Source organism: Agelaius phoeniceus, chromosome 10 (genome assembly GCF_051311805.1).
Source record: "Agelaius phoeniceus isolate bAgePho1 chromosome 10, bAgePho1.hap1, whole genome shotgun sequence".
In the NCBI taxonomy this organism is placed as follows: domain Eukaryota; kingdom Metazoa; phylum Chordata; class Aves; order Passeriformes; family Icteridae; genus Agelaius; species Agelaius phoeniceus.
In genome coordinates, this window is record NC_135274.1 from 8,784,195 (window position 1) to 8,856,283 (window position 72,089).

The 72,089-nt window shown below is 40.6% G+C and overlaps 1 protein-coding gene across 1 annotated transcript; it reads right to left on the reverse strand.

Moving 5' to 3' along the window:
* Window positions 1-9,839: 9,839 nt before the first annotated feature.
* Window positions 9,840-39,596, reverse strand: SLC25A36 (solute carrier family 25 member 36). Its single transcript, XM_054638911.2, has 7 exons — window positions 39,322-39,596; window positions 29,987-30,157; window positions 26,126-26,203; window positions 23,441-23,541; window positions 16,055-16,121; window positions 14,642-14,931; window positions 9,840-13,946 (listed from the first exon to the last, which is right to left on the reverse strand). Exons 1-7 carry the CDS (start codon window positions 39,360-39,362, stop codon window positions 13,753-13,755), a joined length of 942 nt encoding a protein of 313 aa, XP_054494886.1. The 5' UTR covers window positions 39,363-39,596; the 3' UTR covers window positions 9,840-13,752.
* Between the last annotated feature and the right edge of the window lie 32,493 nt (window positions 39,597-72,089).

Genomic DNA, 72,089 nt, shown 5'->3' on the forward strand with positions numbered 1-72,089 from the left:
AGCAGCATCATTGAGATGTGCACAGCACCACATCCAAGAGGAAACTCCCTCCAAAAGGGAATGGTGACAGCAGATGGACCATGCTGGAAAGGAAACTCTTCAACCTGGCCCAGGAAGAGGCAGGCACAAACACAGCTTTATTGCTGCCCTGCTGATTGCAGAGCAGGGGAATGGGCAGCTCCAGGAGCAGTCCTTGCAGGGCAGTCAGAACTGGGTGCAGGATGGTCAAACACCACCTCCCAGTCTGAAGAGTGGAGAGCTTCAGATACTCATGCAAGGAAAAGAAAGTTCTGTTCCCTCTGAGCTACAGCTCTTTCCCCTTCCCTGCTGTGAATGTCACAGCAACCCCTATGACAAGAAAATATTCAAAGCTGAATTCACAGCTCCCCTTCAGAACAGCATGCTTGAGGGAACAAAATTTATACTTTTTTATACTTGTTCTCTGGGTCTGCTTATATTTTCATTTCAGGACCACTGAGGTTTCGTGTGGTGATTTTAACAAGCCTGCTTTTCATTCTACATTGTGGTGATATTTCTTTACATTTTGCAACAAGAAACCAAAAGTCTTTCCAGCAGTTCTATTAATAAAAATCCTCATAAGTAGTACAGCTGATCTGATAGCTTCACTAAGATTAAGGAAGCAGGCCAGCCTTCCAAACAAGATTTGGAAGGAAGCCTATAAATAGTCTGAATATTCATCCATTCAGCTGCTCCCCTTCTTCCTCCCTGCAAGCCCATCCCATGGTGTTGTCCTGGGCCCATACCAAGCATGATGACTTTCAAATATTTTTGGTTATTTCTCACTCTCAGACTCCTCAGCCACATCCCAGTTAATCTTCCTGCATGGGAGTTGTTCTTGAAAGTGTCTGACCTAGAGGAGCATAGCAAGGAACTGTGCAGAGAGCTGATGACAGTGCATTGCTTCAGACAAAAGCCAGTCCAGTTCTGAAATGTTCTGTGTTGAGAAAACAAAGATTATTTCCAATGTGCCCACTTATCCCAGACCCTGAAGCAATTCCTGGTTATACGAAAATATCCCTCTGTCTTTGTCTCAGAATAAGGACAAAAATGCAAAATGTTTTCATTTGCAACATCTCAACTGAATGATGACAAAGAAAAATCCTTACTGAAAGCAGTTCAGAACTACAGTCACAGAAATGCTACTTATTTGGGTTTGTATCATTTCAAATAATAAACTAACTTCACTTCATGAAGAAAATAATCTCAAAGCATGACTATAGCAATCAGCTATCATGATGAAAATATTCATAAACTGTTAGACATCAAAGGATTTACCTCAGCTTCACAGGATTCCCCAAACAATCAAAACAAAATTCTAATAATAAAAATAAAAATTAATTATAATTTGGCTCATTTAAGTTTAGAATTTGACTGCTGTGCACCCATAATATTTTCCCCATTTGGTCTTGTCAATTTAATGGCTTCACTTATGCAAGGCTTGTGTTAGGACTTGCAGTTGGTTGGGTGAAAACATCCTGCATGAGGGCACAGGATAACAGCCTGAAGGACAGGGAATGCTGGCATAAATTTAGTTACATTTAGGCAGCTCTAATTTAAAGGCTCTCTGAGTCCAAGATGTATAATCCCTTTTGAATGAAACTAAGTCTCATCTGGAGGAATCCAGGAAACCACTCTAAGTACAGTGTCCAGAGAAGGCCTTTCTGAAATTAGCAGAAAGCTATTTCTGTCAAAGGGAAAAGTAAGAGACAGCTTTTTGTGGTTCACTGAAATACCTGTAAATCTATTTCTCTTTGGCATCAAGAGTAGCACAAAAGAAGACAGTTTTTTTTTTTTTTTTTAATAAGAATCAGTGGTTTAACTCTTTAAAGGAACAGCTTTTTCCCCCACAGCAAGAGCTTTCTCCCCTCAAGATTCCTTCTGTTGGCATTAGCCTCAATCAGTGCAGTGCAGTCACCTGCTTTATGAATTATATAGCTCCCAGCAGGAAATAATGGGAAATGGAAAACTTTCTCAGAAAAAAAAAAAAAAAAAAAAGGGGAGGATAACAACTCAGCTTTTTCAGGAACAGCGATGAAATTTGTAATAAAGACCAGCTGCCAGTGAATTATTTTATTATCAGCCAGATCAATTGAATGCACCTCAAGTTCCACACACGTTGTTATTTATATCCCCAGCCTGTCAGTGCATGGCTAATTCCCACTGAGAGGAGAACATGATTTACTGGTGGCTGTGCACAGCTGCAGAGCCAGGAATGGAAGTGTTGACTCTCCCATGACTTTAAACAACCCCTCCACTGAAGGACTCTGCAGGCTTGAAGGTCAGACACACACAATGCAGCAACATCAGGACAGCAGTTCCCCAAACTTGCAGTGTGCAGCAATGAAGGAGAGCTAAAAACCACTGGAATGTTTTTTCAGGATAGCCTTACACTGTACTCTGGAAGAGCAGTAGTAGGCTGGCATGATGGCATCAAATGAGAAGGATTTCTCATCTGAGGGCAGAATCAGGCCCACAGAGGGATGCAAGCAAAAATATTACAAGCAAAAATATATCAATGGTGTCATAATTTCATGTGGAAAAGGAAATTTAGTGTCTATAGAGGCATAGAAAAACTTTGTACAGAGTGTGTGAGTCAGTGCTGCAAACCAGCAATTGAGATCCAAGATACAGCAAAAACAATCCAAGAGAGTCAGTCTGAACTAATTGCTGGGGTGCACAGAAGCTGGGCCAGCTGTGCTATTTGCTAACTGTAGGACACAATAGCTGGCTGATTATTCAGCTTGTTTGTACAAATATGATGAACTGTTTTAAAATAAAAAATAAGACAGCATTTTTACTATGCCAATCCAAGAACAAGGCAACCCAGGGCACTTTTCCATATGCAAGATGCTACTCAAAAGCAAAAGCAAGCCAGCAGGAAAAGGGAAATCAAGGAAACTCTCTCCAATACAAAGTACCTATGACAAGTGACTCTTTAGAGGGCTGTTGGCACTTATTGTCACTGGTGATATCAATTTCCATGGACTCTTGCTGGGACAGTAAATTAGAGCAGTTTCAACACAAGAAAGCCAGGTTTTCAGGCAACCTCCCAGTGGAACAAGTAACCTAATTAGTTTAAAGATGAAGCTGGTAGAGTTATGAATGGTTTAGGCCACAAGCTCCCACAAGGACCTGGATTCAACCACACAAGAATCCCTGTTTGGTCCTGCATTGCTAAATGAGAGGGGACTAATTTCTTATGTGCGTAGGTGCTTTGGTTGCTACTCTAGCCTTGCACAGAAGTCACAGAACAGTAACAATACAGGTTTACCCCAGGCTGGCTGAGTGGCAAGGCCCTTCTGGGGAGCTGGGCAAGTTCTGAACCAGAAAAAATGACTTCTCTTTCCAATGGTCTTTAAGCTCCTACTGTGTAGGCCTCTCTGGGCACTTTTAAGCCATAAATCACCTGCAAATGACAGAGTTTCTCAGTAGTAATACTAAATCTGCACAATAAGGTTCCATTTCTTCAAGTTTTATAAATCCTTGGGAGATGCCTTATGATCTATCTAAACAGCAATGCCACAGCACAACAAGGTATTAGACACCCTCATATCATAAACAACTTACTGACTTACTAGTGTTGTAGTGTGTTTTGTCACTGCTGCATACTAGAATTGACCAGGTTTATCAACCACAAAAATTAGCCTCAATATCAACCTGTACAGAAAATACCATCAGTGAAACTTTACTAGAAGTGTGACCTACTAAACACTCTCTCTTTCGAGTCATATCCACTTCCAAATGTTTATCAGTCACGTGAAGAAAAGCACTAACATCTCTATACACTGATATATTCAAGTTTTTTCCAGGCTATTCAAGACCTGGGTCATGGCTTTGTTGTTTATTGTTAGAACTCCCACTCTGAATAATGTTTTCATATTGACTAGTCATATAAAACAACACCTCTTTCTAGTGTCTTATGCCCTCATCCGTGGAGGGCAGTGACATTTCAGACAGAGCTCTGTAAATGGACTCTGTAGGAAGCACTGTAGATAGTTCACTTGGTTTGTTTATTCTACCACTTGCTGTTAGGTGCCAAATACATCTTAAGCAATGTGGGTCAAGATTTTCTGATTGACAGTTAGGTTGACATAATCAGAAACTCCAAATACAGAATGAACCTCAATCATAATAAGCTCAACAAAATGTTACAATCCAGCCCCAAGAGCTAGATCTCAGTAATTTATATGTACATCCCTTTACACTTAGTCACCTTAAATAAGAAGTAATTCTTATGTTTCACATACTGAGGGAAAATATGAGAAAGCTCAAATATACTTCCTTTCCTGTCCTATGGGACTCCAGATGTTATTTATGAATGTGAATTTATGTGATACTTCTGTTCTCTAAGTGCTGTGACCCATTCATGGTTTACTGTTAGTGACCCTACTGTGCTGCACATAATTCTGACTGTAAGATATTAGCATTATCTTTAACCTTCAAAGTGCTTTCTCAAAGTATCAAACTTTTCACCATGTTAGACTTTCTGTTCATGTTAGGAGAGATTTGATTCCCTGTAAAGAAGGAAATAATCAGCATCAATTAATCTTTTAGGCATTAGTGTAACTTGACCTTCGTTAATTCTTGACTTCCCACTAACCTGGAAAAGCTGAAGTGGGGGGTCCAGGGAGGGGTGGAAATAGAGCTGGGAGAACAATGCCTGGAATTGCTTTAGCTGGCATGCAATTCCCAGAACACCACACCACTGTTTCTGCACTGAAATTCCAACGACTAGAAAAACAGTGGGGAAAGCTGTTACTGTAGGAAAACAAGCTGCTTTTGATAGAAGGGGGTAAAGTTGCATAATGAAAAGACATATTGGGACCTGAACAAATTCGCCATTTTTCCCAGAGGGAAAAGTGCAGTCATTTACACTATGAATAGGCAGGTTGGCTGGCAGAAAAAGCACACTGTACCCTAGATCAGATTTTCACATACTTGCAAGACTGTCAGTTTCCATAAGTGAAAATGGGCACTCTTGTATAGCTCTGCTTTCAATATTCTTGATCACCCTCAGTCCAGAGTCCAGAAGTGCCAGGGTCAAGAACAAGCCCCCAGTTTCAGAGTCAAAAGTTCAAAATGACCTTTTACAAAAATAGAAATCTTTTCACTGGTCCCTCTGGGCTTCCTGACTTACACTGCTTTTTTACAAGGAACCACTTGGTAACACTTCAACTTAACAGGCTAAGCTAGAGCTCCTTTAGATCAGATATTACAGGTAGAAATGCTTTTCTTCCCACTAACACTCCTAAATCCTCAAAAAATTAAACCAAGAGAAAGCAAAATCAAGAATGTTTGACTACATATGTTTTTTTACTTAGTTTGCAGAAAATTGATTTGCATGCACTAATGGTAACCTAAAGCATTCTGCATTAATTGGGGCCTGCTTAGAAGGCAGCTGACATGCCAAAGGTGCACATCTGTCCTTTGCACAAAGAGGTCCTGCTATAGAATCACAGAAGGGTTTGGGTTGGAAGATACCTGAAGCATCATCTCATTCCTAACCCCTCTGCCATGGGCAGGGACACCTCCCACTAGACCAGGTTGTTCATGATTAACACTCCTCAATGTTACAGTAGTAATATTCACCATAATCCAAATTCCCTCAATATAGTTCCATAGAAGACTATAGGTGAGATTTTAAATCATCTCATATTAGGCCACCTCATCAATACTTCCTGTAGAAAACACCTCTAAACCTACTTAAGCATAATAAACCATTTTAAGAACACTACTGCTAAATTGTTTGTTCCCTGCAGTGAAGTGAGATAATAATTCATTTTTCCTTATCCAATGCTCATCTGACTAATCCCTCAATTCTTTTCATTTATTTCATCTAAGAGAGTGAATTAGCCAGGGTCAATATGAAAAACACTGTCTGGTGGAGGTGTCCTGTCCATGGCAGGGAGGTTGCAACAAGATGAATTTAAGGCCCATTCCAGCCTAATCCACTTCATCCTTCTTTTATATATAGCCCACCTATTGTTTTTCAGGGTGATTTTGCTGATATTTCACTCTTACCCTGCCTTTAGCAGAGACTGCCAGGCTTCTTGCTCAGTCCCAAGAATGCTGTTTAGTCTGTCAGCTCAGGATGGCTGTGGATGTTTCTGTTAGAAACTTTTTATTTGTAATGCCACTTCAGTTTTCTTGTAGAAAAACTGCTGTACTTATTGAGATGATAATGTTTTCTCCATTACTGCTTTTATCATCAAAATCTACCACAAAGAAAAACACAAACATCTAGTAAAGAGGTGCAGAGTCAAATTAGGAGGAGTTTCTGTTCCTTGTTAACAGTTTAGTCACCCTTTATCCCTCTTACTTTTATGTCTGCCTCAAGCAAAGAGGGAAGGAGTACCCCAAGAGGCCTGGGAATTGCTGCAGCTTTGTTCCATCTCCCCTCCAAGCTGTAGGTGGAGATGAGGCTGAGGAGAAACCAGGAGCTGGAAAAGCTCCTCTACTCTTTTTTCAGAAAATGCAGACTGGAAATATGGGATATCATTGAGTAATGCATACCTAGTGTGTAACACTGAATGCAGTGCAGAGCCTTGTTCATCCCAGGGGCTTGAAGAAGCAGTTGAAACTCCCTGCTTTCCCAGCTGCTGTCTCTTTGCCTGAATCCTTCCTTAGCAAGGAATTTAGTGCTGAATCTTATTTCCTCTTCAGGAATAGGAAGCATGGCAGATGCTGCCACCCTGTGTTGCCAACTCTCCATTTGAATAACAAGTTTTTCCATAGCTAGGGATGAATAAAGCTCAAAGTTTCACAAAGCTGTATCTTTCTTGAGCTTTTTGGGAAAAAGGGGAATGGTCATATAATTTTATTTTCTCTGGTAAGTCAGAATTCTCGTGCTTTTACTCACCTTCCAGCACCTTCCCATATCTGTCATCTCTAAAAATCCCATCCCTCCCAAATTAGTCCTGATCACCTTTCCATGGAGGGTGAGAAGGGTGAGATAAGTGACAGCCCAAGTGAAAAGCTCAGATCCTGAGAATTCCAAGAATGGTGTCCACAGAAATATCCCATCATACCTGATGAGCACTCCAGTGTCCCTGCCCTGCCATAAGGAAACAATCTTTTACCTTGGGAAAGAAGGTGATGGAAAGAAAGTTCAGTTCTGGCTGTCCTGAGCTCTGGGGAATGCTGGCTCTAACTGGTTCAGCCCTGTGTGTCCAAATGTGTGTGTGGTTTTAACAGATCTAAGCTGCTCCTGCTCGAGAGGCAATACTCCATTTACATCCCAGCTATAAAGTTCTGGCAGTGGTCTCCTTGGTTTATAACAATTAGAGACTAGGACAGATATTCTTCTCCCTAATGGGGAAAGGTCAATATTTTTTATACTGGTTTTATGATTTTTTAATTTTTTTTTTAGCATTGCAAAGAAAGCACTTGAAATCTTTGTTGCCTGAATGAATTAGGGAATAATATTGGACCACCCTACAAGCAGAGCTGAATGGTTGTAATTTTTCAGTATTTCCCCTCAAGCAGTCTCTCTGGAAAATGTGTCAGTGATAATAGATCATTCTTGTTTCAAGTAATTCATAGCAAATTTCCAAGTCTCTAAGCATATCCAGCATGAATCCAGCTGGAGCTGCCCAAATCACCTTGCAAGTCACTGCAAAGGTCAGAAACATTTACAGTGGCAGTGCAGGTAAACAGAACTCTAAACTTCTGCTGCTAACTGCATTCCAGAAGAGACAGAATGGAAACAAATACCTCCAGAAATGACAATAAAAGTAACTGAGAACTATAATGAAAACTTACCAGCTTAGGAACAAATTGGGCTTGCCTGCCTTTAGCAGCCAGAGGGAAAAAAGTTATTTGCACATCATTAAGGATTTTCTGCAGGAAGTAGCATTTCTGGTCAGTGAAAGCCTTAACAGCAGGATCTGTCTTCAACTATTTCCAGGGAATGAGAAAGGAAACTCTTCCCCAAGCAGACCTCACTCCAGGATACACTGAAAGAGAATACCTTGGGAAATCCATTGTGATTTCTCACAGAATTCCTTGAAGAATGACCCATTTCAGGGAACAGATTCACAACTACTGGGCTTTCTTAGCAAGAACAGTTATTTCTTCAGCATTCACTTCATTTTCCCCCTTAAAGGATAAATACAGAAACTGGGGAGCACTTTCTCTCAGGAGGTGTGCTCTCCCTTCAGCATTCATATCCAGAAGGGTCTTGGCTGGTGCTCATTTTAGCCAAATTCTATCCTAAGAGAATACTGAACAGTCCTAGGAGAACTGGCCTTTTCTCTTTAGAGGGATGCATGCACAGCCTCAGTCCCATCCCCAGTGTCTGCTACAGAGCAGGATTAGGAAAAGCTACCAACCTTCAGACAGACACAGAGACACAGATAATGGAGGAAACATTGCCTTTGTAGAGGTTTACCTGGAATTACCAGCACTTCACCATCTTGAGCTTGTCTTGGAAAGCTTCTAGTGAACTTCACACAACCTCATCACTGAGGTGTCTGCAGCAGTGAGCCCAGTCTCAGGAGCACCCTTTAAAATATTCCATCTATATAAACAGAAGATCCTGTGCTCCAATCTGCCTTTCACAGTTCAAGACCCCATTCTGTTTGCATCAATTTGCTCATGAAAACTGGATTCCAGTCCTGGCATTTCCTGCCTTTTACAGAAGCTGTGCAAGAAGATAAGGATGTTCTGAGTTAGCACAGAGCACAGTGGCTGGCAGCAGCACATACAAGATGAGGGGACTGTTTGTCTTTGGAGTACATTTTATTGCAGTGTAAGTGCATTATGGAATTGAAGGGCTTTCCTTTGTCAAAGACATCACTGTCAAGCCTCACGTGCTTCTGGGCTGCCTCTGTCAGACTGCACTGCTGCACTAATGCCAAGTCATAACCAATTAGCACTTTAAATGCACCTTCATTTTACACACAACCTTTTTGACTGTGGCAAGCTCAACATAACTGCTCTAGCAGAGAGGGGTTGTAAAGCAGCATGAGCTTCAAAACATCCCCATGGAGTTCCCCTGAGCTCTGCCCTGCCAAAGTGCCTCCTTTGCAGGGTAACAGTGAAAGATCAATTACAGACAATTACAGCTCTGCCAGTCAGAGGCATAATTTCAGGTGTGTCAGGGATAAGAACACTGGCTGCCTGTACTGGTTCCAGCAGACTGATTACCTCTAAGCCTGGCTGGCCTGGGATTTAAGGCCCCTTCAAGTGTGGCAAGGTAGGGCAATTCACAGTAACACCTACTGAAAGAAAAAAGCCATCACAGATGTGCTGATTAATGCAAGTTTGGAAGTAGTTTTGAATAGCTGAAAGAATCAAATCAGAGACATGGAGCCTGCCTCTGTATTAGAGGCTGCAAAGACTCAGAACACACACTGAGGGGGAAAAGCAGCACTCCCCAAACAAACCCCATGGATGCATTCCCAGAATTAGTTGTGAGGAAGCTCAAGACAGATCCCACATCAAACACCAACTATTGTAAGAAAAACAATATTGATATCTAACTATTTGTCAGCTTCAAGGACTTGGTTATGACCTCACATGCAATTAACTCTGAGCATTTTAAGGAATTACTGCCCTTCAGTTTTGTCAGCAGTGGCTTGTGCTAGCTGGCACTTCAAATGGACATGAGTTTTGTGGTCACCAGCTCCTGAATTTCAGTTGACAGACAGGGTTGTTTGGTTCTGTAGAGGTAACAGTGTTCAAATCCAACTGCACCAACACATGCTGCTAGTTTAAGTGATCCATGAATTCCTCCAAAAAGGCCATACTAAAGATACTATACACACACCTTATTTTCAGCTACTATAAAATGGTACAAGATAAAATGATTCACTGGGTTAATGAATTTTTCATTTTTAATCACAACTGTGCAGGCACTGGTATGTATCAATAATAGAAAAATTCAAAGGTTAAAAACAGTGTACAGTTTAGCACAGCAGGCAACATTTGAATAGAAGCACATAATTTTAATTTGCTTTGAAGTTTAAAGCAATCCAAACAAAAAGTTAACTATATAAATACAGAGTAAATGCACATAGTTTACAGCCAACTACATGTATGCAAGAATAATAGCAAACCTCACATGAGTACTTGAAGTGTTCTCAATCTGTCATCTGTGAGTGTTTAGCTATGACTCTGAGGGCATAGTTATGTTCACATATGCAGGGTAGGCAGACTCTTAAATAGAAGAACTGAAAAAACTTACATAATTCAGTCTTAACAGACAAAGTTGAAAAAAGTAGTACATTTACCTAGGCACACTTGAGCATTCAGCTTGTTTTCCAAATCGGAACAGTTTAAACAGGAAGCAACATTTATAAAGGCTCTCCACTCTTGTCTCTGGAAGCATTCTTTTACAATGCTGCAGTCTGAGGAATGTTGCAGATGTCGTACAAAAAACAGACTAGCAGAAACTGTCATTAACAAACAAACAATCCGCTGTCATTAACACCTCAATCGGCAAGGGAAGATGCGGAGTGCGTTATGTAAACAGAGCTAGGGGCAGAGATGGCAAAGCGACAGGCGATGTCTCAGTTACAACTACAACACCAGGAACCTCCACAGCTCCCCCGTGTGAGCCCCTGCCAAGCACGGAGAGCGGGGCTGGCAGCGCGGATCTCCGGGCGCCGCAGGGCCGGGAGGGCCCCGCAGGGCCGGGAGGGCCCCGCAGGGCCGGGAGGGCCCCGCAGGGCCGGGAGGGCCCCGCAGGGCCGGGAGGGCCCCGCACGCCGCTCCGGACCCGTTTGCTCCGTGCCGGGACCCCGCGGAGGGCGCGCCACCTGCCGGCCGCGCCCGCCCACAGCCGGGGAAACGAGGAACGAATTCACGACTAAAGAAAAAGAGAGTCCCTCACTCGACCCATCGTCTAGCGCACACAGGTGGGACATACATACATGACACCCAAATACAAATGAACATGACCAAGTTGAAATGCACTGCTTTCAGCTCTGTAGTTAAGGATATTATTGAATGAAGCATCTTGTTATTTCCCTTGAGTTTTTATAATAAATATCAAGACAACAACATAAATAATTTAAAGATCTTTGGGAAATATATCAGAGGTAATTTTGCAGGTACTTGAGTTTAAAAATAATGAAAAATCCCGAGAAATGTTTGGGTTATGTTTGGTTATGCAAAAGAAGCCAAAATGATCACCCCTGAAGTTGAAAACAAACATTTAAAGAGGTGGAATAATAAGCTGATTGTCTGCTTTTAGCTGTTATCTCCCATATTCAACTGTCCTTGTTTAACTGTCCTACTTATCACCTCCAGGGGCTCTGCTCTTACCCAGAGAAGGCACACACACAGTACCCGGGAATACCCAGGAATGGGAGACAAACACAGAACCGAGGGACAATGTATCCAAAGAGAGGAGAGGATCTCTCATTAAGCCTAGGCTACTCCAAGGGTTCACTGTATTCATGAACTCCAAAGCTGAGTATGGTCTTTGCCAATTTAAGTTTCGGCTATGACTGTGTAATCTAGATAACCTAAGAGTGACCACTTCCTACATCACAAAAATTACAGTAAGTCACTATTACTGCATTTATTTATCTGAACAAAAGCATCACATCAAGGCTTAGGTCAGTCATAAGTACTCCAGTCTTTTCCTAGGGAGACCACTAGAAAAAGCCCACATTAAAATCATTTAAGCACTCCTTTCACTTGTTTGAGACAATCAAGCTCACCACGGTCACCCCTCAGACCATACTGTCTTTAAAATAGGGAACATTTTCCAAGCAGGGAAGTCAATACAGCACTGCAAGGTCAATGTACTTACTGTGGGTGGCTTTTAGAGAATAAGCAATTAATACAGAGAATTACATGAAACACTCAAATAATTTGACACTCTATGGAAAACATGACAAGGGTCAAAATAAAGGAAAGCAAACGAGAAAAACCCAGACTGATTGTTCTGCAAGCTTTGAGGTTTTACACAGAGCCTACAGAACCAGTGCCACAGAGATGCTATGGATTTACAGCATAAACTCCTGCACAGCTTACACAGAAATCAAACCACATGCTTTGTTTAAAGCCAAACTGCATATTACAAACATGGTTTGATTCCAGATAATCAGTAAGAGGAAGAAAGTCATAAGCCCTAAGAAGGCCACAAAGTGCATAAGAAGTCATTCATAAAATAAAGCCATTGCACATGATGCACAGTTCAAGTGTACTGAAGTACCACACTGGAAGAGCTGAGAGCACAGTTCTGTCCATGCCAGTGTAGCAGCATTTATATGGCGAAAGCTATTGACCCCAACTTATAAATGATCATCTTCCTCATGAGGATAGTGGATGCAGACTGAGAAGGTATCTGTCTGTAAAGCTGTAAAACTTCCTGTAATATTAAACTGCTTGACACTCCAGTTGTATGATTTTGGAAAATTCTGTAAATTGTGACAGCATAAACCAGCTAAGCCTCACTGCTGAATGCAAGGCATTAATGTGCAATTGGCTTCCAGAACAAAACCAATGCCTGAATAATCAGACAATGTGGAGGACAAGGTTATAGCTCAGTACACAGGCTCAAGCTGAGAGAAGTGATACAGCATTTATGAGGGGGAATGCTTTCAAGAAAATATTATTTACAATTTCTCCATCCTTCTGCACAGAGCCTGTCTGCACTGACAGGATGTATAACAACTTCAACTGTTTTCTGCTTTCTGGTCACCCTAGCCACAGTGATATGTGTTCTCCCCCAGTACTCCCATATAAACACTGGTAATCCAAGGCAGGATTTGCCAGATATTTAAGGGTAATACAGTTTGTGCTTAGGTAGCATGAAACTGAGTGAATCCTGTCTTCACAAATGGGAGGCTGGACTAGTTGAGATTTCTCATCACATTACAAATCCTTAAAAAGGCTATAAAGCGGCATTCAGCAACTTCCTTAGCTGTGTGAGTGACCTGAAAATATTGGCAAGGAAAACTGATGAGACAGGACAATGTTTCATAGGCCTCTCTGCCTTAGGAGAGGTTTCAGAAAAGAAAAAGTATGATGCAGCAGGACCAGAAGTCCACAAACACCAACATGAACAGACCAATAACCTGAAGAGTTGAACAATCAGACTCTGTCTCATTAACCCACAACACTGCTCAAACATCAAGGAAAACAAAACAAAACAATCAAGACCAAAAAGCTACAACAGGTATCACCTTTTGTAGTGAAGAAATAACTGTTCTGGGTCCCTGCACCTTATTTTGTCTTGAGGTAGCAACATGAAAAACTTCACACACTTACCACACTACCTCAGTCTCTTAATGAATCTTCAGAGCAACTAAATGGAAGTTTCAGGTATAGAAAGCTATGAAAGTACTGCCTTGCCCATTCCTCCAACAGGTTACTGTGCAGTAAAACAGAACAAAAATGATGTAGCTGAGAGCAATCACTAAGAGAAAGTAATAGGACTGCCCAGCAACATATTTCATGTCCCCTCCCTCACCCATCAGGTCTCTGAAGATGACTCAATGGCTTTGTCTAGTTTAACAGATGAAAAGAAAAGAATAATTCTGAATTAAGAGATGTATGAAGGCATTCTCTAAGGGGCAGTTCCCATTTGTCACATTGACATGAGACCACACAATAAAGGCAGCAAAATTATTCAGAGTTGCCCACAATCAACCTTCTGTTTCGTCCACAGCTGCTTGCTCCTGATAGAACGCTCCTTTAGCCCACCACATTGGCATTGACATTCAGTGGTCCACTCCAGTCTTTCAGTCTTCCACCTTCTTTCACCTTGTCACGCTGCTATCCATCAAGTAAGTAGACTACAACTTCATAGGTGGACATCATGATAGCCGTGTTTGGGATCTGTCTGATCAGGTGTGTAGTCAGACCTCGGTAAAGGGAGCCGTACCCTTCCTCTCGCACAAGCAAAGACAGAGTCTGGAAGAAAGATCTGTATTTTGTTCCCTCTTCTCTTAGTCTTGTTCGTACAACCTCTGTACAAAGAAAACCAGTGAGAAAAAAGAAAAATTGAGTGGTTACATTCACCACTTCTCATTATTTTTCCCAGCAACCGATCAGGGATTTTTACACCCCTCCCCAATCAATCTCCTAACTTCTCTTTAAAAAAGGGAGGAGGATGACAAAGAGAGTAGCAAACCAAGTATGTGTAAGAAGAGAGCAAGTATTAGATATTTGACTAAACAAGGCAAGTTCATTTGCTTAGCTACAATCCAAAAGAGGACTGTTGCTTGGGGTTACATTTTAGCTCAGAAGTTGACATAAGTTCAGTACTCAGTTCATTAACAACAACGTATACACAACTACTTTGCAGGAAGATCAAGTGCAACTGACATACATACTAGGCAGCCTGCATCCCTAGAAGGGATGGCACATTAGGGAAAATTGCTGAGTATATGGAAAGTATATGAAAAAGTACCTCTTTGAGTACCTTGGGCCATATCCTGGCCAATCCCTTGGCAAAATAAACATTGCCTAAGAAAAGGTCATGCTGGACATCCACTGTAAAGCACTTTCATTTCTGAATAATATATTCACACTGACCTGCTAAAACTGATATTCAGACAGGGAAATATTTCTTGAGCAAGTAAACCAAAGCTAGCTACAAATCTCACTAAGACTCCCTCTGATGGCTCTGCCTCAGGGTCTCAGCTGCACATGTCCCACTTACCATGGGGATATGCTATTGATGTTGCACACGTTTTGGAAGTGGCAGCAGCCATCATCATCCGAACAAAGTCCGATGCTTCTTTGACCGATTCTTCCTCATTGTCCATGGCACCAGCAGTCTTATACTCCAGTAATTTTTTCTTAATACTCTCATAAATGACAAAGTGAATAACAGTCTCAGATATGCCTGCGTAGGACGCAGACATTCCCCGGTAAAAGCCTCTAAAGCCATCCAGGCGATAAACTTTGCGGGCACACTCAAACGCGCTCATTCGCTTTTCTCCACGATTCCTACAAAGGAGAAAACAAGTCAGTATCAACTGCTGCAACCAGAGAGACTGGAAAATTAATTCAACAGGTTTGTAGTGACAAGAAGACTTAGGAAATACTCAACACTGATGCTGAGGGGCTCCAAGTCACAGTCTCAAAGGCCTTCAGCACTAAACACAGGTAAAGCATTACAGGGAATCCAAGCCAAACTTCACACAGTGACTAAAGACAAAATATCACAGTGAAACGCTGGGTAGCTTTAGGCCTCCCCAACTCTCATACAATAAACTGCTGGGAAACAGACTCCCAAATGGACTATCAATGTCAGCAACTCATGAGAAAAATGACCATTTCCTTTTGCATAATGAATTTGCCCTGATTGTTACCTCAATAAAGAGCTCCACAGCATTCAGTGGCTAAGAGCTGAAAGAGCAGCCCTCAGCATTACAGCTCTCAGCAAACAACTGGCACAGCAACCAGTCCAACACTGGGAGCTGTTGTTTGACTGAACTAAGCCACTGCTGATGTCAAGGAAAATGCTCATTAAACATACCTATTTCAAGCAGTATTTGGCAAATGAAGTTTTATTCTCATTTTGAGCTTGCTCACTGAATTGAGCTGTGCATACTGAAGTAGTTAGATTACTGTACACAACTATGCAAACCCATGACAACTCTGTAAAGATGTGCTTCACTACAGCTGCAAGTGCAGGCACATGGACTGTGCCAGCAGAGGTCTAAGTGAGCAAGTCAGAATAAAAAGAAATGGGGATGTTTAAAGCATTTTCCTAAACATTTCCTATAATACTGAATCTGTATTTCAGCAATGTTTAGCTCAACAGTTAAAGAGAATGTATTACTGAATGAAAATGTAAGCATATGGTTGGTAGAACATGATTTTAATGAAACTGTTAACCTTTTAATTCATTAGAAATTTGCTGGTCAGTCCACTACAGTGCCTCAAGCATGTCTCAGAACAGATTAAAAAGAAAAGTGATAGTGTAACTTGTAGAGAGACCAGCATCAACCTTGCAAATCTGAAATGCTGAATGTTTAAGAATACACTCCATTCTGGAGTGAGAAGAGATTCACAAGACTTTAGTACAATGTTATCATAGCAGTGAGGTTCCCTATTAGCACTTTACCTTGCATCAAGCTGTAATCGTGTCTTCACCAACCAAATGGGATTAGTTGTTGTGATCGCAGTAAAGCCTAAAAAATGTAAAACCAACATAATTAGATGTGATAATATCACAAGAACAGATGCATCTAAATTCCAAATGCACACAGTTAAGGTACAGTGGATGCAAAAACTCGGACTATACTGATTTTGCTCAAGTCCCCATTTTGTGAATCCATACAGCCAATAAACACTTAAATTGTTTTTAAATTTTACATTAATATTGAATAAGTTTGATTCTTAGCACGAGATGCCCCGTATAAAAAAAAGCCAAATTAAGTACAGTTCTCTGCCTATCTAATACCAACCCTGTTTTGACACCACAGAACAGCAATGCCAACTAGACAAATGTCAGCCAATTGGGCAAAAAAGTCAATAAGAATGCATTGCAGAGACAGCAATAGCAATTTGAGATGCTATAAAACATGGCCTCAATTTACTTTGTTACCTGAAATACAATCCGAGTTTAAAAGCATGCAGACTGAATAAATACTACTTTTGGTGCAGTTAAAAGGCATTTATTACTGCAAATTAGGAGACCTTTTAATACTGAACTATAAAGAGCAGTTATATTTGAGTGCTAATCTTTTATTTAGTATTCAAAGCAGAGATTGTTGGCTGGCCTTGGGATACTTTTATAAGCATATGAGTGTTTAAATTGTTAAAAGTAAACACTATGACTTCTAACTATTCAGACAGACAGCAACTACTCAGGCTTGCATAAGGGCCAAGGGTTAAAGCTTTGATTTTCAGTCCACTAAAGAAAACAGAAGAAAAAGAAAAAAGGAAACAAAAAAGAAAAAAGGAAAAAAGAAAAAAAAAAAAGAAGTAAGAATTACTCTTACTTCTGCACAACTGTGGAGAGAGAGAGAGAGAGAAAGCAGAGTGAAAGGCAGCTCTGAAAAAAAGTAAAATTAAAAAAATCATCTCAAGCTGCAATACCACACATGCACCATCAATGAGGTGTCATGTCTGCAGGAGAGAATAGGAAAAGGGAAAAGCTGGAACATGGCCAGGCAAGAGATGATAAATTTAGACACTTGCTCTCTACGTGACACACATGGCTGGTTTATAACTACAAAGACACACTGCCCTCCTGCACAGGGATGGACTGGGTGTGTGGGGAAGGACAGAGTTACCTTGCTCAGGGCATGGCTGGGGCACAGTACTTATCCAGCAACAGGCTATTGATAAGCTCTTTGATCAGATCACTAACAGCTCACAGAAGCAGATTTAGCAGAACTGGTTGCATACATGTTACTCCTGCTCAATCACAATCTAGGTTTACATTGCACACAAAGGTCTGCAATACTCAGAAATGCCAGGGGATCTTAACTGTTCTAAGGCTTGATCTGTGCCCACCCTCAAAGCTTAAACAGGTCATTATGGTTTTCAATTCAGGTTCTTAAAAAAAAATTATCAGATTTGGCAGCTACTAAGATTGAGATGGTTTTATACACCAGAAGAATGAAAACAGATTGGAGGCTTCTGTTCAATTTTCTAATTAAACAGATTTTTAAACTGGCTCAAACTACTTAACTAAGCAACTTCCTATGGTAGATAATAAAGATTTGGAATTGGCTTTTTTTTTCCTGATTCACTACTCATTCTTCCTATATCTCAGTACTTCTTTATAACCTTCACATAATGCAGTGAAATCCTAACAATCCAAGAGTTCTATATCTCTATTTAATGGAGGCAAATGATGTAAAAACTCAAAGCACTCGGGAAAAACTCGGCCAAAACAAGGCATGAGATGTTTTTAAAACACCACATGTGCAAAACAGGTTCTGTAGCTCAAGCAGCCATAACCTGTCTGACCTGTCACTCCATGTCACAGAAACTCCACTGATTCCAGTAGTGCTTGAGCCGGAGTCATCTACTCTAAAAGGAAACTTCATTCTTGCATGGTTTTATTTCTTTACACTGGCACTAATAAAGTTTTAATTTTGGCTTCCAATCAGAATCTTTGTGGCATGAAGTGCACTAGGAAATGCACAGAACTGCGACAAAGGCTTTGAAATAAGGTGGGGGAAAATATCACTCACTTTCCCTACCAAGACATCTTCCATGAAAGACTTCTCTAAAAAACCAAAATTAGTTCTCAAGTCTCTCCTAGTTCTTAATTACAAGTTAACAAAGGCAAAAATCTTTTTGCATTCCTATTAAAGGAAGAATTTTGTAACTCTTAGGCTGTAACATATGGCCTTTCTCCTTCATATTCAACTCAAAATAAAGGTGTCTGCAAATCCTGAATCTGGAGCGGGCAATGCATAGGTGCCATCAGTGGGTGAGTAGAGTATATTGGTAATTTCCAGGGAAGAGTGGTTGGCACAGGATGCAGCCCCTACTCTACTGAAAACTGCATTCCTGGGGTCACTCTAAGCATTATTTAAATGTAGGATCAGATACTCAGCAACATGGCCAGTATTTTTTCCCATGGCTGTCACAGGCCTAAGCTGACAGTTCAAACCAAAGTTTTCAAATCAAAGGGCCTCCAATAATTCAGGTTTCAAGGTGAGATAACTACAGGTCAATTCTTACAGCTAATGTAGCAAATGCAGTTAGTTGAAGAAGAAAAAGGAATTGTGTGGTGCTGACACCAAGGAAAGCCCTCCAAAACATGAAATATACCATTTAGGATCCTTGAGAAGATAAACTTTGATTTTTAAATACGGAAAATCTGTAGCAAAAATATTTGTTAAAACAAACTTTGGGGGTTTTCAACAACTGCCATGAAGATCCATCAATTGTTTCCTTTTTTCTTTTTAAAAGCCTTAATAATCTTTATAATCCTTTACAGTGCCTATCAATGTGTTGCACCCTCAAGAAAGATCCCAGATTCATGAAAAAGTACAGGTAAATCTGGCAATACTACAAACTTCTGTAGTTTTATTTTATTTTATCCCAGCTTCAGACAGAATTATCTCAATCTACTTTTTCAGCTATCCCAGCTACTGACAGGTAAGATCCCAGGTATTCCTATTATGCATCATATTTCAAAGGATAGGGTTGGTGCTTTTTAATCTATAAGCCAATGTAATTGATACAGACGCATGTGAACATGGAATGATGAATAAAAATTTAAAAGTAGTAAAATAAAAACAAACCAAAAGAATAAAAGAAAGAGACAGAAAGGATTATATACACATATTAAAAAAGAAAAAGAACAGAGGTCTTTGAAATAAATGTGACAACACAGAATATCAGCTGCAGCATTTTAAAGGCAGCTCTGGAATACTGGGAAAAAAACCTCCCAAAATGCCTTGTTTAACCCAGTAGGGGCTTTCAGTTGACCAGAGCTAAGGAGAGTAGCAGCTCTCAGTGAAAGGTATTTCCTACCTTTCCCTGAACGGCACAGAAAAAAAAAAAAATCACTCTAAACAGAGTTAAGGAAAAGTGATGTCTTTGCACAATGCACATCATCTGAGTTCAAGCTACAAGTGTGTTCCCCTTACGGTGTTTATTCAATAATATCACAAACCCAAGGTGTGGTTCTTACACTAGAGGCTGCAAGAGACGCTCAGTTCAGTACTCACGAGGTTTAAGTTAGTCCATATTGCTGCAGGAAGTGACCTGCGGAGGGGGAGCATGAGATGACACGATCTCACTCTTTTCACGGGAGAAATGTACAGTAAATGCCTAAAATAGACACAGGCTTTTCTGTATCATAACAACAAGCAGTGACCTCATCAGACACAAGTGTACAAATCGAATCCCAGCGGAAGGATTTGTCAGTTATTGGGAAATCTAACTGTTTGCAGGTAAAAGTTTAGGAAAAAAAGAAAGAAAAATAATCAAAACAGGCCACAGATATTAAAATAGATGTGTAAAATGCACTGAGTACTGAAATTTCTGCTCATTTGCAGCAATTTAATTTTATACCTCCAAATACTTACCTATATAGAAAATTTACAAGTGAAACCTCCTCCTTCCCCACTCCCTTGAAAATACTATTCACTAAAGCTAGCCTAGTCTTAGGACAGAAAAGATGCCTTATGAAATCCAACTTTCTAAGGTCAGTGAACTAAATATGCATTTTATTTGGTATGAATTAACTGTGTACATGGTATTAGAAACTTACAAAGTAATGTATCTCTAAGTAATAAACTGATCCCAATTATTTTTAAATAAATAAATATTAGTAATTTTTTAAAAAATCTGCATTTGGGTTGGTTTGCCAGTAAAACTCTAGAAAAAAATAGCAAAAGCATACAAGGCAAAGTAGTTTTGCAGCAGATTTGCAACCATGTTTTCTGATTGAGGCTGTAAATCATTAAAAAAGCAAACAAGAAAGCCATACAGGAATCAAGTGTCACATTCAGTTCTCTACAGCTTTTCTTCTTTGTGGTGAGAGAGGTTGAGTGCAATGAGAAGGCAGAGTTTATAGTGAATCTGAGAATTTAGCCTAACTTGGAAATGTCCAGAAATCAACTCTCTTCACACAAGCAAACAGTCTTGTACCAAGCTCAGATATATTCCCTGCCCTAGTTTGCAAAAAGAGAACCATGTTTATGCTCAGGAGTAAGCAAAAAGGATTGCTGAGTACTTCTTCATGTCAACACAGATATTTTAGGTATGAAGGGGATGTGCTCTGTATGCTGGAAACTAGCACAGCAAGAAGACAGCATTCATTTCTGCTTGCATAAGGCATCAGTTACTAATATGCAGATACTTCACTCTCCTTAGAATAAAACAAACTCAGTAAAAGAACCTTAAAACCATAAATATATATTTTGAGAATGAAGAATCAGGCCTAAAACCAACCAACAAAAAAATATGCTTAAAATACTATACATCAGCTTTTCACTCCCAAAACCACCAAGTGCACAAAACCATCCTTATTTAATAATGACATCAGTCTAGCCTGAGACATGTATTAGCACATTATACAAATAAACAGAATGTAAAGTTGACTGAAGTTCACTATTTGCAGTACTTTAATAAAACAATGTTACAATTATGTTGTTTAAAAACATATTTTTGCATCATTACTGTATTTTGCAACCTACAGGAAAAGCTATGTAAGTGCAAATCCCACTTCATGCTAATTAGGTATTAGACTTTATGAAACAGAAAGGTCATATCCAAAAAAATACCAACCCACCAAAGAACCACCAACAAAACAACAACCCTCATTTAAGACTGAATTACTCAATTCCTTACTGAAACCAATGGCAGCTGAAAAAGAAAAACACCAATACTGATTATTTTTTTTGCTAATTCTGAAGTATTTATCCTCCTTGCCAATTCTGAAACCTTGGGTTCCAAAGCAAATATTGCAATGATCCTATGTATTAACCTGTCAACCAAGTAAGAGCTCACATTTGATCTTGTCCCTGTTATTTTGCCATTTCTTTAAGGTGATTTGCATCATACAGCAATACAAACCTTGCAGGTAAAACTGTTAATGGCTGGTTTAAGTGCATTTTCTGAAATATATTAGAATTACAAAAACAAGGTTAGCACATTCCCAAGAAAGCACTGTTAACTGCAGTCCTTTTCATATATCAGAATAACACCAGAAGAGAGAACTGAAATGTTTATCAAAGAACCTGAGAATTTCTGTACTGTGCAGTGCCAAGACCTATGGTGTGAGCCTGCACTGAGCATTCTGTTTCACTGACTGTGGTTTAGAAATACAACTGCAGAACCTGGGAAGTATGAGAAGGTGAACAGCCCCAAGAGCAGTTCAATGCTAGAACTTGTACACAAAAGGAAAAAAAGGCAAACAGCAATAAAGGCTCAAATCCATTTCCCAGTTTACTGCAGCTGCATGTACAAATGCACAACACCAACCTTCTGAAGGGGAGCAGCTACAGAGCTCCATGACAAGCCACAGCCTGAGGCTGCAAACACCCAGGAAAAGGCACTACAGCACATCCCCACAAATGTGCTTTACAGAATGAGGGCAGCAGCTTCCAAAGATGAGGAACACTCAGAATCTTCACTTGTCTGCAGCACTGCATGAGATGCACAAGTTGCCTTCAATTGAGGACAGATCTGTTTATTCCCCCCCACACTTCCCCCTGCCCCCAAATTAAGGGCATGTTTTATTCCCTTGACAAGGACCTGAAGACTCTTCATCTTTCTTGATGCAATTAACTGATTAGGCTGAACTCTACATTAAATCCCTTTCCATCCCATTCCCCATGCTATTCACCAACAAACAAAACCACTCACTTCTAGATCATTAAAAACCAAACACTGCATTGTCTGACTTGGGCAAAATAAAGGAGCTCTTCTTACACCTTAAAGATTAAAAACTGTCACAACATTTCATGTGCCAGAGATGAACATTAGTGCCATTTAGGTATAAAGCTAATGTCACTTATATTTTATATACTATGTAATATATCTCCATGTATCAGATTATTAGCAAGCATTAAATAGAAAACAAATCCTATTCCTTATTCTGTTATCACTCCTTTATCAGTCCATTCCAGATTGCCAGTACTCACATTCTACAGACTGGCTGTAACATTTGACAGGACTTAGGAACTTCAACAATTAAATTGTCAGAATTCATCTGTAAAGTGCCCATGGCCCATAAAAAACCCTGAACATTTGTTTTTGGGCAGGAAGGGCACAAGCAACAACAGATAAAGTGTTGCCAACTCATGTTTTGATTTTATCAGCATGAGTCCATGACCATAACTCAGCTCAGTTGCCTTTAACTCCCCCTTGTTAATGATCCCAAAGCACAGAATATTCAAATCAAGCAACAAACACTTGTAGCTGCTAAAATACACCAAAGCTACACTGCAGATATAAAACAGGAATTATTTCTACAGAGATGAAAATACATGAGAACTAGGAAAAATCTGCTCTTCTCTGACTTTTTAGTGGCAGAGCAAACTTCTCATAGACTGGTATATGAACAAAGGAGGAGGGACTGTTACATATAATTTACACAAATAACTGCAGGCACATTTCTGAAGGACAAAAATAATTAAAATATACAAAGCTGTAGCAGAGTGGTGGTAAAAAAACTGATTAGGAAGAATTAAACCAGGAGTCAGTGCAAACACTGTTCATAGCTTACACAGCAACAAGTTACTGTTTTGAAAGGTTACATTTTTCATTTCATAAGTTTACAACTGAAAAAGCAGGCATGGAGGTTTTCTAGAGAAGACTGTTCACACACCCTGTTATCTATCACTTAGTGCAGTTTCATGCATACATTCTCCAGAGAGCCTGTTTAATGACAGACCAAGGCAGATAACCAGTAAAAAGGCATAATTCAATTACTGAGCACGCTCTGTTTTGTTGGTTTTTTTTCCATATTTATTGTCACCTCTTATTTGCAGATATGATTGTAGGTTGAAGCTAAAAAGTTACAGATCCTTACCTGCCACACCAGCTGAAATCATGTGTACCTGGGTAGAATCTGGATTGAAAATATTGTTCAACTTTTCCTTGCAATTTGAGTAAGCAGCAAAATATATTGCTCTAAAATTAGAACAAAATCAAAGTTATAATATGCTTTACATTTCCAAATTCTCAACAAGCAGCACCAATGACTTCACTGACTGAAGATTATCTTGGGCTATAACTCCCTTCCCCAGTGAAGAACTACTCAAGGATTAATTCTTGCAATGTAGTGGGACTATTCTAGAAATGACATAAAGAACCTAAACATGACACTTTTTTTCCACACAACAACTCCAATTACCAACTAGTGAGGGGGAGGACAGATAATTTCAAATATGGCAATGATGTTTGTGACACTAGGAAGTTCAGCCAGAGAAGAAAAGCACTAAAGAAGTTTTAGTATTCTTCAACATAAATAATAGAAACTTTCTCTAATGGACCTAAAGTCATTTCAGTAGCAGGACAATTTGAAGAAAACTACCAAGTATGCAGCTTCATAAAAGAAACAAACACTCTTATTACTATAGCATTTAACATTTAAATGTTGATAACTTGATGTTATAAATATTTATACTTTAAATGCTAGAACAGCTCTGAAGCTGTGACTCACATTTTGTTTCCAGACTTCTATTTATAATAGACGCTGATTTTTGTCTCTCAACACACCATGAAAAATGTTGTAAACTTGTGTTACGCAAATCTGTGAGCTGGTATCCAAACAAAGCTAGCAAAGTCAGCAACCCAATTCAATATATTACAAAAAATGGTTGCTTTCACTCATTACATCCAAAAAACTTATTTTAAGCACATATAAACCTCACACTTCAGGTTGTAATTCAGTTGTTTTAAATCTACAGACACCCTTCTGCAAGAGAAAAAAAATGAATGTGCCACTTTTCCCAAGCAGAACATTAACCTCATTAGCCGTGTGAACATGTTTTTCTTTATTACAAAGAAGATAAAGTGCTTGCTTTACGGGTGTAATTTCTAAAATGGAACCTGAACTCGGTTAAGTACACTGGATGTGTTATGAAATATGCTTCTCTGCAGCTTATTTATACAAAGAGCTGATGTTAAATCCACTTAGCTAATGCTTAATTGAAATGAAGTACTGGTTGAAGACAGAATCAGCCAGAGGGAAATGAAGATGTGCTTACAAAAAAGGTTTACACAGTACATCAAGCAGACATTTTAGCAAGCTAAGTATTTCACCTAGGGGAAGAACCAAAGGGAAACAGAAGATTTAACATATAATTAATTGAAAAGAAATATGTATTTTTTTCCAACTGAGGATCTTCTTCATGGAGGATAGTCACTTATGCAATGGATCCCATTCCTGGGTAAAAATTGCTTTTAAAGTGATACCAATATTGAAGATTTGGTAGAACAAACTGATCTATTGCACAAAAGTACAGGCTCTCCAGACTAGGAAGTGCTGATATCCCATAGGTGTCAAGAACAAAAATGCTGCTGGGTTTACTTCAGCTTTTCCAAAGGGCAGTGCTAAGTTAGTGATATGAAAGCACCTCTGATATTCCTAAATCCTTTAAAAAATTGCTAAAATAAAGATAACCTAATTATTTCATTAAGTATTTTTCTTATTTATGCAGAGGATCTAAAGAACACTACCTCATCAGAGCTAAAGTTCAGCTTAGTAGTATTTTTCAGAAACCTCCAAATACTTCAAACCAGTAAAGTTAAGATGATCTCCCACTGAATGTGCAGGAGATAGGAATGTTTTCTCTTCAAACAAAGCAAATAAACAAAAGCAAGGCACTAAGTCAAGGGAAGAATAAAACCTTTGTGGAATATAATCCCTCTGCATAAAGGCTCTTCTCTTAAACAGAGAAGGAAAAAAAGGAGCCAGGAAACAACTTCCAGTATCCTTATCCAGGCCTAAGGAATATATTAATTTTACACAGCTTTTATACTTTTTCCATGTATTCTCCCATTTTTGGGCTGAACTTCAGCTGACAGCTCTATGTAAGGATAAATTCAAACTCTGGCAAAATGTTCTCTCTCTGCCTGCCAGCAGCAGCTGAGGAACTGGAGTATTTGTGCTGATGCAGAGCAACAGACACCAGTGCCAACTAGATCAGATTTACATCCTCAGCCCTGCAGTGCCCCAGTACCCTTTGGAGCCCAGGCCACTGCTGGCTCTGCTTTCCCTGGAACAGCTGCTAAGTCTCTCCTCCTACCCAGTGTCTCACTCTTTTTATATCACAACAGGCTTCCTCCTGCAAGGGGGCACCAGGCTGTGCTTTACCAGAACTCAGGAAGGAAGACCCAGTGTTTGAGGCTACAAGCACATAATTGCTTCCTGAAGATGATGGATTAACTGGAAGCTACCTTGGTATTTTCCAAGATCCAAACTTGTCGCTTACATGTGCAATTCCTTAAGAATTTTTCTTTTTAACTGGACAAAACTCTGCATAAGGGATAGCACAGTAAATACTACTCAATAGCATATAGGATAGGAAATGCTGAGAGAGCTGGAGCTCTGGAGTACCTAAATGGGTCAATTCCTCAGGCAAAAAGTTACCCCAGGAACCAAAGGTTACCTGCTGCTAATTAAGTATTTACAACTGCAGATGCAAGACTTATTTCAAATACACATTAAAGCCTTTAATGTATTTCATTTGTTGTGCATGTTTGTATTTACCTGGAAGGAGCAACACCAACTAAATTAGGACCCAGCCCTCTGAACAGAGAACGAGGGCCTTCATTTTGCAAGATCATCCTAGAAAACAAGAAGACAATACTGTAACACTCAAAGCAAAATTAAGGAATGCACTAAGCACCAAAACTACATCATGTTTCATAGTTATTGGCAATAATACAGTGTGGACCACAAAGAAAATTAGTCATTTCCTAGAATCACCATAAAAAATTCTATTATGGCTCCAAATACCATGAAAAGCATAAACTAAATGCAGAAATAAGACTTGAGATCTCACATATAATGAGATACAGATTTAACAGACTGAAATACAGATTTAACTTATATGTAGGAACACATACATGTACAGAGTTCTCTGTTAGGAAGTTAAAGAAAGTGTCTTTGAATTAGAGAGAAAATACTAAGCATGGAAACATTACCATTCATGTAGGTTGTAGATTGTTCAGGAGCAAAAATACTTCATTCTACACTACACTCCTTTCACCACCCTTCAGCTCCCAGTGTTTGTGAACTTTGAGTGGCAGGGCAACCTTGCACATTTGTGGAATTTACAGGAAAGTGTGGTACAAGCAGTGAGTTGAGACTTCAAATAGGGCATTTTTAGTCCTTTAATTTGCAATATGGATCCCACAGAGTTGGGGATTTTAGGAAGAGCTGAAGACCTATGTAGCAAGGTAGCCTGGCACAGTAAGAGACTGTGCATGAATATTCAGTTCTAGTGAAATGAGTCTGCCCCACAATCTAGATGCTAATCACATTGGTATGTTTAAAAGTATGGTAGGACATGGGAGGAGAAACAGGGACTACCTGCATCCCATTACTGGAAATTGCTCTAGCAATTACTTTAGAACCAGATTTAAAGTTAAGAATTAACTACATTCCCAGATGCTACAAAACAGAACCCTGTGCTTACTGATTTAGAAACAATGGTAAATGTACACAAATAGTTTTGTATATTTCTTCTTCAAAGAGCCATGCAGGTTAATGACAAGTCAATTACTCAATAAAGCCTCGTATAAATGGCCATTTTGTTTGGAATTTACTATCAGAACAAACAAGTGAAAGCAATCTATAGCACTAAAAGAGATTCCAAGCCTATTCTGACATCCTGATTTCAATGGTGCTGATTCACCATTGCCCTGTTGCTAAGTCAAACTAAAAGTTTACCTTTGCTTCCACTAAGCAAAACCAAACCAGTGGCTCTGCAGTTACCACTGCTATTTAGGAATAGTGACATTTAATGTGTCTAGCAATATCCAGCTTTTTGTCCATAACAATCAGCTACGAGTTCCCTATGTGAGCAGCATCACTCCACAGCAGTAACTGGAATACTGAACACACACTCAAAGGCACCTTGGAAATACAAATTATTTGGACCTGTCTGTCATCATGAAAGCATTTTAATGCCTTGCAATGCTGAACCCAATTAACATGATCTGTATCCACTTAAACCACTACTACCACATCATGTGCTACACATGTATATATGCACATATTGCTAGACATGTATTCAAAGCAACAGGAATCTCAGTGTCTTTGAAACTTAGGAATGAAGTGCACCAGGTCTGTTTGCTTCTTTTGGATCTACACTCCCAGAATTTGACAGAGCAGCAAAGAGATAAAGAGAGGTTGCAACAGGATTATAATGGAGGTAGTTACTGATGCTGTTTTGCATTCAGACACCAGCTGGAGGAGTGCCAGAGGCTGCACTGAAAATAAGACAGTAACTTCTTGCACTAAGGAGCAGATCCCAGGGCCTGCACTTGTTTATTGAAAGCAGTTAAGGGCAAATCCATGGTTGGAAGAGCAGGAAAGTGCTCCATACAGCCTCAGCTGACTGTCTTATGTCACATGGAGAGCCTGCACTGGGAGGCTCATGAGATTTCCATTAGCAAGACCTCAGGTTTAAATTGTACAACATGAATGATGAGAAAATGTAATATGACATGCAACACATATTTGAGAAAAAAATAATTTGCTTTTGTTGCCAGAGAATAGAGTCACCTGTTTTTCTGAGTTTGGTTCCTGACAGAGATGCCTTTCAAGTCACCTCCACTGATGCTTAAGATGCAGAAGTGATTCTACAGCAGTCAGTTCACTGAAAATCTGACATAATTTGCCTGAATCACTCTGCTTTTAGACTGAGTAATGTGAGCCTTGAGCACTGCACCAAATTTGCTATGACACAATCAAAGTCTGACAACTATGAGTCAAAAAATATCTAATGACAGTAAGGACATGACAGTGACAAAGGAATCCAGTTTTATTTCCCCACCAAACAGCCCTAACCAAGCCCTAACCTTAACCAAGGGTAATTATGTCTGGCACGTATGTATTTTTATTATCACAGTCCATTGCCAGGTCATTTGGCATTTTTTCATATTTACTGTATTTAAAGAACTTGAAACCCAGGCTTTGCATCTCAACCCCTTGATAATGGCCTTAAAGAAAACACATCTAAGCAAAGAACAAAAGCAGCAGAAGAGATCCATTCTTGTATTACAGATAAACAGCACGTGTGAGAGGGCAATTGTTAAAGACAAACTAACAAAACAAACAAGCCAATAAATTTCATCACGGGCTACCTCTACCTCAGTCTGAATTTGCTACCTGGGAATACCAAGTTATTTTCAGTTTTAAGGATGCATTTAAAGCATAGCAGGCTTCCAGCAGACAAGCATTACAAAAACACATCTATTCAACCTGCTATTCATTGATATACATTTCTAAATGGAAAATAAACTCATAACTGAGCATTCAGAAAGAAGCTGAAGCACTCTACTTCCATCAAGAGAAGCCACTAAGTCAAGCAGATCTCCTTGCTGGTCACAATCCAAGCCTTTCCTTCCCACATCTGTCCCCAGCATGTTCACCCATCAGACCCTGAAAAAAGAGCCACGAAAAGGCTGTGAACCCAAACTTTCATGATAAGAATGATCTTCCATTCAAGGAGCTACATGGGTACAACCCCCATTTCAGCAAATCCTATGCTCTAACCAGATTAAGGTTAAATCCTAGACTTCAACTGCCAGAAGGGGCTCTCTACAAACTACTTCTTACTGATTAATTAAGAATAGAAGTTGTCAAGACTCAATCAACTTTCTAATGCAAGAAGCAGCAGCAGGTCCCTCCTGTAGGAAATCTCCCTTCATCTCCAAATACTGAGGGTACCTCCCCTCCCCTGGACTGGCTAGCCTGAGTCCCCCAGGGAAAATGAACCCTTCCTGTGGGCCATACAAGCAGTTGAACTGCAGGATTCCCTGCTGGCTCCTGAACTACACAAGCACTGCAAACAAGGAGAGGAAAGGCAGCCCCCATTCAGTGAGGCACTACACAAACAACACAGATCACTGCAAAAGCCAGCCTTAGCTATTTCTTACTAGCACCAAAAGAATGTTAGAAGACACACATCCACCAGAAGTTATTCAAAGACAAAAACTGTGTGGGGGTGGTGAAAGCTGAAAGAGACTAAGAAACTGGGTTAATTTTAATTGCCTCCATATTCACTAACTTCTATGATTAGGACACGAAACAGTTGAAAAAAAGGCTTATACTAATGCTTTTTTAGGATGAAAATGGGAGTCTGGCACTCAAGTATTAGTGAATTTTGGGGATGCAGTTTGGAGCTGTGAGTTGCAAAAGGTACGCATGCTCTGGCTATTTCAACATCCAAACTCAAGCATGAAGGACATTCAAAAAATTGGAAACACAGTTAAAAAGGCAAAATAGGGAAAATCATCTCCTGGTAGCATCATGACAGATATAAAGTCTGAATCTTTTATACAGATTTTGATTTCCTCCCTCCCCAAAATGAAGCCAAACCCTTGTGCCAGGTACACTCACTTCAGACAGTGGAGAGGTCCAGGAGAAACTCTGGCTACTCGGTTGACAGTAGCACCATTCAGAGTGTTGAGATGAACTTCAGAGATGTAGAGAGTCACAGAGGAGGACTGCAGGCGTGTTTTTACAACTTCCAGTGGACATGTCAGAATTGCACCAACAGTACCTCCACAGCTGCAAAGATAAACAGGATCATGTTTTCAAGAGAAAAACTGCAGGACACATTCAGATAGAATTGACATTATAGTCAACACAATCCCACTGCAAAAAGTGAAGAACCAATGGGAACACGTGTGACAATGACAGTTATGTGCCCTTGAAGGCAAGCAAACTGCTAGGTCAGTCTGCAAACCCCACAACTTGAAGTGAAAATTTAAACAGACAAAACGTAGTGAAGGTGCACAGTACACACTGTTCAAATCAGTTCTGGAAAGCAGCTCAGTAGCTTCAATGTTTAACTTCTTATGATAAATTTTACCTTTTTCTTTAATGTTTAATGTGCTCCTGACCACAAAAAAGGTGCCAAAAATCCTTAAGGGCAGAAAAAATTTATGCAATACGCACACAGGACTATGTGTAAAAACTGGTAAAGTCTGTGATGTTGCAATTCAGTAATATCTTCAAAAGCCTGACTGTATTTTGGTGATTGCACCATGAAAGCAGTGATTGTCCAAGTGCTTCCCAAGCTCTGCCCACTTCAGCAAGGCTGACCAGGTACTGTAGAGTAGAAACTGCAAAGCCAGAAGAGCTCAGGTGGCTGACCAGGTGAGGATTTACCCAGTTTGCTTCAGTCTGCTTTCATTCCTGAAAGCAAACCAAGGCAGGCCATGCACAACTTGTGCTGACAGCAGTTCCTGCCCTTCTGCTCAACCACAGTGCAGCCAGAGCACTCTGCCCTGCCCAGCTCTGCTCACAGCCTTCCTGGGCTTCTTCAGAATCCACGTATTAACATCTACAGTCCTACTTCTGCAACTGCAGCCTTGGAGGGAAAAACAGCAAATCCACAAATTCTGAGTTCCAAGACAGTCTCTTGAACCTTTTCAGAGATCAGTATTCTTAACATTGCTCAACACCTTCTTAAAACTATGGCCAGGACACTACTTATCTCCTTTAAAAAACAAGCAAACAATCCAACCCAAAGAAGCAAACCTAGATTTCAGTTCAAGTATTAATGCTAACTACAGCTCAGTCTGAAATCCACTAACACATAAATACAAATTGTACTAAAGTCAGAGGGCCCATATTTGCTTCCCCTAATAAATATATGTAATAACATATACATAACAGGAAGTGCTTTATTCTGACAAGATGGCTATCAGCTGGTTTTTTTTTCTAACACAAGAAGCTCAAACACCCCCAAACCCTTAAATAAGCTGTAAGCCTGTTCAAGTAATTTTAAATTTTTTTCCAAAGTGAAAAGGAGAGTTCAGTCCAAATTAGGAGTAATAGCTAAGACTCAAGATATCCTATATATTTTGATAGGAGGGTAGTCTGATTATTCTTCTACCACAGAGAATACCAAAAATACAGCACTGCATCCTACAAACCTAATCTGTTTGTATGAAGTGAACTGAGAGTAGAGGTGCCAAGTAGAAGTTGGATGTTCACTTAATACTCCATTTAAACCCAGTGACCTAGAGGTATCCTATTACTAAGCCTAAAGGCATCCTGGCTGTCCCTAGCTCCAACATTAGACTGAAGTCTCTTCTCTTTCAAGGTTTAATTGAGGTAAGATATTGAGTTTCTTTGGCACTCTGGAAAAAAGTGTTATCACAGGAAGATGAAAGACAGTCTTTCAGTGTGCGCTGCACACGCGCAGTTCCAGCCTGATACAGACATCAGAGCAGCCTGCTCTGAATGAGCAATTCACTGGCTTCTAACACTAAGCTACAAATAGACTTATTTTAAAACTAAAAGTTGCAGAAAGAGGGTAGATATGCTAATATTTATTTTAGCCAGGGATGGAAATAGTAAGAGCCTGTAACGTGAAGGTTCAAAACAAGAACAGCACATGAGAAGCACATGTAGGTCAGCTCCTAAAACAATCTGACCTGAAGCTATTGAAGCTCTAAAGCTCTGAGACAGACAGAAGGCTGTCTGTGTTTCCTGCAGTTCAAGCCAGACCCCAACTCCATGGTAACATGCCTCTGCAGGCAATGAAGGAAGTTGGCTTTAGAGTTGACTTCCTTTCCTGCAACCCCTCCACTTCTGTTCTCCTCGAGCTTACTTCTTGCTCTCTTGAAAACTTTTCTGCATTTATTTTGGACAGGTTACACAAGAACATGTTTTCAAGCAATAGTAGTCACAAGAGAAAGCACAAGGTATGATTTATATTAATGAGAGAAATGCTATGGAAGTAGGGAAGAAATGAGGACAAAAAGACTTGACCTGCATTCTTGAACAGGGCTTGGAGTTTGGAGCCCTTACCCCTCTCACCCCCCCGCTACATCAGAGCAGAAATGTTTTCTAAAGTTGAAGATTAACACTGACCTGGAGCTCATGGCCTGCATGCTCCCCTGCACCACACCCAAATCACAAGGGATGCCTGGCAGCAGCACTTCCACCAGACAGACACTCAGGGGGATGGTCAGACACCCTTCACTCCGCAGGGATTCCCGGGGAGGGGCTGATCCACAGCTGCTCTGTGCTTGCTGTTTTGGCTGCAGCAGGCACTGGGCAGTGACAGCCAGCAGATAACAGCAGGCAGCACCACGCTCACAGGCATCCTAAAGAAGCAGCAGATTCACCTGCCTCCCTTTCAGAACCTTTTCCTGCACCACATTCTGCCATTCAAGTAATTTCAAATAATCAGCACCCTTGGCAGTTTCGTGCTGCTGTGTTTCTTTGGTTAGGCTTTTCTTAAACAATTTAAGATGTCTCCACTGAACCCAACAATATTTTCAATGTTTTCCACTAACTATTGATAGTTTGAATTCAAACTTCTTCTCTGTCCCCAGTCTTCAAGATCTCAAATTTCTTCTTACAGCTGAAGAAAGCTAGGAAGTTCTACAGTGCTGTGTGGTTCTGTAATGTGAGTCTTGGAAAAATCCCAAATTTCTACTTCTGTTAAAGTAACACATCACTTTCCCAGCCCTCAAAAAGCCCCATATAACAGAGACAACATCTGAAACGGAAGGAGAGAAAGAAATGTTTTGATATGTTGAGGAACCAGAACTTTCTCAATGGTCACAAGATCCACTAAGTTTGAATTACAAAGGCATTATCCAGTAACTACCCTGGCTTGTCTATTTCACTTGACCTTTAAGATAAACACCTCAAGGCTTGACAAAAATCTGTTTATGAAAAACTGTCAATAAACAGAGCTTGTGGGTAAACAAAGAAGAGAAACAATTAAAAATATGCACTCTGTACAAATAAGCAACTTTAAAGAAGCATAGCAGCTGTTCTGTTACAGCATCAAGGACAGTGGATTTTACTTAGAAATGTATTTCCAGCCCTGCTTATTTAACACACTCCTGGGAATACCACCAGAGACAGCTACATTTTTGTGCTCCAGTCCTGGCAGGTCACTGACAGCCAGCCACCAGCTCCAGCCTACAACAAGTGCTCTATAAATTGCCAGCAGATTGCTGCCACCTTTCCTGCTCCCCTCCTCCCTGGTTCAAATTAAGGGGAATACTTTTAGTTTGTGGTTTAAAACAAATTAGGAACTAGAACAGTTCAGAAAAACATTTTTTAGCAGTTTGAAAAATATGAGATTTCTTCTCAATAATGCAGGTAGGATTTTGTAAAGTACTTCAGAAACTTCTATTACCTAAAACCACTCTGGGCTTGAGTTTTTCCAGTCATGCATGCACCAGGCCCCAACAAGTGTGACTTGTAGGAACATTTACTAATGTGTAACTTTTTCTCCAGGATTAGATGAATTTCACCTGCTAGAGTAAGTAGGTGAACAAACACACCTGCTGACACAGTATAAATGGGAAGTGAAGAATGGCAGGACTGAGACACTCCTATGTCTGAATGCTTACTGCAGTTTCCAGGGAATGCTATTCAGAAGACCACTTGCCCATCTTGTCTATCCTAAATGTGATATTTGCCTCTAATCAATGTTTACTACAAGCCTTCTTCAGCTTTACCACGTGAGTATAAAAGAATCTTGCAAAGCTGACCTTCAGCAAAAATACCTTGATCCTAAAAGGGTATGAGAATCCAGCTGCAGGCCCCAAGTAATTTGAAGGGCAGAAAAGCAGAGATCACTAGGTAAATCCACAAAAATAAATACACTGGTTAAAAAAGGAAGACTAAAATCCCACTATGAATACAGTCAAGCTAGAGAATTAAAATTTCAACTTGAGCCTTCTTGTACAAGTTAAGAGATGTCACATTCAGTGGAACAAGGTACATGGACATCACAAGATGTAGTTATCATCTGCAGGATGACAACAAACCTAAAAGAAAACAATAAAACTAAGAAGAGTTGCCTACTTGACATCTCTTGGGCTGAAAAATCTAGAAAGATGGCAGTGGTCTCCCAAACTAAGGAGAACATTTCCCCTACAGAAAGCACATACTGAAAAGAAAAAAAAAAGCCCAAGAAAAGAAACTCCAACTACCTGCAACACATTTAATTTGATCCCAACTGGCGAGTTACAAGACCATCATCTCACTGGTTTAACAGAAGCAAACCTGGAACTTTGGGCTTGAAATTCTGCTAACTGTTCAATAGGTACAGCTCTGACAGCCATTCTCCTCAGACACATCTGCATTATTTGTGTGACACTCCAAGGAAAAAATACATACATGCTTCAAAAACCTAAATCTGTTTGGCACTCAAGCCCCAGGTTCTCCTTCCAGCCATGGCTACACAACAAAGTTCTCTTATTATTGCAAGGTTAAGGCATCAGCTAAGGAGTCCCTGCCCTTGTCCAGAGCAACCAAGTGTCTTCTACTGGTACCTGTCAGCACTGCAAGTACCAGCAGAGACAGCTCCAGCACAGACGAGGGTCTCAAATTCACCCACTGGGCTGTCTAAAAATGCTCTAAAGCAGATTGACATCCCAAATGCCAGTGTAGCCTGACTTCCAACTAACACTGTCAGTGCACATTTTTTTAATTCCTTGAGAAAATGATGCATGTTATGAAAACAAAAGCCATGGCTGTCTGGTGGTAGTTTCAGATTCACCTTTCACAGTAGGTTTGTAACCACAGTCTAAAAGACTTAAAGATAAACCTTGACCCTGTTATCTTGGGTCTACATTAATTCACGTATTTTACCAGCTACTTATCTTTCCTGCACAAAATGAAAGTTCCATGCAAACACTGGCTGTCAAATGAACAGCATGTAAACTGAGCTCAAGATTCTGTCAAAAAAAAAGTATCCAAGCCACTTACAAGCAGAACAGAACTTTTTCTCTCTTCATCAGTTACTGCAAATTCAGATCCCAAGTCTACCAGCAATTTCATTCACATGTCTTATAACCAGAGTAACTTTCAACAAAGCTGCAGCTTTGGATATTACATTTATATTATCAGCCTTCAGATAGTATAAAAGGGCTTTAGCAAGTACAGCTTTCACAAACAGCATTCATTAATCCTGAAGTTTCAGGGTTTTCCTGCTGTGATACTGTTCAACTGCAGTACTAGCAGCCACAAACCCTTAATCACTCTACTCACTGATTATGTTTCTTTGCTGAAACTTACAAAGTGTAAGTTAAGCTCACATCCACAAACTACAAATACTAATCAAACTTGTAGTGTGTAATGAACAGCGTCAAAATAAAATCCCCTGATGTGCTGCCACATAGAAACTTACAAGTGAAAACAGGAAAAACACCACCAGGGGATCAAGCATCACTGGGTTCCATTATCCAAAACAAACATCAACATGAACAGTGTAGCTTTTATTAGGAGACTGGGTAAATCAACATTTACAGTAACATTTGTATTAAGTAAAAACAGCTCAAAGCATCTAGAAAGAAATGTGAGAAAAATATCAGTGGCACAGTTTCTCAAGTACTGACAGCAATTTTCATGCAATTTAGTAACCCCATGGAGCAAACCCCAAGCTTTAAACAAACACTGTCTTATTTCACACAAAAGTGTATCTGAATATAAAGATAACCTCAAGTTTGGACAGAAAGGCACCAATTCCTTCTCACTTGCTCTGAAATACATCCAGAGTTATGCCACCAATGTGTTTTAGGGCAGAGAGGAGCTGAGTGTGGGCAACTCAGTTATGGCTCAAGGGGCTGTTTGCTGAAATGGTGTAAAAAAGCCCCCCATCATCACAATGCCTGCTACACATTATTAACAACCTTCTGAAATCAGAAAAGCCCAAGGGTCTCTTACCTTTCCTTCATACATTTCAGCAGTGTCTGATCTTGCTGAGAAGTCAGACACTTATGTTAAACACATTTTCTGTACCTTAACCACTTTAGCCTCTGTAGGGACTTGCTAAGAAGCTCTGTCAGACAGAGTATGATTGCAATTACAGACCAATTTGAGACACTTCTATAATGAAGATAAAGAAGCTCCTCCCTATACTTTCTCACACACTAAATTAGAAAACAGCCAAATTTCTGCAAGAAACACCAAGAGTGAAGAAAAGAAGCAAACCTGAGACTGTCCAAGTGTGAAGTCAGAAAAGCAGCTGTCCACCTCCTAACCCAAACCCCTCCTTTTACTGAGGAAACAACACTCACACAAGTTCACTGCTCTGATGGAAGTTTGTATGATACACAATTACCGTCATAACGTCTGGAAATGAAGAATAAATCATGAAAACCTGAACAATACTTTTGTATCCAACACCTGAATTTTCGCTGTATGGTTGCAAGGCAGTACATCCAAAACATATTAATCTTTTCTATATAGCAAAACATTAAGGTCTTCTACTACTTTTTAAAATGAGTCTAACAACTAAAAAAGCAGCCATAACTTACTGCTTGAACTAAAAATGTTCATCTACATCCCACATTTCAATCACATGACTTTTTAAGAATGAAGAATGTTCAACTGCATCCTTGAATAAATAGTACCTGAGTTTATACTACCAACATAATGCCTACAGTGACAACAGCTGCTGTTTGACTAAGTGGGAGAAGAGAAGATAAACAAAAAAACCCCATACACAAAAAAACCCCATACAGCCTAGGCAGCTACAGAGAAATCCCAGGATAGTCCCACTTATGCTACTAAACCAGCAATGTCATCTGTCAGAGTTTCATTAGAGAAAGCAGGAACTGAAGAATGAACTTGAACATCTGGGAAAAAAAGAAGCACCAGCAGACAGAGATAATCATGTTGTTTCCATAGAGGCTCTGGTGCAACTTAAAGGCAAACAAAGCTTCCTTCCTCTAAGTTTCGCTGAAGATTAAAGATCACTCAGGTGATCTGCAGGGCACCATGCTTGCAAAGTCATGAGATGACCCCAAAAAACTCTTCTACTGCCAAATGTGACCAAATAGACAGTGTTAGCTTGGCTGAACTAAGGGTACAGAAACATGTGGCTCACACTCAGCCTTTTCCTCACAGCATAACCCCTGACCCAGCTGGCCAGCACCTACCCATCGACCAGACTGCTCTGCAATAAATAGGAATGAGCAAGCTGAGCTGAGCAATCCTCATCTGCTTTCAAGTTTCAGGTTTACAAACCTGCTTCTGACATAATGCACAATTCTGCTCAGTAATCTCCCCTGTGCAGAGCTGTCAAGCTGAAGGGCCACAATCAGGCACCACTCACAGAATCCTTAGGGCTGGTAGGGAGCTCTGCAGATCCCTACCAGCAGGATGGGATGTCCCTGCCAAGGTAGGGTCACCTGGAGCAGGTAACACAGGATCATGTCCAGGTGGGTTTGCAATGTCTCCAGAGAGGGAAACCCCACAACTTCCCTGAGCAGCTGCTCCAGTGCTCTGCCACCCTCAGTATAAATAAGTTCTTCCTCATGTTGAGGTGAAACCCCTTGTGTTTTAGTTTATGGCCTCTGCTCATTGTCTTGTTGCTGGGCACCACTGAAAAGAGTCTGGAACCATTCTCTTGGCACCTCTTTGAGATATTCACATGCATTAATGAGATCCCCTCTCAGACTGGACCAGGAAACAGGCCCAGCTCCTCCAGTCTGCTCTCATAACACAGATGCTCCAGACACCTCATCATATCTGTAGCCCTCTACTGGATTCTCTGCACCAGCTCCTGCTATTGCTTTTCTGAATGCTTACAAGGATGCAAAGTCTGCAGAAAACAGTACACACTACTACATCTTGGGCCTCCTGCTGCATAACCACTCTCCTCTTAAACAGGGTGCAAGAAATCAAGGGGATGAAAAAGCCCCACGCAGGCACTGGAACAGGTGTACAACACATCAAAGTGTGCCAGAAAGCAGAGAGTACTGACATGTGTCCAAGTCACTCAGACTTGCTCAGAATCAACCACTGTTCTTCCACCTCAAACACCTCAGTCCAGAAGCAGCAAGCTCATTTTTGTCCGTGAGGAGCACAAAGAGAAATCACAGCTTCAAGCTCTCTCATGGGATGCAAGGTGTGTCCTCTATCACTTCTGTACAGTCATGCTCACTACCCAAACACAGTATCACAATCAAGGACCCCCAGCTTTCCCTTTTAGGCTGGGTGTCCTTCCCACCCTGCCCCTAGAAGAACCACAGGCTTCACAAATACAGCCCATACATTTTGAAACTTCTGTAATAGCTGTGAAGATACAAAAGTTACCTCAAACCTAACCAAGGCTACATCTTTATTTCTAAGTACATTTCCCCTTCCCATTTCTTCTGCCTTTGTGGCCGGAGAGCTGGAGGTGCCAAAGCCCCAGAGGGAAGCGCAGCACACACCGGAGCGTTAAAACGCATGGCACGGATACAGCGGGCACTGCCAGCCCGCGAGGCCGCCACGCCAGTCCCGGTGCTGCTGCTCCCTACAGCGGGGAGCCCACGCACAGCGGGCCCTGCGTGCTTCTCCACAAAAACACCAGATCAGGGAAAACCCGGGAATGCGATCAGAGAGAGGGACTGGTTGTACGGGAAGCCTCCACCCCCGCCTCCCCAAGGGCCCGCGTTCCAGCCGTGACACAACGCAACAGCCGGGGCCGGGCCCGACCGCGCGCAGCGGGCCCGGAAAGGCCTCAGGGCACGGGGCGGGAAGCCGAGCGCGGCCCGCTCCCTCCTCCCCACGGGCCCTCGGGCACGGAGGAGCGGAGCAGCCCCCGCAGCCCTACCCAGGGGTCCCCAGGCAGCCGCTCCAGGCCGCCGCCGCCGCCGCCCCCAGGCCAGGCCAGCCAGCGGCAGGCACGGGAGCGGGGCCAGACCCGTAGCGCAGGGAGGAGAACGGGAAAGCACAGAAGCAGCTCCCAGGCCTTCACCTACCCGCCGGCAAAGAGATGCACCAGGGTGTCTCTTTGGCTCATCCTCGTCGCCTGCACCCGGGCGGGAGGAACGAGGTGCCGGGCGCTTCCGCCCCACACTCACGGCGCCGCTCCTGGCGGGGCTCAGCATAAATACGGGCGGGCCGGCTCCGCCTCCCGCTGCCGGCGCGGCTCCGCAGGCACACGGGCCGTCCGGGAAGCGGGGCCGGGCCGGGCCCGCCCTTCGCCGCGGCCGCTGCAGCACCGAAAGTGCGTGGCTATGAATATGCATACATGAATATGCATGAACCCTCCAAATAGAGGCTGCTATTGGCTGCAGTAGCGTGACATCAGCACAAGCACCCGGCCTGCCTCGTGAATATGCAACGAACGTCCTCGCCCCCGATTAAACAGAGGCCACCGTTGGCTGCGGCGTCTGACGTCACGCGCGCGGTGCCTCATAAGGCCGGGAGTGGGCGGGGCGGGACCCCCATGAGGCGGCGCCGCCGCGTGTGGGGAGCGCTGGCGGCGGGCTCTGTCCCTGGTGTTCCCGGGCTGCTCCCTGTGCTGTGCCTGAGCAGGGACGTGGGACAAATGCCCCACTGTGGTCCCTTCCAACCTGACTCCTGTTATAACCGCTGGGGCTGGGAAGGTGACAACTTCCCAGAAAGTTTGGGGAAAAGGGTGTGAAAAACAGCCCCAGTGCCCTCAGCACCCCAAAGCAGCAGCATTAGGAAAGCGTGTGGTGGCCTTAATTTTTGTTTCCTCTTACTCTTGAATTCTGGGTCATCGCCTCAGCTACTAAAGCAATCCCATCTCTGCAAAGAGGCACCCAAACGCTGCTCCTTGGGTGTTTCTGCAGGGAGTATCCTGGCTCACAGAGTGGCTTGCATCTTGACTTTCCTCAAAAACCTGGGGATAAGTGATGCCTGTATAACGTAGATCAAAGTTACAAGGTACTTATAGAGCTTGAGTTATAAGATACCTATATAACCTAATCATGACTTTTTATATATCAATATAACCTGATATATCTATATAACCTAAATCATGACTTTTTATATATCTATATAACCAGAATCATAGCTCTTTATACAATGTAATGGTTAATATATGGTTAACTAGTTGCTTAATGCTAAGTAGACAAAAAAAGAAGATAAAACATGCCAGGTGGATAGCTTTAGAGATAGAGAAGTGTAGTACTTATCAAAAATAGGCGAGTGCAAAGCCAGTTAGCCACAAAATAAAGAATTTAGTCTGGGTAAGACCAGACAGACCATGGAACACCATAACTGTGCATGCTCTGTAGACAAAGTTGAAAAATTCAGATAGGAAGAAGACCCTGGAAGCCTTCATCAAAGACCCCCAACAACCTCTGAATTGGGAAGACACAAGCACAGTGCGAAGGAACTTCTAATAACCACGAGATCATACCACATAAATTGATTCTGCTGGGTATGTGATGATGTTTTAGTGGCATAGGACTCCCCTAAAGACATACAAAGGGGTTAAAGTCCTCCCAAAAAGGGGTTGGAGTCCCAGAAGAAGTCTGATGAGTTTTCCTATTGGTTTTGATCTTGGAATTTTGAGGTTGATTGTTGTATGTGTTGTTTTATGTATTTTGTATAAAATTAGTGTTTCTTTTCTCTGTGTGTGCTAACAACTGTTACTGTCTGCTGTGTGTCTGCCAAAAGTTTTCTCTGTTTGTGTTGGTGCCTTTTCAGATGTTACTGTTTGAGTATTTGCCACATATTTTTACAGTTATTTTGCTAACAGTTTTAATCCATGTCCCACCCTGCTCCAACATCCTGTTTCATTCCTTCCATTTATAAGACCCCAATTCCTTGTTTCATGTGTGAAATACTGTGTTGGTTCAGTGGCCCGTGGTTGTGGGACCCTTGGGTGCATATTGAGTGTTTTAATTGTAAAAGAAAATATGGAAATCTGTCACACCTCTGATATCCACTGTGTTGTGCATGGGCAGCTGAGAGCTGATGAAAGTAAGATTTATGTTCTTGCTATAAAGTGCAGTCATGTACAATTGAGGTTACATTGAAATGAGTAATTCCAGCAGTAAGGAAAGAGTCAGAAAGAGTGCTTTAGAGTGTGTTTTGGCCCATTGGAGGGAGCTAGGAGCCATTTCAGGAAGTAACTTAAAGTGATTTATTAGAATATTGCAACCAATGGTAACCCCTTTATCAATTGGACGGGGGGAAAATAGCCTGTGAATGGTATTTTAAATAAAAATACAATTTTACAAAGACTTGTATGAATAAGATCTTCATGTTCATTTTCTTTAGTCTTTCTAATACTTCAAGAGCTTCTAAAGAGTGAGTGAGTGTAGAGTATTCACAAAAGTGTGACCACTAACTTCATGTTCTCCTGTTTACATGTTTTTTATTTCTAGGAATTCAGCATTTATAATCCGAGCAATTGTCAGAGACTATGCCATATTTTCTGTAAATTTCACAAGGTAATGTTTTGTGTAATTGCACTTGGTGTGGGTTTTCCTGAGGATGTGTGACATTCTCCTGTATTTCTTTCTGATGGAATAAGATGGAGTAATCATGCACTGCACAGGGAGTGGGGTGGGAGTGGAGGAGGAATATTCCCCCTGCAAGGCACAGTTTTCCAGGGCTCAACATCTATTCTGTCTCAGGGCCAGAATTAGTACCAACACAAATTGTCTGTGCCTGGAGAACTATCATGGGTTGTAAGTTCCAGGGGATGGAGTGCTGGGAATACATCCCAGACTGGAATGGGTAAAGGTAGGGGTGAGATGAGACCTCACTACAAGTGCACAAAGCAAGGCAAAGGCCAAGGACTTGGCAGCAACAAAAGGTGAGTGAGCTGTTACTCCAAGAGGGAAAACAGTGGGCTGCTCTCACAAGGAAGTCAGGCTAATGTTAGACTTTAAATTACAACTTTTGTGCTTTGGGAAAGGAGTAGTGGGTGATTGAGGCTTCTTTTTTTTTTTTTTCATATTCTGTTCCATGGAAGGCATTTTTAAAAGCAATTTGATTCAACATTTGTAAGTGGATGTAGTACAGCTTGTTAAACAGCCAGCAATAATCTCCTGATATGTCTGGCTTAGAAATGAGCCTTGAGCTCATGCTTATTGATGACACTGAGAAACTGAGCTGCTTCATTATTGCTAATGAAGGTGGAAAGGTTAAATTTAGATCTAGAACAAGCCTCTGGGAAGAAACTGGATGGGTTTCTTTAGTACATGTTCTATAAGATCTATATGAGTTTTTGGTTTATTTTTGCGGGGGGGGGGGTGGTGAATTTTGGGTTTTTTAATCCCTTTTAAATACAATTTTGCTGATATTTTATCTAGTTTGTTTCCATCAACTGTTCAAAACAGGCGAGATGGGGGTTTGGTTCTCACATAGTATTCTTTTTCTCTCTGCTAGTATGTTCACTAGAGCTTTTCAATGAAGGGAAAAGAATTTTGGACATGTAAATCCCAAAATCTTAAGATTGTCCTATAAATAACTTGCCTTCTGACTTGTGTGACTCAGACTCCTGTGATAAATAGCACCAGCATGAATGGTGAATTTGGGATTTTTGTTGTCAGGAGTTTGGCATATTTTAATTTGTGAATCTGGAATCATAGGAAGATATTACAAGGAATATTTTAGCTTATAAAGTGTACTGATTCTGAAAGTGAACAAAATGAGTGTGTTTGTACTGCTCCTTTGAAATGGTAGAAGGGAATTTGTGCAATGGTATAAAGCACAAGACATCCATTCTGTCCTAAGCTGACCACTCTGAAAGATTTAAAAAGTTCCTTAGTTTTATCAATACAATTCTATCAATCTGCTTATTAACATATTTTAAACTCCATTTCAGAAATAAGGAAGCAGAATGAGATAAGGCAGATGTTTAATCAAAAGCATTGAACAGATCAGTGACAGATTTAGAAATAACCTTTTGAGCAAGAAAGCCAGCAGGGAGGCTGTGATAAACAACTGTCTTTATACTTTGTGTAGGCTTCTTTTGCTTGAGAATGGAGCAGCCTCTGTTCCTTGAGGACATAAAAACCTTTGTAATACACATTTGCAAAGAAATATTTGTAAATCTATTGCTCAGTTGCTTGTTTATCTAAAATCTGTAGCTTACATAATATTCAGAAAATAAAGGAGAAGAGGACAGGAAAAAAGGATAATAAGTAGGGAAAGAAGAAAAGAGGAGTGGCTGATCTGTAAAAAAGGAATGGGGATATCAGTATCATGTAAATGAGGACTGGGAAAGTGTATATGGGTTTTACAGTCAGGAACATGCAGGTACTTACTACAGAGTAAAGGAAATAATTCCTCATGGTTGGCCCTCAGCACTTTGCATGACAGGCTGTCAGTTTTTACAGCTGATTTATTCAGAGAATCAAGTGTACAGAAAAATGATTATCTGCCAAATGGATGCCTTATCATATCAAGGAACACTTAAAAGATTTGTTTTGTTTAGACTGGGTAAATAAAGGCTAAGAAAAGACATGATTTCTGCTGAAAAAATCTGTCAGAGCAATAAACTATGGAGACCAGAGCAGTAAAATACTGCATAAGCTAAAGGTCAATATTAGCAGAGTCACCAGGAGTCATGAATAAATTCAGGTAGAGAAGAAAAAGTGAGAGTCTGTGATGTGATTTTCTTCAGCATCTGGAGGGTAGAATGAAAGATTTCTAGTGTTGTATGCACCCTGTGCCCAGTTGAGTCTCAAATTGTGGCAGGAGGGGTGGGGTACCTTGCCAAGGCACCCCTCTTTTGAAAGGTGTGAATCCAAATGCAGTTCTAGCCCATCCCCACAGCAAGGGCTTCTGTCCTCAGCTGATTTTGAGAGAGCTGTGTAAACAATGTCCCATGGCTCAGAGAGAAATTTCCTGATGTCAAAAGCTTCAAATATTTGAGAAATTTACTCACTTCTAAATGAAACAGAAATTCCTCCTTTTATTTTTTAATCAAAAGGCAGAAGGAAGTGTGACTCATGTAGGAAACGTGAATGTGTGACTGTGTAGGTTTTGCAGACATGGAGCTGGCAAATGCAGGGAGCTTAGCAGTGGTGTGCTCACTGCCTGCACCTCACCTGGCTGTTGTGTTTCTTGGAGAGGCTGGGTCTCACTGCAGGGGGATCACAGCAGCACCCTTTGCTCTCTGGGCTGTGCTGGCCTTTGGTGTTTCATGTGCACAGCCTGCTTTGGACAACTGAGCAAACCCAGCTGCCCTGGATGTGCATGGAGGCTGTGCAAGTGTTTTCAGGCCACTGGCAGTTGCTTAGGGAGTCAGTTACCTCGCTGCTCTCCCTTGATAAATGTGGTTTAATAATTAATGTCCATCTGGAGAAGATGGTACTTCTCTAGCTTGTCTAAGCCTGGACAAGGAATTTGCTGACCCAGGTGTACATTAGAGACATAAGCTTCATTATTGCTAATGAACCAGATAGAGAAATATTGCCAGGAGTCTCTGTTTTTTGCAAGAGATAATTAATTGGAAGTTTTGGTGTGTAGCTGCACAGTATAGTTTGTTTCCTGGATATTAAGCACATGACACAAAGCTCAATTGGGGCCTCAATTTTGAAGTGTAGAAACCATAACTAGAATAAAAACTGTTACATCAGCTACTACTACTAAGGGAGAATGCTGAGCATTATTAACAGGTTGTTTATCCTAATGGGGCAAATATTATTTCAAATTTTATTTTCATTGTATGAAGTTTCAGTGTTTCCTGTAGGCTATGGAAATGTCTTATCATGTTCTAGATTCTTCTGACAGTCTCATTTACTTCCAGAAATGATGGGGAAACAAAGTTTATTTGGGTTTGTTTTTTTAAAGGGTCAGATTGTAATTGATTTTCTGCCCCTGAACAGCCTGTGGAAGGGATTCCTTTGCCTAGAAAAGGCACTTGAAGAAATGGAAAGAATCTACTTGCAGTGTAAGCAATGCCAGTTTAAAAGATGTTTAACAGAACCAAAAGGAACACTTACAAGTTGCTCTATTTTATTCAAGACTTCATGGAACACTTTACTTTCAAGGATCCTTACAAGGATTTACTTGACCTTTAAAACAAATTAACAAGATTATGGTGAGCAAGTAATGGTTCTGGGACAGGGCATCAGGTCAAACAGGTGAAATCCCCATTTCTTCTGGGATTTCTTTAGCACAAGTGGGCTCATGTAAGTTCTGGGGGTACACCACAGTCTCAGATATAAAGCCCTGGTAACTTTTCATTTCTCAGTGTTGTTATTTCCTCTCCTGTGAAGCACAAGCTCTCTTATTTTTTAAAGTGTTCTCTAATAAAATACAGTGAGTTGTCTTTCCCTAGTTCTTTGAAAATACTCTACAAAATCTTCTGTGCACTTTTGGTAAGTTAAGACACAATGAACCTCAAGTAGTTTCATTTATAACATGCTGTATGTGCCTCAGCCTTGATGAAATTGCAGCTTGGATGACTTTGATCTTATCAGCCTTGTGGAAAGAGCAGTGTTTTTTGTGATATGAAATGAGTGAGATTTGATGGTGGTGGCTTTGACAAACTAATCTTTCAAATTTTGACTGGATTTGGAGTTAGGTTGTTAGCCACTGTGGTGGGAAGAACTATATTTAATTTTTTCCTATGACATGAAGTGATAAGGAAATTGAATTTATTATATTTTCATGATAAAACATGATGTATTTATCCCCATAAATGTAATAGAAGTTCTGCATAACCCAGTGTCCATGGTGACCTAGATTTCAAGCCCCCTATTTGTAATCATGGGATGAAATTTTCTGTCTCTCTTTGAAAAAATGGTCTTTTCAATTTCCATCTCTCAGAGTACAAGAATTCCTGGCTAAGAATACACTCTTTATTCTTTCTTCCAGTTATATTTGAATCTTATCTTGATTTTAGTTTGCCATGGGTGCCAAGCAGAAGTCTATGTGTTCACAAAGCCAAGCCTGTGTGAGATTGTGCAATACACATGTGCTTCAAGGGCCTGCAAACAGAATTCAGTGTTCCTAAATCCTGCTGTGTAGTACAGTACTGACTTTGTTTTCTGTGTTCTACAAGACCTGAGTTCAGATTAGTATAAGTTTGATTCCTTGCTTGTCACTGTGTTTGATCGAGAATGGAGCACAGTATTGAAATTCTGAGATATTTGACCACATTTTTCCATGAAGTGGAGTCTGAGGGGAGCTTTGCTGTGTAACTTGAGGCTTATGTCTGTCTTCTGCTAGAGCAGGTGCTTTGAATTATTTTTTTAAAAGATACTACCAGTTACTCTAAACCAAGCTCTCCTTCCTAACCACCATCTGTCACTGCAAAGGAAGGAAGGAAGGAAGGAAGGGACATCCCCACTGGAATCAAGGTGAAGTAGGAGCCCAGCTCCTACTGCTCATTCCCACTGTCCTTCACTGTCTTTTATTGATTTGTTGGTGTCAAGAATAAGAATACTCAAATAATGAAAGTCATCATTCTGGATGTTGAAATAATCCCCAGAAATAGATAGGGACAATTCTAATATCTGAGGGAAGATGGAAGAGGGAAGCATTAAAACTTCATTCAAGGAATTGTTTTATATGTACACCCTGGATGGTGGTAGAAATACTGATAGAGGGGTTTCTGAGGTAAATGTTGGTAACAAAATGACAGGTTTTTATTCTAACAATATGTGGAGGTCTTTCTGGATGGCTTTAACCTCTGGTCTTTTTTTTTTTTTTTTTTTTTTAAGGAACAAGCAGTGAATGACAGTACTTGGATTGTTGGCTCTCTTCTTAAAAATCTGAATTTGTAGCATTTGGAGGGGAAGTTACTTGCTGTTCTGCAACAATTAATTCCAGAAAGGTAAGCTAATGGTGAGTTGGATCTGAGGTTATTATGTCTGCTGCTTCCTTCTGGTAAACATAAACTTCAATTAAGAATGTATTATTCTCAGGGTTTGACAAGTACCAAGGATTTATCACAATAAGAACACTGCCTTCCTATTGTTTACAAAAACCACTGAAACAAGGCCTCTAGGTTATAATTCAACTCCCCTACAATTATCAGGCTGACACTTTATAAAAAAGCTGTTGAAGGAACCCTCATTAAGAGTGTGTTCAAACTGCCTTTGAAATATAGGCATGAAAAGTAGTTCAAAATACATTGGTGAGCCTTACAAGAAAAAAGGTCCATGTTTTTTACAGGGACCCCTCATTCCATATTATGCAAGAGAGTTACTGAAACAGTTGCAGTGATACATTTAAATTATTGGGGGGTGAGATGGGAATCCTGAGGTCTGAACATATGTTAAATGATACAAGTGAGACTTTCAATGCCACTTAGCTTACATTTGCTGTGAACAGATGGGATTTTTGTTTTCTAATTCTCTGAGTTGCCTTTAGGAATTCTATCCTAGACCAAATCCAAGATACATTTTTTTTTTTCCCAGTCACTTAGTCACACAAAAGACTGAAGATGTGAGTATATATTGAAAATTGTGCTCTTTTGCACTTGTAGTTATTAGAGATATTTTCTAACTGGAGGAACTGTAATTGAAATCAGGTGGCAAATATATCCTGAAATTTTTATGCATGAAAAAACTTGCCAGCACTGCCAGCTGCTGATGCCATTTTAGAAACATAGGGGTTTTTTGCTTGTTATATCTCAATAGGTTGTTGTGGAAGTTTATTTTCAATCTCAGCCTAATTCTGGAAACAAATAGATAGAATACTTAGAAATATAGCTCCACAAAGTCCTCATTTTCATCCCTGCTGTAGAAGAAAGAATATTACAGCTGGAGTTGGGTGTTGCTCCTGCATTTTTAAACAGTACTGGTGTATAATGCTGGAGAGGAGCATACACCATGATGTTAATGACATGCAATTAGGTAGCAGTCTGTAAAACCCCCAAATCCAAAACTCTTTGGTGATCAAAAGACAGGCTTATGTTCCACCAGGTCAGATAAGCATATCCACTGTTTTGACTACAGTTTCCAAGAAATTCAGTAGCTGGAATTGGGGATTGCAGTCTCTATAGAGGCTCAGTTTAATTGCTTTAATGATCTTGGGCCAAGTGACTTCTCTCACTGTACTGGAGGTGACATTTCCAGCTCCTCAGTCTCTGTGTGGAATCTAATTCACACAGAATGTGATCAGCTGCACTTCAGTGTTGGCTAATCTTCAACTGCAATCAATAGATCAGCCTGGCCAGGGAGAGAGTAGGCGAGTCAAACATGGACTGTGCTGTTTGCTTTTGTAGCCTTTTTGAGAGGTCAGATAATGGAGACATCAATTAAAAGCAAGATAAACAGCAGGGCTCTTCCAGTGCAATAGTGTCTCCCTTTCTTAAATGGGAGTGTGAATTTAGCTTTAGAGGAGGCAGCCAAATCATTGGTTGTGTTTATAAGCAACATAATTCAGACATAGCTGGTGAAAACTTCAGTGCTCAAACTTCTTTCATAGAATACAGAGTGTAGATTTTGAGTGAATATGTCCATGTCCAAACCCTTTTTACAGAAAACAGTGGTTTGCTTTTTTTCAACCTCATTGAATTTCCAGTGTTTTTTCAATTATTTTAGCGTGACTTCAACACTTAAAATGAAAGCTCGTTGTGATGCACATATGTGTGAAGGAAATACTTCAATTTGGATAAAACTGAACAAACTTCAAGGTGTCACTTCCAGGCTCTAATGGGACCTAAGTGTGCTATTTCCTAAGTGTCTTTGCCAGCAATGATCTTTTCTATGGTGGGTGAGACTACAATATTTATCCATTGACCTTTATTATTTGGGCTGTTTCATGAAAATATCCTATTTTCCTCCAATGTCTTGTAATCTAATAGGCTTGATAAATAGCATGGTTTTATCTCTGTTTTTGTTGAGTGTATATTTTGGCTCCCAGTCATGTTTCATAGGCCCCAAGCAATGATGTCTCCAGCAGGCAGAGGTGCCATTGCTGAGACCTTGCATTGCTGAGACTTGTTGTTTGACAGGAAAAGAAAATGCTGAATCAGAAAATCTCTTGAGAAGTGCTTTGGCAGGGAGTTTGTCCTCAAAACTGGGAAGTAGGTTGTTCTGACTCCAAGAGCTGGTGATCTTGGCCTTGCAGAGGGGAGAAGTACTCTTCATGGGGTTGTGTTCTGCTCAACAACAGATGTGTTCAGTTGGCCGTAGTTCAGAGGATTTACAGGAACCTTATTAGAAAAATGAGCCAAAAGGCAACAGACTCTGGTAGTTGGTGGTGATTTCTTACATTGCACTGGATACTGCACAATAATTTGGCAAGAAGGCAGAGCCAGCTGTGAGATGGATGGAGCCACATATGTTTCCACACCAAAGAGAGATGTTTGTGTACAGAATTACAATAGGAATAAGGCTGAGTGAAAGATATTAAAGATTATTCACACAGAGATGTCTGGATTTGTTGATAAATTCACTTGGATTGGTTGTTTTTGTGTTAACTTTCTGACTATAAAAGAGTTTTATTGCATTGAAGTCTATAAAGCAGTAAATAGTGAAGAAGTACTCGAAGATTATTCCATTCTTAACTCAAGAACCTTGTATGACCTGTGTTTGTGTTCTTTTTCCCAAATTTGAAATGGTCATACCACTTGAAATATCTTCCAATTTCCCCAATGGCACCTTGTCACTGCCACCACCCAGAAAAGCTTAGTGTGAAGAGAGATGCCATGTTTTTCTCTCTCACATGCTGCAGCACTGAAAAATGATGCAAAATGAGGTTAGAGCTTCTATCATGCTGAGCTTCTGCAGCAAAGCAGGGAACAGACACCAGCCAGGCTCCTGCTTGCTTGCTGTAGCTTCAGGTGGAGGGAACTGGACATAAGTCATCTGCAGCACTTGGAATGCTTCACTAGAGCTGTCTGACAGAACTAAGTGATCAAACTTTCTGGGGCCAAGTGGGAGAAACTTGCTCTTTGCTTTGGAACTGCCTGGTTCCTGTGAGAGTGCAGACAGGGGCAGCAGAATAGCAGTGACAGCAGTGTGAGCTGCTCCTGCACAGCCTGGCTTCTCACTGCTCACAGGTTCCATGTGTGCACTATCACCCCATATGTGAGGTAGCCCTTCAGATTTTAACCACTGATAACTAGTGCATGTCCCAGAACTGGGGGAAACCCTGAAGGTTTTCAAATCACCACCAGACTGCCTGTTTGCTCTTCTTCTGTTACTAAGAGGTGCTCAGGAAACGAGGCCAAAATTGCCATTTTACAACAGTGTGGTAGTGTTTCTTTGTGGGCATCAGGGAATGCCTCTAGAGGTAAATGTTGTTTCTCACTAGAAGTGCTCCAAACAGGCAGATGGGAGTGATAGTGCTGATGATGTCCAATATTTAAGGTGAACTTCAGAAGGAAGTGAGTGATAACCTTTGGAATTATTAAATTATCACCCAAAAATGCATTTGGCATTGGTATATGAAGTACACAACTGGCAAAGTATGTGAAATACTTTGAACATGCCAGTTCAGCTGAGCCACTTCTACAAGACTAATTCTGCTGGGCAAGACTTTATGTCTGGTACTACTGAAAACTTCTTGCTCCTATGGGAGCCACAGTGCAGGATATTAAAAAGCTACAGATGTTTCAAGAAAGACTGCAGTGGCTGCCATAATAATTTCATATAACAGCAGCAAACAAACAAAAACCCAAACTAAACAACAAACAAACAAAAAAACCCCAACAACCCCCCTCCAAACAAAACAAAAAAGAAAGAAAAGAGAGAGTGAGAGAGAATCTGACAATGAGGTTTAGGTGCAGGGAGTCTAACCAGTGAACTTCCAGTTTTCCATATAGAAGGGTGAAGTTACCAAATGCTATAAGAGAGGAAAAGAGGAGGACAGCTTTTAGGAGGTTCTAAATTTACAGAGAATTCAGAGTGAAGTGGGACAACTAAGTTCTGACCTGACACATTGCTTATCCTCTTTTCTTGGCATTTACTTTCAGATAAAACCAGCTGGCTTGGGAAAAGTGGTTCAGTGCTAAGTGCTTCCATGACCTGGAACTGGAGCTGTTGTAATTGACAGCAGTTCCCTTTCTTGTATTTATCTTAATAAACCAAGTCCTTTTCCTATCAGGAATGTTTTCAACTTCTCTAAACACACTGTTTTCATCAATATCTGAGGCTGTCCTGCTTGGAGCCCTTTGGACTCTGCACCATTCCTCTTCACATGATGATCTCACATCCCTCCTGGAGACAAAAATGTGTGCTCATGCATCTAGAGAGTGGAAACTTACTGATAGTACAGAGCTTGGCAGGAGCTCCTGTTCCAGCCTCCTGACAGGAGCAGGGACAGGCTGCATTTCTCTGAGTGCTGAGCCAATCAAAGCCTTCTTGTCTCTGCATTGTCTCTGATGCTTCTTCTCTCCCTGATCCTTTCTCCATTCTTATGACAAGTATGCAAAGCAAAAAAGCTGCTTTTTTCTGTGCCTAGTCAGTGTTGTAAGCAAGGTTTGGAGCAAATGCAGAGCCCTTGTACCAACATTTCTGCAAGAGCCCTGCAAGTGGAACTGCCTACAGCAAGAGCACAGATCATGTTTTATGTCTGACACATCCACCTTTTAACATATTAGAGCAGGAGATGGAACAGCTCCTTTGGAGTCCCCAAATGAATCAGCAGTGCAAACTGGCTTTCTACTGCCTGGAGCTCTGTCTGTGCTTCTTGTTTCAACCCTTTGCTAGCCACAATCCAGACCATAGAGAAAACTGCAGTAAATGAAGTTCCTTAACTGCATGAATGTATGTTTTTATTGTAGTATTAACTTAAATAAGCTACTGCCTGCAGTGGAAGAGTGTTGCAAAAGCAGCATCTATGTGAGGCTATTCTCATTGGAAGAGAATAGCTCAATGCATTATATTTTGTCCCATTTTCCTTTTTGAAAAATTGATACTAGCAAGATTTAAGGAAGCGGTCCTAGAACATGTGGTGACCCCAAAGCCATAACTGTACAGGTGCTTTAGGGGAAGGCTTGGTGAGTTACTCCTGAAGGTTCAGAGCAAAGGCAGCCTGTTTCTATCCTTCCTTCCACTGCTTGATGCCTTTTCATGAAGTCTTATAAAACATGAATTTTTGAATGGGTCATATTATGGGCACTTACAGAGTCACTTCACATTGATTTCATGATCAGCATTAAAGGTATGTCTCCAAATTTTCATCAAAATATCCAAGACTAGCTTTGCAGCTGGGTTATGATAAATTTTATTTTGCAGGCATGCATTTGCATCCAGTATGCCTGAATTTCTGGTATATTAAACCTACCAGAGCAAAGACTTAGTCATCTGTAATTGTATTATTAAAACTGCCAGTCTGATATTGTAAAATTTAAGTCTAAAAGCAAATATTATAATTCTCACAGGTTCTAAGGAGTAAGGAGTTCTAAAGAGCTAAGTCTGAGTTTGGCTAAGCTGTAGTGCACTATTGAGTATAAAAACAGTGTCAGTAGATCTCTTGTGACTGTGAATGCCAGGGGAGAGGATGATTAGTGCTGTACCATTAGTTATGTTGAGATGTGCTTTGAAGAATGTGAAAAACTATTTTTTTTTATCAGCAAAACCCCTGAGGCCTGGGTTCAGTGACAAGTTTCTGCTTTCCTAAGAAATATTTCAAACCCTGTAAAACACAGAGAACCAGCTTACACTTTCAAGAAAAGACAGATGAGCTAATACCTTTTCCCTCCCTATCCTTCTGTTCTCCTACTTGGCTGCTGGCTGTGGCCATGCTGTGGCTCCCCAGCTGGTGTGCATGGGGAGCATTGGGCTGGAATGAGTGGAGGACAGGTGAGTGCTTGGGGACTGTCCTCACACTCACCAGTCAGTTCCTTCCTCAAGGAAGAGCACAGCAGCATGAGAACAGTCACTGCCTGCTCTGCTGACCTAAAGTTCAGCCATGTGTTCAGAGAAAGAGGGCACCAAGCTCAGTGGGATTTTCAGAGGACATTGATAAAACATTTAGTTCCAGATTTTCCCCTTACCCTTGCTACCCTCTTCTATCCACACAGAGTCACTGCCTTGAGTCACAGTGCATTTGTTGTTACCATCTGTGCTGCAGCACTTCTCTAAAAGGAAGTTTTCCCTGCTAGTACTTCCTCTGCTGAGAACCCCAAAATTTTGTAGACTGTAGCAATTTTTAAGTGACAGGATTGCCAGAACATGGAGTGGTGAAGAGGCCAGCTTGGCTAAAGTTGGGTAGGATCTGGTTAAAACCTTTGTAACTCAAATAGGAAGAGAGAAAATGTCAAGTAGTGAATGGACAGGAAGTCAGCTTAAAGCCCAGGATGCTGGTTTTTTACTAGCATTGAGTATTTTCACTTTCACTGAAGTTTTTTTTTTTTTTCTTGTTGGTAAATTACTTTTGCATTGTTTGCTTTTTCAGAAAGAAAATATTTTTTACATGGAAAGCAGTGAGTAGACTTTCAATTTTAACACAAACAGAACTTGTTTTATGGAGCCATGACCAATATGAGAGATTATATATCAAAGTGTTTTCTTTAGCTAAAAATCCTGAGAACAAGTAAAACTCAGAGAAAATTGAGAGCTCTTCGATGCAAAGAGTAGCTAGAGGCCTTATTTTGGTTAACTTGTTTGATTTCAAAATCAAAGAGATTTATGGAGAACAGTAATGGTATGGAGACAGTTGTTGGAACTTTGGATTTGCTGACACTAACAGCTGCTGATATCCTTGAGAGGAAGATCCTTTGTAGCAGTGCAAAACCAGCTCCCTGCTTCCAGCTGCACTGGCAAAAGCTTGGCTGAAAATATCACTGCTGTGAGAGAGGAACAGAGAGGGGGCTCTGGAAAAATCACAGAGCTGAAGGACAAAGTATTCTCAGTCTGATATGGGCAAAGTTAAGATTAAGACTGGATTGGATTGCCCTGTGGTGTGGTGAGTTCCCTCAGGAGTTAGATTGCATGTTTGTGTAAAGTTTGTATTTCACTCTGAAGCTAGATGGAAATGTTTCTCAACATGAGATATATCTTAGAGCTTATCTAGGAAAAACACATAGAGATTATGGGAAAAAATCAGTTTTTAAAAAAATTGCAAGATGGGAATTCAGAAGTCTTAGTTTGGGCCAGAAATAATGTTAAGGAGTGCAGTAGTCTTCCCCTTCTTTTGATATGTAGAAGGATTTGGATTTGGCCCTTATGTTCTGCCCCTGTCTTACCTGCAATAGCCCTGAAGAGAATTGTTGTGTTGACAACTCATAAGGCAAAGCAGAACTTGGACTGGAAAGAGTGTTTTCCAGGCAGTTATCAAATTACTTGTAGCTTTTCATCAAAGCAAATGAATCTGCAGCAATATGGATTGAATATGGTTCAGTTGGTCCTTAACTCTTAACTGCCAACCATTAATTTCACTGATTCCTGGTTTTATTTATAGTACAAAAGTACTTTGGGTGCAAAAGTGTGCTGCTGTGATGGCATTGCCTGGCCAGCAAGTTGGGAAAGGAAGCAAGCCTTGATAGAATGTAGGTATGGGAAGATGGTGTTATTTCAGTTATATTCTTAAGAGGTTTTTTTAAAAAAACTCTAGTTCCCTCCTCTCTGCTAGAAATCAGAAAATATGTTTGAGGACAGGTTCTCTTTTCACTTGCTCTGTTCAGCAGGTCTCCTTCCAGGGTAAAGACAGTGCCATAAATGGTAGCAATGAAAAAACTACCAAGATTTGGGCTTTGAAGCAAACAAGTTGTGTGTGTAGACCTGATTCTTCTTAACTTCCACTGTAAATTTCCAGCATTCCCAGGTGCTGAGGTTGTCTCATCTGTTTAGAACATAAATTAATGGACAATGGTTAGTGAGCCACATTCTTGGCTGTTGCAGATCTCTACTAACTTTGGAAGCTATGCCAAGTTCACAGTGCTGAATTTGGCCTACTCCTATAATTCTGCATATTAATTTGGGTACTGCTGAAGGGGGGCTTAAAGACTGAGTCACTGAAATAAATCCAGTTAGGGGGATGGACATTCTAAAAGCAGTATATGAGTGATGCCATGGGCCCTGCAAGCTCAGGGTAATTAGGTTTCATACTTCACTTTTTGCAGCTGAGCTGTTGCCTGAGGGACAGCAGAATTTCCTCTAGTGTTTATACATTCAGTCCTGGCTGCAGAGTTTCTGGACGATTCACTTGACAACTTCTCAGTATTTTGTTTTCCTGCTTCCCTAATACAGACCCTAAAACCTTACAGATATTTTAATTTACTGCAGCCACCTCCTTTAAATCAAGAAAATCATTTATTTGACCTTCAGAAGTAATCAGACCTTCTCAGACTTTCTTGTATGTTTTTCCTAAAAGTAAAATGGAAGTGTCTTTAAGAAAGGCTATAAATTTAGCAGAACAATTCCTTTTTGTGAAGAACATTGATCAGGGAAGGGTTCATGCCAGCTCTGTGCAAAGCCACACACATGGATGCAGTGTGGAACAGAGACAGAAAATGCTGCAGGTACAAGGCATGGAGAGTGTCTTGGATCTCACTTATCTGTACAGAATCCACTTCTCTGTGGGAGAATCTTTCATTTCCTATGCTCAGCTTTAAAAACCAGAGTCAGATTTCTTTAAATAGACATGTAGAATGCATGTTCTAGAGAAAGTGAGAGCCTGTTCAAAAGCCTGTTCAAAATCAAATCAATGCACTCAGTAAGACTTCCATGGGAATGGCTTTCACCTCAAGCAGTTGTATTTTTCTGTCCTTTTTCCATCTGAGTAATTCATATAAAGTAGTGTAATTTATTTGAAAACAAATAGAAGGGATACTGTTGGTTCAGGGAAAAAGTCCCTTTACTCCAATATTATTACCCCCTTAGAGCCCCCTGTTCTTTTAAATTGATTTAAGCTAATAAGATCCAATTTTCATGAAGCAGCCACACCAGTTTGAATCAATCACAGGCTGTCAGGTACCATCCTTGAAAATACACTACACCAGGGAAACTACACAAATAGGACAGAGAAAGGGAAGGAATTAGCAAAGCTAAGGTCTATCTTATGTGGGAATATTTTCCTTTTATCAAGTAAGGTAGCCAGCAATCCTCCCTGCTATGTTGAAGAGCAGAGGACAATGGCACTGCTTGTAAAAAGTGTACATGATCACTGTAGCTCTAGGAATTATGCACACCTGGGAAATATTGCCACACATCTTTCTGGTCTGTTTAGTTTCCCTTATACTTATTTTCTGTTAATTAATTTGTGCCTTTGGGATGCAGAGACCACAACTGCATGCTGTACTTAAGATATGGGTCAGGCAAGGATTTCTACAGCAGCAAAATGATACTTTTCAAAATGTTTTCTCTTCATATTGACTCAGATATCAGGGTCCTAGAAAAACAGATGTTTACACAGCTTTATTTCCTCTGATTCAGATATAGGAAGCAGAAAAGCATCTGAAGATTTACTCAGATTGAATTAGGCAGCAGTTATGCCTCATGTGTTGTAGGACCTTAGATCAGTAATTGCAGGAGGGGGTGAAGCAGCAGCTGCATTTTTGCTGTCCTTGGAGTGACTGGTTCCTCATGGGTGCCAATGCTGAGATCCTTTCTGAATTGCACTATTTCCCAGCAGGGCAGTCCATCTAATGAGGTATCTGGAAGATAATATTTTTTATTTTGGTGAAAGTGTCCCACACAAAGAGGACACTGAGGTCCATGGCTGATTTGTGGTGTTGAAGCAGCATCCAGCACTCCTGGCATGAAGAACTGGACCCTAAAAGTGCAAGTCACCCCTGTCTGCACAGCCTGTCTTGATGGAGCTGGGCTCTCTCTGATCTAGGTATGAGTAATACAGTAGAAAGGAGCTTAGTACCAGCAGTTCCTGAGAAATCTGCCAGTGAATTATTAAAACCAGTGTATAATTAAAAGATGCACTCAATCTCATGGCCAGAGAAGCTCAAAGTAGGATATGTGAATGACTGAGAGCCAGTTCAGACCAGTTTTCTCAGAACACCACTCTCAAAAGCACTGGTAGGGGAATTATTCTAGCAACACTGTTTTGTAAAGAGAAAGAAATCCTATTTTTTCTTTATCAATGCAGGGCCTGTTGCTTTGCAATTTCTGAAAACTCTTTCACCCTTTTGTGGGACTGACATATATCTTATGATTAAACACATCAGATAAATGCATTATTATTCAACACATCATATACAGTTTATTTTTCCATTACCAATACTACAGGAACCAATTTAAATGAGAAACTTTACTAAGTTGGATTAAACAGGACTTCATCATCTCCTCCCTATACTGCTACATCCAAAATTTTATTCCAACTGATCATTTGAACTCACTCTTTTACACAAAACCCATGAGGGAGCATCTGCATCAGTTCCAGGCCACTTTCCTTTGAGAAGGATTCTTCTATCACTTTTTCACATGCAAAACATTTAGTTCTGTTAGAATTTTTCCTTCTGTCTTTTTTTCCCCCAGTGCTTAGGATGGAGAAAGGTGAAAGATTGCCCTTAATGAGCAGCTCTGGATTGTGCAAAGTCTCTGTAGAACTTCATGTGTGGACACAGGGAAAATAAAAGTGTAAGAAAGGAAATTCAGAGTAATGACTAAAATTTCTGTATTGATCTTATGCTGGTTACAGAAAATGAATGAAAAAATTATTCAAGGAGGATTCAAGCCTTAAAACCATGATAAATTTTTTAGGTAGCACTGGAGGAAAAAATTTTCAGGTATGTGTTGAGATGCCAATTATCACTGATTTCTCATTACTTCTGTTGTATCCATAAGTATTTATTTGCTTATCCTCGTCTGGGGAGAACTCTTTGAGGTGAAAATATAGGTGAATTCACATTTCACTTTTTGATGCTACCAAAATGCCACTTGTTAATACAAATAGCAGTGGAGGCAATTGTTCTCTGTGAGGACAGCCCTTCTGAGACTGAGGTGCTGAGAGAAAGGACAAGGTCAGATTGTCCAAATGCTCATGGTCTCTACATGTGTGAATGTGGAGGCAGGAAAAACCCTTTCTTCATTTATCCTGGCCCTTAAGCAAATACTTAATAATGGGGGGGGGGGAGAAATCTCCTTACATCTGTGCAGGTCTGATTTAGACTCTGCATTAACAGATAGGAATTGTGTGTAGAAACTCTGTTTATTAATGGCCTATTGATATTTTGAGCATTAAGTCATCAGCAAAGAATAAAATATAGTACTAAAACTATTTTCCTGAAGTTGAGACAGACATGCATTCCACAGGCCATTGTTATTTGTTTGCAGTTACAGAAGAATTTTATTCTAGTTTGATAACCCTAAAATAACTGAAAAATGCAGACAGAGGATCTCAGACTGAAGAAGGCACATGGCTTCCAAAGATACAATTCTATTTTGTCTAAGTTTTGGGGATTATAATATATCTCTTTCCTACTTTTGTAATCCTCTTTTTAAGGACACTTTGTGTAGTTTCAAAATGATCATCCTGAATGTATTTTTTCTCTCTTTTTAAGCAGTTCTGTGAGAACATTTTGCCCTCTAGTGGTGCAGAGAAGCGAGACTCAGCCCTTGCAAGACCTTTTAAAAATATTAAAAGCCATCCATGGTATAACACCGAAAATTCAGCTCCACAGATCATCACCTGTTGTGAGCTATGTTTCAAGGGCTAGGAGAAATAATGAGTTTTGAAAATGTTCCAAATACAGTTGATTGTTTTATGCAATCAATTGTGAATGTTGATAAATAATAAGGAAAATTGTTCTAAAGTGTCCAAAGTGCTTCAGTATTCACAGTAATTTGTTTTTCTTCTTTGTTGTAAATCAAAGGGAAAGGCTAAGAACAAACAGCCTTTAGCATATCCTACAAAGAAAACATGCATGATATACCAGTGTTAAATAAAAAGGCTTTAGGCTGGAAAAAGAGAGATTTAATCAAATTGTAGCCAAAAGATTTATAAATGCTTCCTTTGAAAAGCCTAGCTCTGAACGATTAATATGTTAATTTAGAATAAATTTAATTTAGTTAGTCAAGCTCAGAAGTCAGCTAATTTACACTACAATGCCTCTTACTTTATGTGGTGTTTTTAATGTCTCTTCATAATCAGAGAGGCATTAGAGAAGCTCCAGCATTACTGAAATGCTTTTTTTTGCCTCTGATGATGCTCCTGGCCTCCACAGCATCCTTTGGCTTGTTCCAAAATATTCTCAGGCTTGAACAAGTCCAAAGAACGAGTTGCTCGAGCAATCCTTGCAGGAGGTGATTTCCTCTGAGCTGTGCTATGCCAGGACAGCAGCAACCACAGGGAGGCAGAGCACGCCAGCCTTAGTGAGCAGGGAAACTGCAAACCTGCCAAGTGCCGAGTGTTGCTGCACTTACCACATCCTAAACCACAAAAAAAACCCCTGCTCCTACTGATGGCACATTTGGCTTGTGCTTTTAAGGAAGACACAGAAAATGGTTGTAGACAAGATCAGAGATCTACTGAAGCAGTGAGATGTTTGAATTTTTTTTCTTTTTTTTTTGACAGTAGCTGGTGTGCAAAGGAAATTACACAGATGAAGCAATGGTGATGTGCACTGTGGTTTGGACACCACAAAACCAGTCCTGTTCAGTTTTTCCATGCCATGACCTTCAACAAGCATTTAAAATTTACATGCAAGGAGAGGCAATCCCAAGGGAGCTGGGCCCTGGGAAGAGTTCCTCCCTGTGCAAGGTTTTCTTTCTTTCTTAAACTCTCTGCTCAGTATGGCTGACGCTAACAGCAAGGTTCCCCCTCACACATCATAAAAATAACTACTTTTAGAAAGCACAGTTTACTTTAGCTTCCCCTTAGCTAAACTAGCTATAGCTCTGGTGTTTCCAGTTTTAAATTGAACTGAGGCCAAGATCTGCAAAACATTGCCCTCATTACAGTAAATCAGGTGCCATTACAGTACAGCCTCTTCCAGAGCAGCTTCCCTCAGTCTGTTGGGAAATGACAGCCCCATCTAACACTTTTGAGGACAGTTCTGTGCCATAGTGCAAAGAGGGTTTTCACTGCAAACAAAGCAGAACCAGACAGAATTCAGAGTGGCCTTCAGCTGCTTCAGTTTTCCCTGTGATTTTCTTGCTGGGCTGAAAATGTGTCAGTGTTTGGCAGAGAGATGTTGCTTTTGGGAATCAGTGCTGGTGGTTGTGACAGGTCCTTCTGCCTGTATTAATGCCATGGAAATTAATTGTTCACTTTTTTTTCCCCTAGGCTTGATATACAAAAGGCTTGAGTTGTGGCATTGAGATTTTTATCTCACTAGTCAGTTAATGTTACATATTTAAATTTATTTTATTCACCCTGAATGATGGGAGGGAAATAAACTGTTCATATGAAGGAATTCCATGAAAATTCAGGGAACAGGGCAGGCTGGGTTGTACAACAGAAATTCAGTTTTCATTTACCAGAGGATTAAAGGAATGGTTCAGTTAAATTTTGCTTAGTGTTCAGTGTTTTTCTATTGGCACAGCAATACCTTAAGCTGTGTCAGGCACAGTGGACTAGGGAGGTGTTACCTGAGGGTTGCTATATAGACTGTCACTGTCCTCCAAGTCTGGGGGTGTGTTAAACTGCAGGGGTAAGGAAAATTTCCTCAACATCTTGGCAATTAGAGAGTAGTGTAGGTGTATCACTTGGTGAGAAATTTAGGTTTTGGAATTTTTAGTATGTTGTGGATGGAAGCAAGATGGAGGGCACAGGGTGTTGTCCTGGGTTTCTTCTTCATGCTTCTTCTTCCTTCTTCTTCTTCTTCTTCTTCTTCTTCTTCTTCTTCTTGGGTTTGGGTGGCATTTGGTAATTGGGCAGAAAAGTCCACATTGCAGCTCTTTGGGATCAGTTATTGGGTTAAAAGGGAAAATAATCCAGGTGTCATTTCTTAATTGGATAGTTTAGTCTTTAAAGACCTTGGAACAAGAGATTGTTGGCCATTTTGTGCCTTCTAATGAAAAGCTGCCAAACTCACAGTAGTGAGACTGTTTTACTGATAAGAAATAACAAACACCTGAGTCTGAACATGAATTACTGTCTCAAGTGCCTTCAATCCAGACCCAGAGACAACTGGGACCCTGACCCTCCTTGCTCAGCTTGCCATTGCTGTGGAGGGAGCCATGGTTCATGTTTTCCCTCACCAGTGGTGTAGCAGGATGTCAGAGTCTGTGTGACCCATCCAGGCCTGCACATTACTGGAAATGTGTCACATTCACGGGGCCCCTGCTCTCTTCAGGAAAGAAAGGCACAGTAAACAAGGAAGGTACTTCACAGGGCTCTTTCTGCTTCACTTTCCACCCCTCTGCTCTCAGAACAGTTCTGCCCTAGAAGAACAATTTGCTCAAATTCTGAGTTCCTGTTTTCTGCTCTGTTGGCCCTCTGAGGGACTAAGACATAACACAACTGTCATTTCTGCTTGTTTCCTGCTTATAGTACTGAGACCTTTCAGGTTCAATATTCACATTTGCCTAAAGTCATTACGGCATCTGCTAAGTAGTGAATAATGAGGTTGCCAATAGAGCAGCACTTTACTCATTTCATGAGGAAAATCTGCACTGACACTTAGCTGGGAGTCTATTTGGAATTTTTCTGGCTATTGATCTACATTCTGAAGTGCACCCCAGACCTTCTTGACCTGACCATAATTTTTAGTCCTTCATTTACAAAGAATTAAAAGATCATTTCCAGTAAAGCCAAGTGTCCCCCTGGAATGTTGCCTAATTTGCTGGAAAGTAGTCTAACTGCTGTTTGCAGGAAGACATTTGCACTTACAGCCTGAAACCAGAGACTTAGGGCCAGATACTGTCTTCAGTTGTGCCATGGTAATTCTAATGTAATTATTCTGCTTGCAGTGAAGCTCCTCTCTTGTCATCCTCATCCTGTTTGGGATTTGCAGAATATTTTTCAGGAGTACTAATAATTTCCTCTAAAGGTCTCCAGGAAATGGTCAGAGTGACAAATCTTACATGAGTCCACAGATTGGTCAGTGAAAAGATGGAGAAATCAAGTAAATTATTACTTGGCCTATGCTAAGTGCTATGTAGAATTTCCCAGAAACTAGAGAAATATTATCTGGCACTTCGCTACCTCTATTTTTAGCAAAGAGGCTGTTTCTTCATCCTCATTAGATTAATTCCAAGCAAGAAACTCTGTCTTCTCAGAGAAGGAGAGGAAAAAGGAGAGTTGCAGGGATATGGTTGGGATATCAGGAAGCACTGCACCTCAGCTGAACAGTGGATCCTTTAGCTGTCTTTTCAAGGTAAATAACTTTGAGTGTGAAGGGAAGCAGGGTGCCAGTGCAGAGGGCACTGACAAGCCAATGCACTCATTAGAATTCAAAGCACTCCTGTGTGCCTTCTGTCCCTTTGAGAGCAGGCCACAGATGGCTTGTAAAATGTACCTCAGCCTTTGGAATATGAATTTAGAGCTGCCAGCTGATGCCCTGCTTCCTGCTGTTGGTTGCAGAATCTGGTTGGTGGAGATCAGACAATATTACAATGTCAAATTGCCTGATATACCTCCACCACATGCTTGCTCTTTAAAAAATACCCTCCAAAGCTCTGATGTAAAAGTATCATCACATATTCCCTGGGCTAAATCATTGCAGTTAGTGAGCATGGCTAAGAGATCAACTTGAAGGGTTTTGATTTCCCTGTCAGAAACACTATTTTAATTATATCTCCCGTGGCCAAGCAGCACCTTGAATCCTGCCTTTAAACAAACATATCAATTGAGGGTTTTAAACTAATGCTTGGAGGTCTATTTTGGGCTCACTCCCTTGCATTTAAATGTAGGGTTTGCTCTGATAATGTTTCTAAGTTTTGTTCTAAATCCTTGAGAGCTTGAAAAGATCAGAAATGCTTTAGCTAGGTCTAGAAATCTGGAGGACCCTGGAACCAACCCAAATTCACATCATTGCCAATGGATGAAATACTCCATCATCTTTTAGAAAAATACAGCAAATACAGTAAAATTTGACACAGACATTTAATCTCCCTCATAACAGAAGAAGAAACTGGGTTGAAAGAGAAAGAAATTAGTTGAGACTATAACAAAAAAAAAAAAAAAAGCTCTTCACACATGACATGGCAGTGGGCTAAGGGAAAGGGCTTGTTCTTTGGGAGGGAGCTATGCTGCTGGGGAAAGAGGCACCCAGAGGGGCAGAAGAGATTTCATTGTGCCCATCTCTAGGGGGATACAGTATGGGTAAATGGAGGTGGTATAGAATGTAATCTTATCTCCTAAAGAGTTGCAGCTGAACCAATTACTAGAGCAGGATTACTAGATTAGGAGCAGGCCTGATCTTAACAGGCCACACCTGTAGCCAACAAGAACATTATTATAAAAGAGTGGATTGGTGGGATCTGGAGTTAGATGGTTTCTGCAAGGACCAGGAAGAGTCAGTGCTTAGAGGAGCTGCCTATGAGAAATATCAAGGAGGTATGAAACTGCTGGTATGGAATCCTTGCACTATAGTGATAATAGAACACTTGATACATAAGGCAGCACACATATGAACCAACCTGGCCAAACCCAATCTGTCTATTGTAGTCTAGGCAACAGCACAGGGGTAGAGGTAAAGCTGCCTGAAATCCTGCTCTGTTTTAGCTAACCCCAGCTTGGAATAGGAGCCCAACCTGTTAGTGGCTGTCCCTGTATGGATAAAGATACAGTGAGCTGCCAGGTGACATTAAAGTCATTTATGAGATAAAAATAATTTTGAACAACATTGACAAAAAGTGGCAGCATTTTTTTCTTCTACAGGTGATAAAGTGGGCCACACAAAACCCCTTATTTCCTCTGTGTGCCTTGCACCAGCCCTGAATAGTTCCAGCCTGCAGCAGAGGCCTGGCTGTGGACCTTCCACATCCCAATGCCAGTCTGGATACCTTTGAGTGCCTCATGTGGAGTCCTGGCTGCTGTCTCTGCTTGCTTGGTAGGGAGGGCAGTTGTAACCTATCCAAAACTAATTATATTCTCTAGGTTTGGTTCAAGTTTGAAGAATTTTTTTTTTTTTAATTTGGGAAAACCATTCAGTTGCATAAGGGTGGAGGTGATGCCAAGACATCAGCTGCACTTCAGCATTTGGTTTTATCAAAGCAACTGAGAGGCAGGCATCTAAAAGTTCCAAACCAGCAAACTAGTCTTAGTTGTGCTTTTTGTGTTATACATTTCTGATGGTTTTTAGATCTGCTGTTTTAAAGGCAGCACTGTGAGTGGATCTGTGTACCAATGCCTGTCTCATGAACCCTGCTTGTCTAAAGCCTGTGTTCTGTACAGTCACAGCCTTTGCACTTGCTTTGTTGTTTACTCTCCCCATCTTGCCCCTGTCCTCAAAATACCTGCAGAATGCCAGAAATGAAGAGTACTAAAGAAATAGAAGCCATTTCTAAACACACTGTTACAATTTTGTGGTGTGGAATCCCAACAAGATTCAGCCAATAATGCTACAGCCTACACTTGCCATAGACAGCCAAGTTTAAAACAAATGAGATGCTCTAAATGGACTGAGCCACAGAAATGCATTTTGTCCTTTGCTGTTTTTCTAGAAAAAATAAAATCAAGGTTGTTTTGGGATGTAAAACTAAATTGCATCTGGCAATTAGGAGAATTAGAGGAATGGTGGAGGGTCTGAAAGCAAGCCAGTTTGATGGTCACATTGTTTACTGCTTTCATTTGCTGCTGTTATGGAGATTGGAGCACAGATGTGCTTAGCAGTTGTTTACCAGCTCAGATCCAGTTGGGGAAATGCAGTCAGTGCTCCCAAGAATGAGAGGTAAAGTTTCTGATTTTGATGTATATTCTCTTTGCTAAGTGTTGAAGGTCTAAAATTCCACCTCTGCAAGGTATTTTCTGCTTTTCAGGTGAATTGCACTGAAGATTTCTGACATCCTTTTGAAGGCTTCCTGCAGGAAAGATGAAATTTCAAACCTGTATATTACCTGAACCTTGATCTCATCCTGTCTGATATTGAAATATATGACCCAAAAGTGCTTTCCTATGAATTAGGCACTCATCATGCATTTTAACCTTCTTGGAGAAAATTATGCAGGTCTCTGAGTTGCCTGCATGAGTTATCTTTTATTCATTAGAATCCTAAATGTTATTGACATGCATTCTTAATTATTCCCTGCTGGAAACAGTAGTGTTCCTGAACAAGTATTTTGCATTTGTTATGTCCTGCTGCTAGCATAGTTAATAATGTATATAATAATAAAATAAGAAACTATCAGAGCAGAATAAGAGAATTTATTAATATGATTCAATATAAGAAAATTGTTACTTCTCACTTCCACAGCCTAACAACAACATTTTCTGAATACTTCAAGCACACAAAATCTTTGGGATAGGTCTAGCATGGAAATGATGCTGCCAAAAGAAAAGCTGGCAAGATGTCACCTACAGTCCTCCCTCCAAAAGCATTAACTGGGGTGGTTCATCCTTAGTGGAGCTCAAGGTGTTGCCAGAAGTTTTCAAAAGCAATATTTGGACATGTGTCTGGAATTAGTGTTGTTTATTCAAACAGAAAACCCCAATCCTAAAAATTATATTTTTGCTTCAGAGTTTTCCCATCTCTTCCTCTCTGCACACACATATATACATTTTGCTGTATGGAAAACCCAAAGGTTTCTAAAAAATTACAAGCTGGTTGTGAAAAACTGTACAATATTCAGGGTTGCTCTCTGGTAGGAAATCTAGAAGCACCAAAAAAGTCAGTTAAATTACAGCCTTTTGTTGTGTTGTACACCAGAGTGCAAGTGATTTGCCACTATGTCCATATCCTTTTCCTTGGTAATTTCCAGCTGGCTGCAATTCCTTAAATACATGGCTTTGTGTGCTGTGCAATTAATATCATCCAGTTTCTATGCTGTCATCCCAAAGATTGTGCAGTTCAGTCTGTAGGATATTTCAGTCTTCTCTGATGCTAATAACGTCTCACCTTTGACACTGACAAATATCACCTTCTGCATATTTTTAATGATAATGGCAAAATTAAATATTAAACAGATGTAGTCCCAATTTCAGACCATCTATGAACCAATTTTCAGCCTTCTCATTTTGGTATAATTTATCAGTTCCTTGGTTTGATCAGATCCCTTGCTGCTTTATACTTATTGCATTAAATGTTTTCCTCAGCCTGAAAAACCTAAAGTGCTGTTTAATCACAGCAGGACTAAAATACCTGGAATTTCTTATCAGAGAAAATATTAGAATGATCTCAAGGGTATGCTACTGGTACTCTGATACAGGGTATTATCTTGTTGTCCATTCATCACTTCATCTTCAGTATTTTTTACCTTTAAAATGTATCTTAAAATCTTAAAACCTCTTAAAGATAGGACAAGGACAACAGGCTCATCATTGATTAGATTGTTTATCTTGCTCTTTTTTTCCAGCCATTTGCAGGTTAACTGTCAACAGCTCCCTGTAGCTCTTCTCCCTGTATTGAGAAATCATAGTGTCTTAGAATAATTTGGGTTTCATTGTGACCTAGGCCAGCTCCCTGCTAACAGCAAGCCTAATGAGATCAGGTTGTGGTGGCATCTGTCCAGGTGAGTCTCAAATACCTACAAAGAAGGAAAGGACATTCCACAGCTGCCTGGGCATTTGTACCTTCATGGTAAGAAGATTTTCTGTCTAATTGCTTTCCTATGCTCCTCCTTGTGCCTTTTGCCTTTATCCTACTGCTGTGCACTTTAAGAAGACTCTGACTCCATCTTCCCTGCACGCCCTGTTCAGGGAAGCACAGACTGCAGTAAGGACATCCTGTGAGTGTTTTCCAGCATTAACAGGCCCATTTGTCTCTCCCTCCCTTCTTCCATCATCCCCCTAAACCATCTCGGTGGCCACTGACCCAACTCACTCCAGACTGTGCTGGAGACACCAGTACTGGATGTTCCATCCCAGAGAGGTCTCACAAGTGCCAGACAGAGGGAATGATCACTTCTCTCAACTGCTGGTCACACAATGCAGCCCAGGCTAAAGCCTCCTAGGCTCCTGTGATCCAAGGAGGATCTGCTGCTGATTGATGTGAACTTGTGCACCTAGACCTTCAGGTTTTTTCTGCACAGCTGCTTCCAAGAGATTTGGCTCCAGCCTGTCTGGGTTGTGAGGGGTCGTTCCATCCCAGATGCAGGAATCTGTATTTGCTTTTGTTGTTTAACTCCCCAGGCTCCTGTCAGCCCATTTCCCCAGGCTGTTCAGGTCCCTCTGATGGGCTGCCCTGCCATCCCAAAGCTGTGTTATCTGCAAAGCTGGCAAGAGGACACTGTGTGCCATCATCCAAATCGTTAATGAAGACATTAGTGCTGATCCCAGCCCTGGTCCCTGAGGGACACCAGCAGTGCCTGACTGCCGGCTAGACCTTGCATCAATAGTTATTATTGATGATTTCTCTCTTGACATGCCAGAAACCAGCAGACCTGGGGGAGATTTGTGTCTTACTCACATTTGTAGTGACAGCACCAGTGGAAAGACAGACACAGTCCACAAAAAGTACTGGTTACTAGCAGTTTGCCAGTGGAGTTTAGTTTGAGTACAAAGCCCTGGGAACACCATTCAGGTCATGCAATTTATGTTGTGAATAGAAACCATTGTCTAAAACTGAAGTCTTTAGCCTGAAGAAGCCTTTCCAATAATGATTTCTCATAATCCATGCATTAATGTGAGGTTTTTTCAAGCAAAATATGTAAAATTAAAAATATTTCCATATAATTCAGCTGGAAATCATTGAAAAGGCCATTAAAATAAAATACAGAAATGGGCTGAAAACAAAATATTTTTTTTAATTGGCAGTACTAAATGATCCTCTTTACCATTGTTTTGTGAAGAAAAATGAAAGGATAAAATAGAAGAGGCAAAACTGAAAGCAGAGCATGTTGTGTCCCCTGTGGACACTTTGGTAACTTTTGAGATTTATTCTCGCAGTCAGAATAACTGGCTGATGCTGAAATAATCCCTTGCCAGAGTAACAAGAATCAGTAGCCTAAAAAAATTTTTTTACAGCACATTTTAGTATCAATATTATCAGCTCTGGGACTTGTGTTCTGTCACTAGTTTTGACAAAGAAGATAAAGCAATTATAGAGCTGAAACATGTTTGCCATCAGCTTACTTGAAAAGCCTTCAACTTAAAAGTGTGTATGACACCAGATTGGGTAATGTGTAAAAGATGTTTAAAATGTACAGGAATAAAGGCTGAATTAAGCTCTTTTCTTACAACACTTTTCAGTTTCAGGAAGCAGTCAAACTAATCCATACTTGATGTTAAGTAATGTTTCTCTTCTGAATCCATTCACAAATTACCTGAAGGTAAAATTCTGCAAGATGACATAGACAGGAGGAGTTTGGTGACCCTGTGAAATTCTGGGTTAACATAACAATGTCTCAGCCGTAACCTCTATCAGAAGAGCAAAAAATACAAAGAGAAAATGAAATAATTAGAGGCAAGGCTGAGATAGTAAGGGAAGTATTTTTTTACACTGCTCTTTTAAAGAGAAAATTTGTAGAACAGCTGTTTCAGAGGTACTACCTGGGATCTTATAAGATAAAACAGTAACCTTGTGGGCAGATCTGTCTGACCTGATCATGTTCAGATTTTTAAAGCAGTCAGACAATGAATGTCTCTTTCTCTCCAGGCAAGACATTCTTCAGTATACCACTCCTGTGTGAAGTTTCATCTGTGTTTTACCAGGGAGCTCACTAATGAATGGCTTTGTTCTGTTGACATTGAGGGCAAGAACTGGATATAATCACATGTGACAAACAGGCTGCAACTCCAACAGGAGTTTGTCCTGTAATAACAATGTTTGATGAGCAGAGGCATTGTAATTCAGACTCTGTATTTGGTGGGTTGAAATGTATCTTCCTTCAATTTCTCCTGAGTTTGGGTTGGTTTTTTTGGTGGTTGTTTGTTTTTTTTGGGGGGAGCAGGATGTGTGTATGTGCTTATTTACACTAAACTGTGCAACTTGAGACCCAGTTTGCCAGACTGCAGTTCTAGTCTTTATGCACCGCTGCTGTCTGACACAGAGCAAAGTCTTCGGGGGATGAGATTAAACACACTGTGAATCTCCATTTCTGATGAAAGCTCCATGGGAACTCCACTGGGATCCCTGCTGCTTGGCTGGAGTCAAAGTTGTGTGAGCCCGGTTGCCATCCCTTTGTGCCGCAGGGAGACAGCAGTATCATGGATACAATGGGCGTGCTCTGCTTTCATGCTTTAGGGCATTCTTTGCAAAGAATAGCAATGCTTTCCTCTTGTCCTCAAAGCCACTTGTTTACCCACCTCCTTTGTTCAGAACTGAAATATTTCACTTTCAAACCAGAGAGGAAAACTGTCATTTTTTTTTTTTATTTAGCAGCTGTAGGAAAGTCACACAAAATCACTGTCTCTTTTAATCAGCTTATTTGTTTAAGCATGCAGGGTGGTAAATTGGCTTTCTCTTTTCCATGTGGTTTAATACCACCCATCTATTGGCTGAGGACAAAACAGGCCATAATTCAGTTTTGCCTGCTGTGGCAAGTGCTGAGATGAATTACATCTTAAAGACCTGAATTATGAGATTCGGTATCACAAGGGCCTAAAGTGTAGTGAACCCTATGCTGACTGGACTATGAACTGCATGTTTGTTGTAAGAGTGAGTAATTATGTACATTTGAGAGGGAAAACAATACAGCTAAGACTGTTAGTGCTAGACTTTTGTAAAATAATGTCTTTGACCAATTCTACTTCTTATTTAGCAATTTCAGTGAGGAAGCTGTTAATATACTGAAGACTGCTACAGTTAACTATCAGTTTATTCAGTGTAAAAGTTTGAAGGTGCCCTGGTTTCAGCTGGGATAGGTTAAACCACATCAGAAGGTTTATGAAAAGTTTCACTGCTGCAGGGGGTTTCTAATCTGTCAGAGTAGAAAAATCCAAACATACTTAGAATGCATTGTAAATAGGGGCCTCTGAACATTAGACAGTACCCTTAGATAAACACAGATTGTTTTATAGTCTGCTAAGAAACAAGCATTTGCTCCTGGTGTGCAAGTTAGCAAATAAAAAACCCACATACAAACAGTGCAATCTCATTTTACTCAGAGAAGGTTTAACACGTAAACCCAACACTTATACAGTGGTTTTACTTCTCTAAATACAAGCAGCCAGAAAAAGAGATACTAAAGTTTCACAGCACATCCTGTGCAGCCTTTAGTTGTTCTTTTCCCCACCTGTACATAGTCCATCTAAAGGGATATGTACAGTTGGGGAAAAGAACAACTGAGCTCTTGCCAGGTTTGCAGATACCACAGCTTTGGGATGGCAGGACAGCCCATCAGAGGGACCTGATGGGAAATGGGCTGACAGGAGCCTGGGGAGTTAAACAACAAAAAGCCATAAAGTCTTAAAAGCAGGTACAGGAGTTACCTGGCAGAGTTGGTGTGTCGAGTTTTGATTGTTTTTTTGAGACACCTCAGGTTATCCCCATTATTCCCACCTGGCTTGGTTTTACTTCTCATGATTGGAGGTGGAGGAAATCTGACACCAGTGTCACTGAGAGCAGAGTATGAGAGGGAGCTTTCTTTATATCTGAGCCCATTTAAAGGATTTTTTAAAAAAAGTCTTTAAACATGTACCTAATATTAGCAGAATTCAGCAGAACTCAAATATGTATTAAATGTAAGAATGCTTTCTTCATTCAGAACTTGCACTTGACTCTGGGCAAGAGGCTTGCATTGCTATCTTGCTTTTTAAAAGGGCTGATTCTCCTCCTCTTATTCATGCTGATGTAAACCTGAAAAAACCCCACTGAGGTCACTGGGGAATGACAGAGCTCTTTTTGTGTGTCTGAAATCAGCCTGCAAAATAAGCACAACCAATATAGACTACTTAAAAAACTCTCAGAATCTACTAAGTCTGCTGTTGCATGGGGAAACAAAAAATCACTTAAATGTTTCAAGTTCAAATTCAATTTTACAGCTTCCATTTTTGAGGGGCAAAAATAGACAATTTTCAGTGGTTATTACTACTTTCGAGCTTCTGAAAAGAAATATCAAACAACTGGAGTGGGGAAGGGTAATGAAATTCTCAAAATAGAAAACTCTCTTCACTTGAAGGCTGTCAGGAAAACAAGCCCTGGTTTCCTGCAGCTGCAAAAGCAGCCAGAGCTCACTTTCATGGCAGTCAGTGAGAAAGAGGCACGTTGCTCTATTTTCTCCACATTTGGGCTGCAGCTTACAGTGAATGCAGATGTTTGGTGTTGGGATACACATCCAATCCCCAGTTCTCCCACAGCACAGACATGGACAGGAGGTTCCACACTGGGAACTGTCTGTATACTTGGTATAAGTGTCAGACTGAGAGTGTTCATGCCCTGCCTGTCTGTTGGTAAGGCCCTGGATGTATTCCTTACCATGCTATGTGTAAGGAAGTGTTTTGGTGGATCCCTCAGGTCTTGATCCTTAGATAGGAGCTGTGATCCCTCACGTGGGTTCCCTAACTCATTTTTGAGGGGACCTGCAGCTTTTTCTGGGTAGCAGTAGTAGTAAAATTCTCCCTGGCTGTCCAATAGCTGGAAATGAAGCTCTTTAATCTGCTGCAGCTGGGTCACTCTTCACTTGAGATGTGGGATTAATCCTTCCTGACATCTCCATGCATATGGATATGTTTGTTTTCACACATGTACTTGAGCTAATGAGTGTTTGGGCCCTTGCTTTGCTAATTCTTTTCATTATGGGCAGTCTGATGCCCATCACAGGACTTGTGCTATTTAGCTCCTCTCTTCAGTGGCTATGATCAAATGGTCTCTTTTTGTCATCACACACTGCACATTATTTGCCTCTCTTACATTCCTGACTCAGTACCCTCCCATCTTTGCTTGATCTTGTCCTGCCCTTGAAACATGCTAGTT

Bases quoted from the DNA above. Each gene is read 5' to 3' on its own strand.
- SLC25A36 (XM_054638911.2), bottom strand. From the start codon at position 39,362: ATGAGCCAAAGAGACACCCTGGTGCATCTCTTTGCCGGCGG. The intron at 14,932-16,054 runs GTAAAGTGCTAA...TCTCCTTTGTAG, and splicing joins CGATTACAGCTTGATGCAAG to GAATCGTGGAGAAAAGCGAA. The intron at 13,947-14,641 runs GTAAGTGGGACA...TTCTTTGTACAG, and splicing joins ATCAATAGCATATCCCCATG to AGGTTGTACGAACAAGACTA.